The following is a 72,089-nucleotide window of genomic DNA, read 5'->3' as shown; positions in this document are numbered from 1 at the left end:
AGTAAAATATAACTGCCATGTTTCAAAAATGTTCCTTTCACAGGGAAACAGACACTCAGATAAGTAAAATTTCTAAAAAAATTGATATCCTTCCTTTTGTCAGACCATGAAACTAGTCATTATTAGAGAACTATTTCCTTCAAAATATCATCCCATGCCATGCCTTCTGCCACATCAGTGAAGAACAGCAACTCATTGGAGGAAGTCTATGTCTGCCACATAGTGACACTAATGTAGTGGTTCAAAGAGGTCCTCCACAGTCTGAGATCCTCTCTGGTCTTTGAAGAAATATGCAGCTGATCATGCTTTTGCTTGCTGCCTCTCAAGAAATTGAATAAATATCTAAGAAAGGTCCTATCCAGGGAAATGGCCCGTCAAGCAAAATTGAAAAGCCCAAACAACTGCAGGGCTTTGCTGACTCTAGCTTTATTAGCTAGGATAAGCCTGCCAATGGAAGCACTGAAACCCTGCAACTCATCTTCAGGCAGCTTAAATGCAGTTGCTGGGACATCTATCACTAGGCCTAAAAACTTGATAACTTGACCAGGACCATCTAACTTGTCCAGAGCCAATGGCACTCCTGATTCCCCACATAATTCCTCGAAAACTGACATGTTTTCTTCTGCATCATCTTTCCTCTCCCCTATTATCAGGTAATCATCTAAGTAATAAAAGGCAGCCTACATGGGGGCACATTGCTGCAAATGCCAATGCAGGGCAGAAGGCATGGCTCTGTCAAAGAAAATTTTTCATCAATAGAAAGACCCAGTAGGAACCTTTCTCTTTCCGTAACAGGCAAAACACAGACTGGATATCCAAATTGCAACTCCATGGGTCTAAAAATCTCACAATAATCTCAATGGCTTGATCTAAAGATGCATAGTGCACTTACATCCTTCTAAGTTGGGAACTGCTGATTGAGGGCTCAGTGTCTGTTATTCTAAAAGTGTATTAATTCTGGTTTAAGCACTTGGGCTTCAGGCCAGTTATTTTACATTAAGAGGGTTAGTGGTCTGCACTCTTGTGGGAGGAGAGGCTGGACTCTGCCCTTCTGAGCTGGGAATTTCTGGTTAAAAGCTTATAGTGCCTGCATATTTGAATTGCTTCTTACTAAAACTGGTACACCTTGTTTGCTGTAGCATAGACTAGATCCAGGCCTGCTGAATCTAGCTTTGTTTGTATAACTTGAGCACTAATCCAGGCATTCTTTAAAGTATTCAATTGTATTTATTACTGCTTGGTAGTAACTTGATTAAAGTGTAGCTATCATTCTAAGTCTTTTGGATTAATCACTTGGGCTTCAGACCATTTGTTTTTCATTACGAAGGTTTGTAGCCTGCACTGTAGTGGCAGGACAGGTAGCTTACATCCTTCTAAGTTGGGAACTGCTGATTGAGGGCTCAGTGTCTGTTATTCTAAAAGTGTATTAGTTCTGGTTTAAGCACTTGGGCTTCAGGCCAGTTATTTTACATTAAGAAGGTCCGTGGTCTGCACTCTTGTGGGAGGAGAGGCTGGACTCTGCCCTTCTGAGCTGGGAATTTCTGGTTAAAGGCTTATAGTGCCTGCATATTTGAACAGTTTCTTACTGAAATTGGTACACCTTGTTTGCTGTAGCATAGACTAGATCCAGGCCTGCTGAATCTAGCTTTGTTTGTATGCTTGTTGTTTGTTTGCTTGTTATTTCCCTGAAATGCTAATTCCACCTAAAATGCGGCTTTTCAGCACTTCTGTGGATCCCTAGTGATATCTGCATTGCTTACTGTACTTATTTCCTTGTTTCACTTGAATGAAAGTTACTGTTTGTCGTTTTTGCATTTAAGTTACCTGTAGCACATTGCATTTAAGTTACCTGGCACTTGCTCACTAAAGCAATTATATAAGTCAGCACTAAAAAATTAAAAGCACTACACCCTCACAAACTCCCCTTGAGTACCTTGTTCCCCATTGGCCCTTTTTTCAATTATAAAGGAATTCCCAATACTATTCTAGCATGTCCAAAGGTCAGTTGTCAATCTCCTCTCCGGTCCAGCTGGTGAATCTGGGAATCTTGAGGCAATGTTACAACTGCCTCATGTACACAGACAACCCTCTCCTCCTCAAAACAAATTCCAACACATGTGAGAGATGCAACCATATAGCCAAACTGGAGGCTAAGCTCTCTCAGCTCAGTACTGGTGTAACCAGTCAGGAGGAAAAGGAAACCACACTCACTTCAATTCCAGTCTCACATAGACCTACCACGACAGCAAACCAAACACATAAACACACAAAAACATACTCGGAGGTTCTAAATAAAAATCTGCCTAAGCAGCAGAGACCTCCAAAGCAGACACCCAAGCAACCGCACACCCAAAACAAAACACGTGCAACACATAGCTCACAAAGCCAGTGTGCCGAACAGTCATAGCCCTTAAGGATAAACAACACACCTGATACACTTGTAATAGGTGACTCTATCGTCAGGCACACTGATGTCCAGCTCACCAGGCTTAACAAGGAGAAGGTCATGGTAAGCTGCCTGTCGGGTGCTAGGATCCGCCACATAACACAAGCACTCAGGTCACTCCAAGGCAAGTACAAATATGACTCAGTCATTGTCCATGCTGGAGTGAATGACCTGAGATGTACCTCCCTGGACTACATGAAAAGAGACATAGAGGAGCTCTCTGAGCATGTAGCCCAGGCCGGTATGACCCTGACCTTGAGTAGCATCTTACCCTCACCAAGAATGATGCCACAATATGAAGACAAGATGATCAATTTCAACAATTGGCTTAAGTATTGGTGTCATTCAAAGGGGATCCAATGCCTGTCAGTCTGGGATGACATGCTCGACAAGCCACGATGCTTCACTAGGGACGGCTTGCACCTATCACCCCTGGGCTTTCAGATATTGGCAAAGGCTCTTGCTACCCCCATAGTGCCTTTTTTAGGCAAGGCTCAAAAGACAAACCCACCACCATAGGTATCACAAGGGATAAGAAACTAAGAGTAGTGCTACTCAACGCCAGAAGTCTAAACCTCAAGATGCATGCACTCGAAACTCTCCTTAACATGGAGAACATCAATATCTGTGCAGTAACAGAAACCTGGTTCAAGGCTCCCGAGAGCACCCCAGCACTACCAGGTTATACCTCATACCATGCTTTTCGGCCCCAAAACTTGGACCGAACCACAAAAGGAGGGGGAATATCAATATTCGTCAAAGATACCCACACCTCCAGGTTGGTGGCACAGCACAAAGCATCAGAGACTATCCATGTGCAACTAACAGTGGGTAAAACTACCTTCCAGTTTATAGCCTGCTACAGACCACCCTCCCAAACCCAGGAACTCCACTCGGCCTTCCTGAGAACACTGGAAAATATGAAGGTCTCTCCAAACACCATTATATTGGGTGACTTCAACTACCCAAACATAGACTGGGAGTATTACTCTAGCTCCAACACCCTAGCCCAAAGGTTCCTAGAATTTATAAACTCAAATGCTATGGAACAACTTGTTACCACTCCCACAAGAGGGGAAAACATACTGGACCTGATCATCACCAACATGGGGACACTATGCTCCAGACCAGAAGTGTATCCCTCACTGGTAAGATCAGACCATAAACTAATCTCACTGGATATTCACATCCTGACCCCACCCCCTGCCCAGAAAACCACAGTGAAAAACCTCTCTAAAGCAAATTTCACACTCCTCAAAACCAAGGTGGAATCCTTCAAAGCCCCCAGGCCTGTGGAAAATACGGCCCAGACCGCAGAATCCTTTATAAATGCATTCTATGAACACCTTCAGAAATGCATGGATCATGCAATCCCAAATAAAACCAAGACCCAATCCTCCAAAGGCAGACACCCTGTCTGGTGGATCCCAGCCATAAACAAACTATACAATAGAAGGAGGAAGCTATACATGATAGAGCAAAATCCCAAAAAGGGAAGGCATCTCTGATCAGTATTAGCAAAAAACTACGGGCACTCATAAAATCGTCTAAGGCCAGCTTTGAGAGAAAAATTGCACAGGACACTAAGGATAATCACAAGGCTTTCTTTAGTTATGTTAGGAACCTGGGTGGGAATTCCCAGATATGCTCCAAATTAGTCCAAAATGACAAAAAATACACCAAACCTACAGACATTGCCAACATCCTAGCTGACAGGTTCAGCGCAAACTTCTCCCCTCCCCACCAAAAGGGCAAATATCTATCCCAGCAGAGTGCTGCCCCCCTGACATCTCAGATGCTCAGGTAAGAGCCACCCTCTCCAAAGCAAAAACACAGCATCAATGGGACCAGACGGTGTCCCGGGCTGCGTCCTACATGAACTCCAAGAAGAGCTAAACCCAAACATAAAACTACTGTTCAATCTCAGCCTTACTACAGGATATGTACCCAAAGAGTGGCGTACAGCAACGGTGGTCCCTCTCCACAAAGGTGGTGCCTCAACAGATCCTGGAAACTATCACCCCATAAGCTTGACTAGCTTGGTCTGCAAAGCTATGGAAAGGATCATCATGGACCTTATAAATAAAGATATTGGGGACCTACAGACACTGGATCCTACCCAGTTCAGCTTTGTTAAGGGCAGATCCTGCCATTTAAACCTGGTCGATTTCTTTGAAACAGTCACCAAGGTCATTGACGAGGGGAAGGTGGTCCACACAGCCTACCTGGACCTCGCAAAAGCCTTCGATACAATACCCCACTCGGGCATTATAGATAAGCTCACCAGCTTAAATATAAACCCCTATGTCACTAGATGGGTTGCAAACTGGCTCAAGGACAGAACCCACATGGTTAGAATTGCTGGAGCCATGTCAGACTCCAAACCAGTTACAAGTGGCATCCCACAAGGCTCAGTCCTGGGACCTCTCTTGTTCGGTATATATTTCTCAGAGGTACAGGCCAACACGGAAGGACTGTGGCTGACCAAGTTCGCAAATGACTGCAAACTGGGCACCATAATTGACTCTCCAGCCGACACAAGCATCCTCCAAAAGGGCCTCATAGAAACAGACAACTGGTGCCAGAGCCATGGCCTCAAGCTAAATGCCAAAAAGTGTATAGTCATCCCTTTTGGCAAAAACAAAGTGCCCACAAATTACCACATAAGTGGTAATCCATTAAGTACGGAAGAAGTAATTAGGACCTGGGGACCCAAGTTGATAGCAATCTCTCATTTGACAACCACGTGGCCAAAGTGGTTAGAAAAACATTTTATATAGCCCACCTAATCATGAAGGGATTCACATCTAGATCAGGGGAGGTCATCGTGCCTCTTTACTCATCCCTCATCAGGCCCATAATTGAGTACAATGCCCCTTTTGGGATGTACCTTACCAGACACCTGCAGCAACTGGAAAGACCCCAAAAGTACCTCACCAAGAGGATCAAAGGGCTCAAACAGATGCCATATGCTGCCCGGTTAAAGAAACTCCAGCTCTACTCAGTGGCATACCACCTGCTCAGAGACGATCTGTGCCTGATGTATAAAGCCATGTCCAACCCGGAATTAATGGACATGCTACACCCCAGAAAATCCAAATTCCATCGAGCTACGTGATCGAGAGACTTGAACCTCAGCACTGAAATAAATAGGACATGCTGGAGGGACAGATTCATAACCCAGAGGCTCCCTTCACTCTGGAATAAAATCCCAGTTCAGGTTAGGCAGAGTCCCTCATTGACTCTCTTCAAGAGGAATCTTGATGAGTGGATTGGGGATCGTAGGTTTAGCCCGGGTATCACTTCTGTGTCACTGTTAGACAGAGGCACAGTATACTAACCTCGAAAAAGGGCATAGCAAAATTAATTTAAAATGGGTGGCGAAAGCCAAACACACTCTGGCTAGGCATATAAATGCCCTAGGGAAGATAGCCTAGTATGAACCTATGAACCTATAAGATCATCATTTTATCTGCTGGTGTGCAGAAGTCCATAGTTCATTTAACTTAGATCATTATTTTGTCTGCTGGTGTGCAAAATTCCATTTAGTTTTATCTGCTGGCCATTGCTCCATTTAGCTGTATTTCATCTGTGCTGGCCGATTTAGTTTTATTTCATCAGTGCTGGCCGATTTACATTTATGTTATCTGTGCTGCTGCTGGCCAAGTGTCTGTGTGGATTTATTTATGTTATCTGTCTGCGGCCATGTGTGTGTGTGTGTGTGTGTGTGTGTGTGTGTGTGTGTGTGTGTGTGTGTGTGTGTGTGTGTGTGTATGTGTGTTTGTATAAAATGCCCCAGTTAACTATACCTGGTGGTGAGTGTTACACAGGCTCAAACCCTGTACCTTATGTACAGTGAGCAAGAGCTTGAATTCCCTACACACACACCACTTGTGCTCAATGTTTGAAATATTTGCCTCTTTGGTCTGTTCCTCTTAAAATTTGTGGTTTCTAGCAAATTAGCGAGAACTGAATTCACTAAATAATGATAGCCATTTAAGTTTCAGCCTTCCTATCTTTCAGGAAACGCATGGTAACACAAATCATTTTATTCTAGCAATGTTTCTAAGATTATATAAGCAATGTTTAAAATTTGTCCCTGGTTTTGGGCCCCTGCACTAAATTTTGGCTTTTTCCAGATTTCTGGTGTTGCATAGGTCTTCAGCGGGACAGAAATTTAGAGTTGCTTATGCCAAGTTCATTTGTGGTGTCAGTAGCACAACAGGTAGAATGCTTGGTTTTGATGCAGAAGGCCATGGGTTCTACTCCCACTGTATGTACATTGATTGCTGATACTGTACTGTGTTGTACTTTTAAAGGTGTTGGATGCTGTTGTCCTGAGAATGTCCTCTTTGGCGGAGTTACCTATTATCAGTTTGCGATTCATTCCCTATTGCAATACTACTAGCTTATTTTTTTAATGTAACAGGCATTTTATTCCTCAAGGGCAACAGGCACTTTATTTGTAGATAAACAATAAAATTTAAAGTTATTTGCCAGCAACAACCTCTTCATTAGTTACAGATCTCTTTAATGTGGAATTATTTAGATGAATTTTACTTCTGCAGAGATTGTGCATATTTACTGATACTGGTGGATTGTAGAAGTTTGAGTAGACTTTTATGATGGAAATGTTCTGAATTCAGCAGTTTTGTAATTATTGGTTCATGCATTTTCTTTTATTGCATACTGGAAAAATGTTCAAAACAAATTTAAAACATGCTCTAACAAGTGTGCCGTATTATACAAGGAATATAATTTAATACAATCAGGAAGGTGTATCAAGGAGCACGTGTATGTTCCATGTGCAAGAGGCCTATGATTTGAAAACAGACCCAAGGTAATCATTATCCGCTGCTGGCCAGATGCATTTTCTTTGAATGTGGGTTTCAATGCTGTTTCAATGAATGTGAATTTACTCTCAAGGGCAGATAAGTTTTACTGCTAAGTCTATTTTCATTGTGAGACTGTATTGCTTTGTTTAGCAGATGTATATTAGTGCTTGTACTATAAAATGTAAAATAAAAGTTTTAAATTAAATCCAAATAATCATTGTAGAAGTAAAGCAGTATGCACATTACAGTGTTTATGGTAAATGGGGCACAATAGCCAAGTAATGGGACATTGGAATAGCTGTGGGAGGCTGTGTATGGGGAACCCCATTCAACCATGATTTTGTGAGGGGGAAGGGTGCCAAACTGAAATACAGTCCTGGGTGACACAAATTCTAGCTATACCACTGATCAGTAGGCCATGGAGAATGACTTTTGGAGATCCTACCAAACTATAATCTTTTGTTAAGATTAGAATATTGCCTACCATTGAATGCCCTACTTTTACCACAAAACCGACATACTGCAAGTTACCAAAAACAAAATCCAAAGTTTCATCATTTTCTCCCTTCCCAGTGAACATCATTGCTAGACATTTAAAAATAATGGTTACCATTTACTACAGGGTCTGGCTTTGGCCTGGAGCCATATTTTGGTTGCCTGTTCTTCAGTTTGCATTTGAAAGTTGGTATCCCACAATTCCAATTGAGAGGGCGAGATTACATAATTATGTATGCAGATTTTATGTTAATCAGTGTACAGATTTGTACCTATTTTTCATGGGCTTTTGTCCAGATTTTTGATGTTTCCAGGTTGAGAGGTATGGTGATAGTCCAAATTCAGTTAATATTCTGCACATATTTTCAGTTTACACTGTTAAATAAATGGATAGCTATGGTTCTTTTATATGTAATGCTTTCCCTTTGTTCTTCCCATGCTTCCTCCGCATTTCACTACTTTCCAATCTACCCCATTTTCACCACTTTAATCTGGTCAAAAATAGAATCACACACAATACACATAAGTAGCAAAAAAAGTAAAGGATCCCTACACTTTTGGGGCTCCATGTTTACGCAGAGGTGTACGTGGTTACCTCCACGCAATGCCACTTAAATCTGCTGCACTATACCATCACACAGCAGCACATGTACTGTAAAGAATGCATGCCATTGCATTATCACTGTTTATTTAAAAGTATTTGAAAATATTAGATACAACTGGATTCAAACCCACTATCATCTGGGCTCAAAAGAAATGTGTCAATGCATTTATACCTGCTACCACAGAGTCAGTTAAGCAGCAGGTGTGCTTCATAGGCTCTGTACTAGCTTTCATACTTTACCAAGGGGTTCATGTTTATTTACTGCTTAGCTATGTGCAAACATGAATCGTATTTGAAATGTGTATCTCACATGAACAAACACTTTTCCAACCTTTGGGCAAATGTGTTGCTCTCCATACTATAGAAAAGTAAGTAAATATTCTGTATTGCTGCTGTTTACTGTATATGACATGAAATTACATGTGGAAACATAACACACTGAAGGCCCTGTCTGACAATATGTCACATACTGCAATACGGTTATGTGTTTCCATCCCCCAAGCACTGCACCTCTGGTGTCTCAGTAAGTTTTTGAACACATGTATCACCTACACTACAGAAATTAATATCCAGTGTTGTGTGTTATGCAATGCACATCGATCTGGTAACATGCAGATCTAGAACTATTGACCCATATGTCTAAAAAGCCCTATATCTGTAAGGCTAGGGAAGGAATCAGCATAGACCTTACCTTCAGGGACATAGGTGACCTACAACACATGTGACTCAATCCATGTTGGTTCTATCAAGGGTAGATCCTGCTTAGTAAACCTAGTGGATTTCTTTGCTACTGACCCCAAAGACCTGGATGAGAGATTACAGGACATACCGCCTATAATGAGTTATCCAAGGCCTTTGACACTACCCCCCCCCCCCCACCATTCATGTATCATACAGAAAATCTCCTATCTGGAAATTAACCCATACCTTACTAGATGAATAGCCAACTGGCTGAATGATAGAACACACACTGTCAAAGCTGGGGACTGTACCTCCACCACTACACCACTTACCAGTGGAATACCAGAAGGATCTGTGCGAGGCCATCAACTGTTTGCAAACTATGTCTCTGAAGCCCATGCAAAGGTTGATGGGTGGTTTACCAATTCTGCAGATAACTGCTAAATGGACACAGTCATATAGAGTCCCACAATGATTGTAAAATATTACAGAAGAGCTGACACAGATAAATCATTGGTGCCAAACTCATAAACTGAACCTTAAACTAAGCAATGCCTCATTGTCCCCTTTGGCAATGAAGTACCCCTTCTAATTATGATAAACATAGCACCTAACAAACAACTAACCGTGAATTTCTCCTTATCCAGCCTGGTGAGGGTCACATCTGTGTGTCTCACAATGGACTCTTCTATGAATAAAATGTTGGGTTTAAGTTTAGACCTTAGTGGCTGTGAGACACATGTATGTGGACTATGTGGGGTGTGTGGTGTGGTGGGCAGTGGAATTTGAGTGTGGTTTTGCCTTTATCAACTCCCACAACCTCAACTTGCCTTTATCATCCAAACATTGTAACAAATCTAACAAATTCTATTTAGCTTCCTGATGTAAATTCTTGCTCAGCTTATGCATACACAGTGGAATCATTACCTGATACATTTTGTTGTTAATCCATGATAGGCACTGTTAACTGCTTAGACTTCTGTGGGAACCTTCTCCTTCATCACTTCAGACTATTTTCTTCTGACAACCTTTCAGCACTGCCTGCTTTTTTCTCCTTCTTGACTGTGTAACAGGTGCCATGGGCTCCACCGACTCTTGCTGTCACACTGTCTCATGAAAGAATGCCTCTGCTTCAGAGGCAAAAGGTTCAACCTTCTTTCATAGCTCAGCAACATTCAACAACCTGCAACAGAAAAAAAAATAGTACCCTCTTTGGCAAATGTTAATCCCTCCTCCAGTGCAGCCATCTCCTCCCCCTTCAAACTGTTATCCCACCAAAAATGTAAGCTGTCACACAACAGCCCTGTACCCTGAGACCCCCCCACCCCATGATGTAAAAGCCCCTGATGACCTCAGAGTTTTATTTTTTTTTCTCTATTTTTTATACATATATATATATATATATATATATATATATATATATATATATATATATATAAAAAATGCACACACACACACACACACACACACACACACACACACACACACACACACACACACACACACACACACACACACACACACACACACACACACGCCTTCCTTTATCTTAACTTTCTTTGATGACATCCCCCATGGAGCTGACATTACTTGCACCCCCATTCCCTCTTTAGCACGTACATGCTCATGCCAGATAATATATCTCTCTCTCTTAAAATATACATATATATATATATATATATATATATATATATATATATGTGTGTGTGTGTGTGTGTGTGTGTGTGTGTGTGTGTGTGAATCTACTTCTTAAGCTCGAAGTTTCAAAACTTTGAACTTCAAACGGACGAGATCAGATGATCAAAGTTTTGAAATTTTGAAAACGAAATAATAAAAAAATAAATGTTTTTGTTTTTTTTTTACATTTTTGCAGTGAGACTTCCCCCACCACATCTCCTGCTAAATAAATATATCAATTCTGAGATCGCACTACAGTGAGAAAAATTGTAAATATGCCAATCCGTGCTGTATGGCAATCTCCATTCAAAACGTTTAAAGTTTCAAAATTTCGATCTTCTGGTCTTGGCTGATATAGTTTTTGAAGTTTTGATACTCTGAGCTTCTGATGGGGATTCATATATCTATATGTATATCTATATCTATATCTCTCTCTTTCTATATATACATATATAGATAGATAGATACACATACACACACACACACACACACACACACACACACACACACACACACACACACACACACACACACACACAATTGAATTTAACTACATCTAGATTTTGCATAATCAAGGAAAAAAAGGTGCTTAATTTATTTGATTGATATTCATTTCATTCACAACTTCATACACCTCCAAAAGCTTTTTTGTAGGAGGCACCCCCCAAGTGGAGGTCTTTGCTCCCCCATCCCCCTAAAATGAATATACTAACTCCATAGTCACACAACCGCAGAGAAAAAAGATTGCTCCGTACATACTGAATCACTGCTGGCATACATGCTTAAACTTCTAGACATGGTGAAGCAACATAAGAGAGGGAATTACTATGGTAAAACTAATTATCAACACTAATTTGCATTTTAATTCCTATCCTACAAAACCACACCAGCACCAGAAATAAGTTTCTGTACCATTTCACACTTTTCAATGCAATGAATGTTGATCAAATGTAGTGTTGATCAAATGAGTTTTCAGTGAAATGAACCAACCTTTTTCTTTGTCAATAAAGTGAGCTGACAATCAAATTAACTAAGCCATATACATATATATATATATATATATATATATATATATATATATATATATATATATATATTTGTGTGTGTGTGTGTGTGTGTGTGTGTCTGTGTATTTCTAGTACTCTCCTTTCTACCTATTGTGCTCTTAAACTTACCAGCCCTCTTTTCTCTGCACCACACATAAAACCCTGTTCTCCAGTGGAACTGTTAATTGCCTCTGTTCATTCCTTTCATTTGTTTTAATTATTGCATTTATGTTTTATTTAATGTCCAGCAGCCCAGCCAGACAAGCTCTCCTCCCGATACTCCCTCGATCTAAAGCATGCCTCTCAAGTGCCCTGCTTGACAGCCTATCCAGTTTTTTTCCTTAAACAACTGTCCTGATCCCTTAAACTTCTAAGGTCTTCTTTTTAAATATATACCCTATATCACCCTATGCATCACTAAAGCTGAAGCCTCACTGAGAGTTTCCCTATCTCAGGCTTTGCCTCCCTGACCTTTCCTCTCCACTGTATAACGGTGCAGATTGCCCTTAATATGTCCTACTCTTCTAGTCTTACCTGCATAAACTCTTCTGGCACTGCTTCCCCTGCCCCAGCCCCTTAGGATAGGTGCTTCACAGATTCCCACGTAATTAAATATTATTATCTTATTTCTTCTTCCATTTTCATCCATTCTTTCTTTTAAGTTACTATAAGATCAGGAAGGAGTCTTGTGTTGTCAGGACATTCATGTCAGCTTTAGTGAGTTTTTTTCCTAATGCCCAAGTTTATTATTTTTATTGTTTACTTATTTTTTACTCTAAAACAACAGGAGAGAGGACAAGACATATAATGCTACCGACTTCCTTAAATATGCCCCACCACAAATCCCTGGGAGAACAACTTCCCTGGTTGTCTCCGTCACTGATATCCACCCTAGCAGCTGATATTAGCTTCCCTCATGGAAGAAAGATCAGTTTATCAATGTACTGTAACATCATTTAACTCATTTGCTGTACTCCAAAAACTTAACTAACTGCCTCTACTTAGACTACCTACAAGCCCCAGACCTGCACTCCTGCCACCACAGCCTCACACAATCCTCCCAAGCATTTCATTCCAAATAACTCCTAGCTTAAAAACACTTTAATCTTGCTCCACCCCTCACCAACATACCAACCCACTTCCCCAACCTGATCTCTTACCTTGACTTTGGCCTGGCTTTTTGTCAGTCCCTAATAAGCTGGAAAACATATCTGCTTGATACAAGCACCTGCACCAAAGAGAATGAAAATGAAAACTCTTGACCTTATATACTATACTTACTCCCTGCTTACCTCATATTCTTAAAGCCATATATGTAAATATATATATATATATATATATATATATATATATATATATATATATATATATGAGTGCTACAAAATCCTGAAATCCCAAAATCCTGAAAGTTCAAAATACTGAAAGCTCAAAATACTTAATCAAATAATACTGAAAACACACAGGAAACCACCACTTACAATATTCCAGCACAAGTACATACAGAAACATGTTACCCTTCAACTATAAGCAGGGGGGACAAGCCCCCCCTGCACCAACCATGTGGGGTATTTACCCCCCATGCCCCCTGCTACTTAAATACATCAACTCCGACATTGCACTTCACTACACTAAGTGGAATCTCAGAGTTGATATATTTAATTAGCAGGGGGGTGCGGGGGGGGGTTATGGGGGCTTTTCCCCCGCTTATAATGGAGAAGAGTAATATGGTTTGTCTTTTATTTGTTTCTGTATGTACTTGTGCTGGAATATAGTAAGTTTTGGTATCCTGTGTATTTTCAGTATTATCAGTTTCAGTATTTTGAGTTTTCAGTATTTTGAACTTTCAGGATTTTTGGGCTTTCAGGATTTTGTAGTGCTCCCACATATACATATATATATATATATATATATATATATATATATATATATAATTTCTTTTTTATCTAACTCTTTCCTCACCCTTTACTGCTTAACTATCAAAGCCTAACTCTCTCACATCCTGCATTCTAATACCACACCATTGTCTGGCTGGACAATCATTTATTATCCAACTCTAGGATTTTTTGTAGGGAACTACTAATACCTTTTAAATATGATTTAGATGGTTTGCTGAAACTCAGAAATCAGATTAGTGAGGTATAAAACCAAAAAAGGTGTCATTGAGTGACCATATGTCATTTTCAATTAGATAGATAACAGAATATGTTTTTGTGCCATTGGTCAATAGTCATTGTTCAAAATATTAACCAGTGCCTTCCACTGTCCTTAGTTCTTCAGAAATAATGTAATGTTTTAATTATTTGACTATGTATTTTGTAATAATAAGTAATAATTTTATCAGCAATTCTCACAATTCTTACACTTCGTAACAGTAAAGGCAAGGTTGTCACTATTGCATCAGGTATATAGTTTTTTTAACCCATCTTGAAGGATGTTGACATCTTTACTGAAGTAATTATGTTATCCAATTTATATCCATCAGTGTATTTGATTAGCCAATTCCCATTTCTGTATTTTTTACATCTGAAAAAATATTTCAAAAAGAAGTGGCCATAGTGCAGAGTCCATGGGGCACCGGTGGTAACTTCTTTGGGATAAATAGATATCTCCCTTCTTTTAGCTCATGGCATTCTAGTGTTCAACTATTTTTTATACCCATATAGAATGTTTAATATATTTCATTTATCAATTATTCCCATACAGGGAAAACTGTGAATACCATAGTAAGGCCTAGTTAAGTTATATATTTTTTATCAACTACTGTTTGTCACCATATCAAAGAATACACAAGATTCAATTCATATTGTTCAGTATCTAACAGAAGGAGGTCTCTTTTGTAATTTCAGTAAGCCCATTATGACTCCCTCCATAATTGCATATAGACTATGCATGAAACTGATTGGTGCTAAATTGCTTGGACCTTATGTGGATCCTGCCCTTGTGAGATGATATGAGTATAGCCTCTCTCCACAGATCATAAATATGCCTACATTTTTACATTTTGTTTAATTAGTTAAGAAGCATTTTGTTTAATTTTCCTTGGTTCTGTATAGATTATAATGTACAATGCCCGGTTTCACAGAATGTGAGTTTTAATATTATATGTGGTTGCTATTACTAATTCTGCAATTATAGTAAGGGTGTCTCCCCTATACCTGTAGTATTCTGATATATGCATTTGCCTACACAAAGGTTTGCACATTTTTTCCCTCTAAGTCCACTGTTATAACAGCCAGCAAAACATTCCTCTACTCTTGTAAACTTCAATGAATATCTTTAAAGAGCAGCATGCACATGGCAAACACCCTAACAGATACAAATAAAATAATAGTAGGTCCATTATATACTTTACAAATTATATGAGCTTTGTAGCCTTGTAATCCCGTAATGCCACAGAGTTAGCTGACTTTAGACAGACAGACAAAGCAGTGTGCCAAAAGCATTTTGATCACAGTGCAAACTTACATCTACTTACAACCTGGTGTGGCACCCTAAAGAACATGGAGTATCCTTGGGTAGACAATAAGAGGGGAAGGTATAGAACTCATATATAGAAAAAAAAGGCAGAGGAGGAGACATCATAAAAGATGTGCTAACTGTAATAAAGCAATGGGATGTAGTACCGGAACCTAAACCCGAAACCAAAAATTCCCACTAAGTTCCCCAATTAACTATTTTGTCAGTTACCATAAACCTTCACTCCCCTACCCTAAAGCTCTTAATTAATCCCTAACTCTAAAACTCCCTTTTCTCTCAATACATTTGAAACTCCATGTCGCCTGTGCCTAAATTTAAGTTCCTCCCTAAACCTGTAGCTCCCTTTCTGCTTCCTAACCATGAAATCCCATTCCTACTCCCTAATTCTAAAATAATTTCATTCCCTAGGCTTAATCTCCCTCCTGCTCCCTCCCCACAGTTGCTTGCCCAAACTCAAATTCGAGTTTGAGCACAAGCAGTGGTTCCAACCCATAGCTCATACCTCTCAACCTCTCAGTACAAGAAATCTGGACAAAGCCTGAGAAAATGAGGGGACAAAGGCCCAAAAATAGGGACAGATTTTTAAATATTACTCTTATAAACTTAGAACATTGCTAAATTAACAAGGCTTGTATTAACATACACTTTCTGAAAGATATGAAGTCTGAAACTAAAATGTATGTTATTATTTAGTGACTTCAATCCTTAGATCATCCCAGTGATTTGCCAGATAACCACAAATTTCTTGAGGAATAGAACAAAAATATTAGACAAAAACCTGGGTAGTCTGTGAAAATCTGGACAGTTGAGAGATATGTCATGGCTGTTTGCCTGAACTCATATTTGAACATGAGCACAATCCTGTCTGAGGTATAAGGCATACAAATCATTGAGTTTGAGACAGTGAATTTCGAGTGCTTGGAACTCAAGCTCCTGTAGTGAAACCAAAGGAGTCAGGTAAACATTGTTTAATAAAAAGGACATACAACTTACTCAGTAAATAGACGACAAACTTGCTGGGCCATGAGGTCCATTGTGATAAAATAAGTTTCTCTCAGAATCAAAGGCTAGTATAAGGAACATCTAAACACAGGGGTAGTGTTAGCATTTTGGGAGCCTACAGCAAGTATCAAGTTGCAGGATCCCTGGACACCTCAAATCCATGTATCATCTCATGATGAAAAGTTTTAGAAGTAGTATGAGCAGACTTAACTATAGCTACAATGTTCTTACAATATGCCGTGTGCCATACCATAATGGTCCATGTGACAGAGATTGGCATTTAGTTGCTATGATGTTATACTATAATAACCCTATATACAAGGCAAGGCTTCAGTGAACTGTAGGTTTAGGAAAATGCCTCCATGGCTGCCACCCTGACTTCTTACAGTTGTATCCTCACACGTATCATCCAGTGCTCCCCTTTGTGTTCCCCCATCCTGAGCTCTCTACACTATGTACATAACTCTTTTGTTTTTCCTTTTCTTCCTTAGTGCCTTACTATTCAGCTTTGTCCAGGATCTGTGGCTTTGTAGATGTTGTGAACTTACTATTCAGCTTTGTCCAGAATCCATAGCTTTGTAGATGTTATGAACTTACTATTCAGGTTTGTCCAGAATCCGTGGCTTTGTAGATGTTGTGAACTACTATTTAGCTTTGTCCAGAATCCATGGCTTTGTAGATGTTGTGAACTTACTATTCAGCTTTGTCCAGAATCCGTGGCTTTGTAGATGTGAAGTGCATTCTAGGGTTTATTTAACAACCTTCTCATCTATTGATGACCTGAAGAAAAATTATGACTAAGGAAAAAAACAAAGAAATTCAGCTTTGCTGTTCAACTTTATATTTCCTTGTAGCCTTTTAACACACCTTAAAGGTCATATGTGATCATTTATTTACTTACCTAATCCATTGTGCACTGCTACAGTCACATAGTCCTCCATTTTTGAAGACTAAAATCTTCAGATTTACAACTTTTCTCCCTCTAGGTTGTCTGTATTGTCATTGCAAATCACCCATCCCACCCCTGTTACCTGCTGGCCACACTTCCACATGTCACATCACCACATTCATCTTGTTGGTGGCATGATACCAGGTCTGAGTTCATTTCCTCCTTCATGGTTCCATGAAGAAAGCAGACAAAGACTGTTCTGCTTCATTAAAGTGAGGTACAATAAATTCTGGCAATTTCATATAGCCAAATATAGGGAAAAAATAATGACTCTATGGCTAAGGTAAGTCAGTAAGTAAATACATTTTTTTTTCACTTCCTGCTGCAGTAACTCTGTAAAAACATGCAGTACACTGGGGTGAAAGCATCTGGATTTAAAACAAAAGTTCTGCTGAACTTATCCCACTCGAGTTGCCTTTTTGTAAGTTTGTCTTTTATTATTTAGTTTTATTTATTCATTTCCAGTTTGATGACCAGGGAAGTCCATTGGGCACAAGGAGCCCATTTTCAGTGGAGGCCCGGGGAGAAAAGCTCCATATTACATAGTAAAAATAAGCAAAGTATAATATTACATAGTAAAATAAGCAAAGTATAATAGCAAAAATTGAAGAACATACATTACATATTAGATTATAGACAAGTTGTACAGTGGTTAGAAAGCATCTAAAATGGTTATAAAGCAACTAATATTTGTAAGATGGCAGTTAAAGAAAAATTATTCCCAGAAAAGGGGTGAATAAAAGGTGGAAAGTACATTATTTACAATGTATACATTCATTATATTGATGTATTCAGAGAGAGGTAGTTATATAATAGAAAGAGTTGGAGAACATACATTGCATTTTAAGCTAGGGACAAGTTGTTGTTTAAATAGCATCTAAAGTTGTATGATGGCAGTAATGAGAATCATTCCCAGAAAGGGGAGAGTAAAAGACAGATAGTAAGCTATTTACAATATATATATTCAAGATATAGATGTTAGATTACATTATATTCAGAATGAGGCAGTTGTTTAGGAAATCAGTATGGAGTAGAGTTACTTATAGTAGAGTTACTAGCAGGTTAGATAGGGAGAGTGCAATTGCATTTCCAATTATAGGAGAGGTAGGAATGGAGCTGGGTTTTAAAGTGTTCAAGGGTTTCAGAAATTTTTAGAGAAGGAGGGAGATAATTCCATTTTATGGCTAAGGAAAAGGATAGGAGTAGCTGACCAGCGGGATGGTTTGGTTTGTGCACAGTAATTAGATTTTGGTGGGCAGATCTTAGAGTTCTGTGAGGGGTGTATGATGGTAGGATGTTAGTGCTGGACATTTAGTTGGTTTAAATATTAGCTTGTGGGCTGTAGTGAGGTGGAGGTAGTCAAGATAGTTGGGAAGTTCTAGCCAATTTAGCAGGTGGAGAGAGGTACAGTGGTGGGAGGAGTATTCGGATTTAGTGGCGAATTTTGAGATTTTGTTGTAACAGATTTCCAGTCTGGAAGAAATAGAGGAAGATAGATTGGTTAGTAGTGGAGCACCATACAATAGTGACGGTAGTAAGTAGGTAGTGGAGAGGGTTTGTCTTGTAGAAGGAGAGAGAAAGTAGGAGTTTCTATACAGCATACCAAGTTTTTGATGTGTTTTCTTAATATTTTGCTGAATATGTGTATCGAATTTTAGGTGTTCATCTATAGTAACCCCAAGAAGTTAAGCAAAAGGAACAACTTCTATGGTGGAGTTTGCATGGCTGATAATTTGGAAAGAGTTTTTGTCGAGAGGGAGGGATTTTGAGGGAGAGAATAGTAAAAATTTGGATTTGTTGGCATTCAGAGAGAGGTGGTTTTGAAGCATCCAGTTCTCAGTAGTTGAGAAGGCAGTTTGAGTTTTTGTTTTCGGGGAGGTTAAAGGCGGAGCAGACTAAAGTTGAGTCATCAACTTTCTTTTGTTTTTTGGTAGGTAATACTTCAGTCAGGTCCATACTTCTCAACTGTCCAGTTTTTTATTCATATTTTTGGGGTCTATATTATATCATCAAACACTTAAAAAAGCGAATGCTGATTGATCGACCTAATTTAAGCGAAAGCTTACAATCTTGAACTGTCAGATCAGCGATTTTTTTCCCATGGAAAAAAATCGGTGATCCAAAACACATACACACAACACAAGCACACCAAACAAACAGAAATCCACACACATACACCTAAAATCTGATACCTAACCCTAGACTAAACTATGCACACACCACTAACTACCCACTTACCTTAACCCAAACCCTAACCCTAAAGTCTGTCACTATCGCACACTCACCTCACCCGCTCCCTAACCCTAACTCACTTAAATCCGCTCTAACCCTCATGTCCACTCAATCGCACACACATCTAACCCGAGCCCTAACCCTAACTCACCTAAATCACCCTAACACTCACATCCACACAATCGCACACTTATCTGAATCCAACCGGTAACTTTCCACCATAACACTGAAAATACAAAAGCAACAGAAACGGACAACCAAATTCTTTCCTTAGGAAAAAATTCAAGTTTCTGCTGCTTCGATATTTTGCAGTTTCGCGAAAATAAGTTTGATCAATCAGTGTTCGCTTTTTTAAGCATTCAAGGATATAATATAGACCCTATTTTTGGTCTGTTCATCATAAAATGTGTGGCTTTCCAGTAAATCACAGGGGATTGAAATCACAAACTATTGACATGTATTTGAGTTTCAGACTTCACACCCTTCAGAAAATTCATCTTATCAGTTACTCTGGCAATGTTCTGTGTACAATATTTAAATGTGTCCCTATCATGACTTGCAATAAATCATCAGCAAATCCAGATATAGTCATAGACAAACAGAGATACTTTTAAAATATCACTAGTGTTAACTGGAAACTTTGACAGAATAAGAGAATGGGAATTTATATATATTTTCTTGTAGTAAAATAAGTCTGCAACTCTAATTGTTCTCATTATTTTTAAGTGTAAATCATTACATTTTCTCCATATGTCCCCAGTTATAGAAGGGAGCAAAAAGTTATCTTCTCTATAGATGTGCAGAACACATAAAGGGAATGGGATCAATAAAACTCTAACTAGTATAATGTTTCAGTTACACCAAAATGGGACAAAGTATTTTTCATCCGTTATTTAGAAATTTAAATTTACATAATATCCTTAACTTTTGTTTATACCCTGCACTTACCACTGCAAATATATCATAGCAAACTGGCTCCAAGTATGTGCAATGCATTGTAATTCATTTTCAATGGCAATTAATTTTGCGGTGGAGCATGCTGTGTTTAATATGATGCAGAATTCATAGTCAAGTAATGATTCATACTAGCATTGTATGTCTGCATTCAGTTACAAGCAGTGCTGCATTTTAGCATTCGTTTATTTAAAAATGTTTCAAAATTAACAATAACACCCAGAGTGACAAGCTGAATAGAATCATGGACAAATCCAGAAATAGACATGCATGGTTTGGAAATATTAGTCATATTGACATCAGACGCTGAGAGAATAAGGGAATATGATTTAATATATATCTTGTCAAATATGTCAATTAAGACACCTTCTCTCAAATAAAATAAGTACATGACTATACTTATTGTCAGTATTTGCATGGTGTAATTCATCACCTTTTTTTCTAAATGCACCAGTTTTAAAATTAAGAGCGGCAGAGTGAAAACTCCAGAGCAAATCAGTCACATCCCTAAAAAAAATCGGTGATAGTTGAGAGATATTATACAGACTGGCTATGGGTGTGTGGGTGACTGAACGAGCCATTGAGTGAGTGAGTGATTCTTTGCCTAGGTGACTGAGTCTGTGCAAGTGGCTTTAGGACTGGGACAGTCACACAATGGATGATTGTGGGTAAGTGAGTGATTGCCAGTAGTGCTTCAATGATTGTGTCGGAGTCATTGACAGCATCACTCAATGAATGACTGTATATGGCTGAGTGTATGCATGACCATTGGATGGCCTGAAAGTGTCAATACCCGAGTTTGTGAGTGAGTCATTTTCTGGGCGACTGAGTGCATTGTTAATTTTGACACTGACTGTTGGACTGCAACAGTCACATGATGAATGACTGAGGGTGTGGACTGAGAGACTGAATGTCCATACTCATGAAGGACTTAATGTTTGCATATATGGCTGAGTGAATGACTTAGAGTGAGGGACACACTGAGTCAGTGGGTTAGTCAATGATGGTGTCAGTGAGAATCGTTGACTCAGAGATTGAATGAAAGGTTGTGTGACCCAATGCATGAGTGCTGGTGGATGGGTGAGTAAGTAATATTATCATACAATGTGTAATTCGACAATAGCCAACATTAAATCATTGCTTCATACAAGAGTACACTCACCAGGCAAGCAACATTTCTGTGTATCTGATAACAGTATCCTCATCTTTACAGTACTGTACTCCTCAAATGAGTTTACCCGTTAGTGTTTTCAAAGTCTAATTAATGGACTCCTGTTACAGTTGCATACCTAAAACTAAGTCAACAAGGTGGCATCTACAAGCAATAACCATATAGGAACTAACTGAGTTAAGCTGGGATGGCCCCCAGAGGTCATAGGGTTATAGATGGTCTGAGGTGCATTTCAGTGCATTTTCCCAACATTTTATTTTCTTTTTAAATAAGAAACATCTTTATTAAATTATCACTTATGGCATAAGCAATCATAAATTTATATAAACAAAAACAAACCATTTGGCATATTTTTAGTTGCAAACATTATATGTCGCTTACGATCTATTCAGTTATTGCCAGTCAAATTTTACATAGCTCATTCAAATCCTGCCTTCTTTTAGACCTCATTCCTCCTCAAGAATGTTATTCTGCATATAATATTCCCACAATTCTGATTTTTTTCTATGTAATTTACTCCTATCCTTTTTAATGATCCCATTTCCAGTAATTGTATCATTGTTACTATGCTTACTACTTCCAGTACAGTTGGTTTAGACTTTGATTTCCAATTTCTAGTAATTTTGATTTTTTGGCAGCCACCATAATGAAAGTTAGCAAGGCCTTTCTATGTCTAGGCAATTCTGATTCAGTATCATGGCTCAAAAAATCATTTCCTTAGTTATATCATTTTGCTCACCTAGTATTTCTGATAGAGTAGTTTGCAGGGAACTTTTAACATCTACCAAATCATTACACTCCCATAAAATATGTTCTCAATTATATCTTTCTTCTCCATCACACCTCCAACATTTGCTATCTACCAGAGGAAACATTCTTTGGAGTCTACTTAGGTAAAAAAATACCTATGTAAACACTTCCAATCAAAGATACTAAATCTTCAAGATTTTGTTGAATATTTGGGAGAGAAACATATATCCCCCATTGTTTCTTTGTGAATTGCTTATCCAGTGTCTCTTCCCCATCTCTTCTAACCTCCTCTGATTGATTTTTATAGTTATCATGCAATATTTTATATGTTTTACTAATTATCCCTTTTTTTAATAGCAACATCTGTTCTAGAGGCTACTAAAAACTCCATCAGTGCTGTTCTTTCACTTAGGATCCCCCTATTTCTTTCTCTTTGCCTATAGTCTGATATCAATCCTTGATAAGGAAGGCAATCTCTAGCCTTTAGTTCAAATAAATTCTTGGCCTTTTCCTGTTCTACTATGTTTCCCTCTCTAATTATTTGCTCCCAATACCTTGGTTCCTTTGCCAGTTTTCTCTAATAAATTCCAGCCCCTCCTCCCTATTATTTGCATCCCTAATTGCAGTCTTCCCTATCGGCAGACTCTCCTTTCACCATTCCTGCTTTGGCTTAGATCTTAGAATACTTTCTGCTATTTTATAAATATAATACTCTGTGTAGTTATTGTTATTCACCTTAAGGATCTGCATCCAAAATCCCAGTCTCTTTTTGTCTCTTGAGCTTCTCCCCTGCTTTGTCATAATCCCTTTCCCCTTTGCATTATAATTTTCTGCTTGTGCTATGTATAGGAACTTTAACTGTCTAGCTCTGAAATACCCCTTCAAATTAGGTAATCTCAAACCACCTTGTTCTATTGGAAGAATCAGCTTATCCCACTTGTCTCTTACCTTCTTCCCCTCCCAGATAATATCCTTCAGCTCTTTATTAATTGCTATCCACGACTTCTCCTCTGGTTAATAAAACTATGCCTGACCTGTGTATAAAACTAAAGAGACTAAAACATTTTAACTGCTTGTATCTTGCTATCCATATCCATAAAAACAGAGCTTCCAATTTGCAGTTTTTGTATTATCTTACATTTAGTCTCTTCCCATGTATCCTTAGCTGCCACAGCAGAATATTTTTAATCCATACTCCTAATTACTTTGGCGTTCGTGAAAATCTACTGCCAATCATTAGCGGACTGGAGTTCTGCTGTGGCGACTCATAACCGGGAAAAAGACGAAAGACAACAACAACTCCTAATTACTTCATTTTATCATGTCTCCATAAATATGGATATTTCTGAGCCAACTCATAAGTGGGTACATCGTTTACATTGCCTTTGTTCTAGCTTCATTAAATTTTGTATCCCAAAAAAGACTTGAAACTGTCTGAAAATGTTCTACATCACTGAAATGTCCTTTTCTGGTTTTATCAGGTATAAAATAATATCATCTGCAAATAAAGCCAGCTTTACTTTCCTTGAATTTCTGATTCACTTATTTTCTTTGCCAATGATTCTAAATATAATGCAAATAACAAAGGGGAAAGAGTACACTCCTGCCTGGTTCCTCTGCTCAAACAGAAATTATCAGAGAAGAATAAATTCACTTTAATTTTTGTCTCCAATCCTTCATATATCCTTCTAATCAACCATATCATTTTATCAGGGAAAGCAAATGCTTCCATTACCCTTCTCATAAAATCCCAACTCCCTCTGTTGAATATGTTCTCTGCATCAAGACTCACTAACAACAGTAGTATTTTTTTACATTCTACTTTCCTCTGGATCATCATTGCCCTGTTAATGTTGTCAAATGTTTGCCTTCTCTCAGAAAAAACACTGATCCATATCTATTAATTTTGGCATTGCCTTTACCATTCTTTCAGCCATTATACACATAAACACTTTATAATCATGGTTTAGAATTGAAATAGGCCTATATGAAGCTGGATCTGATGTTTGTTTTTACCATTTTAGGTATTACAGCCACCACCACTTTCTTCCAGGATGTTGGTTCTTCTCTTCCTCCTAAAATACTGTTAAACAAAACCTTCCAGATTTTTATCAGTTTTTTTCCGCTTCTAGCTTCCAAACTTCCACAAGAATACCATCTATTCCCAAGGACCTTTTCTGTAGATTAATTATACATAACCATTTTTATTTCATCTCCTCTTATCCTGACTGTTAAGAATTGAGTGCCATCTACCTCTAACCTTAGCATATTTAATTCTTCCCATTTTCCCAACATGTTGATCCAGTGGTGATCTGAATAAAAATCATGAGTAAGAAAAAAATCTCAGTCTTATGTTTTGTTTTTCCTTTCAAGGAAGACATAAGTTGTGTCCATAGGTTAATGTTCAAAGCTGACAAAATATTATCTCTCAATAAATTAGCAAGACAAATGTTTAAGCGAATACATAAATCCTGTCTGGAAAAACTGTCTACATCCCTACTCTCCCAGAAAAAAGATAGTCACTACCTGGGATTCTTTAACATCATGTAGGTGCAATGCAACACCTCCATGATGTAAGTGTGTTGGTGTGATGAGCAGCAGCTCTAACTGAATATGCATGACACTCATCACACCTAAATGGATGCAAACACCTTTCCATGGCCAGCAATAGTGTTCCTGGCTACAGAAAGGTGCTTGCAAGCGTCAGCACACGTCAACAAAATGGATCACATATAGGCAGTGCTCAGATACCCAGACATAAATTATGGGCAAGTACACAATACAGAATGAGAGGAAGTTATATGTGGGAATTGGTATAGGACATTATTTAAGAAAAGAAACTATTACTTTCCTTAAATAATGGCATCCATTAGTATAACTCGATACAATACATGGCATGCAATCAGCGTGCACATTTTTGGTATAATACACAATAATGTACAATGATGTGTGACTATTGGAGAGGGGACATGATTCAAATGTACTCATATCCCACAGGCAAATGTGAAAAAAGTCTATAAGAAGCATTTCAGACATAAAACCTGCAAATCTGATATAATGCTAATTAGTGTGAATGTCAGTCCTGCAGGCGCACACATAAATGGCATTGGACATGCTGACAAAGGATGTGGATAGGGACATAAAGCTGCAGTGAAACAAACTTGAAGTGAAGATGTGATATACATGTTAATTAAATAACTGACTTGAAATAACAGCTTGTAAGCACAGAACATGCATTATGAGATGACTGCAGAGAAAGCAGTCATAGCATATAAGGATGTATGTACAGGGAACTAATGTATGAAAGATGACAGCACCAATGTATTATACATCTCACCATGCATACACAAGAACCAAAGTACCTTACAGCTGTAATGTTAGGCAACTCAGAAATGGATGTGTGTTTTGCAAAAAAAAAAAAAATGACAGTGGCACCAACAGAATCTCTTGCAAGCATGTAATAGACAGGCATTTGTTGTATGTCTATGAAATGCATCATGAAAATCTTATAAAAAACAACATACGTAAGTGAACAATGACAAGACTGAGCAGTTGACATGTCTGGAGTCCAATTTTGCTATTGCTGATTTGCAAAAATGCTTGGCATACTAATACTGGGCATGTTCATATACAATCACAAGGGACAGTAACAGAACAGAAATGAAACAGTGGTAACACAATAGAAAGTGCTGTAACAGAGGATCAATCATATCTCCTGATGGTCTTCCTGCAGTCCCTACAGTTAGATGCATTTATGGAATCACACATCTGCCATTAAGCTATATATATTGTGATGGAAACAATGGCCATTTTAAACACATCTGGAGGATCGCATGCAATACAAATCATAATTATCTAGTGAACAGGTAATGCATAACAGCAAGGAATGACCTAAGGAACACTTGCATCATGTCCTTTCAGAACACATGCTCAAACAGATATCAAAGAGATGTATAGAAGTCATGGGCACTACAGACATATGCATATTGGCCATGTAAGGAAGGGCATACAGCACTATCATACCATTTAATGTGTAATGATGACCTACCTGGTATGAAAAAGCTGGCCAGTGAGTGAGTGCCACTGTAATCTGACACATTGGCCTGGCAGATGTCACCAAATTCAAACCCCTGCCTATTGTACAAGGTGATCTCCAGACTCCTGTATTGAATGCATGTGCCACATCAGATAGCAAGGCAGGCTGTCACAAATAACTGAACTGAACTGAACATGTGTGTCAACAAACAATGGTATGGATATTATTTGAACAATCAGATTTAGTCAGAATGCCAGAAACTAGCTACACATTACTGTCCACACAACAGTGAGCGTTGCAATATGACTGATTCTTTGACAAGGATGCTGTTTCCATCATGTAGAACATATAATTTCCTAGAAGTACATACCAGTATGTCTGTGTAGGTATGCTATAAATGCCAATACTCAATGCACATTGCCTCAAGAGCGCTCAGAGCACAGCATGCCCTGAATAAACATTTCAGTGTCTTACAATCACAAGCTGTGATGATATATCACTGTCCAACATAAAAATAGATACTAAATAGATACAATGGTATTTATGTAACTGCAATCGATTCATATAATGTTTCCCCTGTCAGGAATTGAACAGTAAGTGATGTGACTCTATGGACTAATAACATCTGGATGATCTACATGCACCACAGTGGAAGTCTTACAATTAGTAGGACAATTCACCTATTACATCATCTGTATGTGTGGTAAACAGTCTCTGAGGTTAAAGGGATCATGAAGGTCTGTCACAATGTTAATGGACACGTTATCACCATGGTACATGTCATTCGTGCATTACAGTATAAGGCCTAATAATGCTAACAGGCAAAGAATTTAGATGTTGAACACATGAGATGGATATTTTCCAGGATGAATGCAGCATGGTAGAAATGTCACTACACATGTGACATAGGTACTTATATGAAGGTATTATTACATCATGTTCTTTCTGAAAGAGATATGTGTGCCTATAGTTGCTGTTGTATGTCAACAACAGACAGCATACTGTCTCATTCCCTTATGCCAGAGGATAACACTTCCTACACAACTTATGTAGGTAACATAGATGAAAGTGTCATCATTTCTCTGAATAAAAACATTCCTATGTGATAAACTGTCATTGCTTTTAGTAAGAAAGATCAACATCTATGTGTACAAAGCCAATGTGCATGACAACAGTGTTAGTGATGTGTACAGCCAGAATATCACTGACACAATGTACTCTGGGTAGTAATGGATGGATTTCAAATAACTACCCAGGATAACAAGCTAAACATCATTGCCTGAATTGCACACACCACACAACCATGTTGAGGTACAACTGAGACAGTACACAGTTTAATGGATGACATCAGTACTGTTTATTAGCTGAATGTTTATGCTAAAAAGTGTTCAAAGTGCACAATAACACTGCACAGCTACACGTCATATATGTCCTTGCAGAATAATATAGACAGTATGAGGGTGAAGGACACAACCACAACTAGAATTCAGTGTCCTACATATGTAGTTACACAATCTACAAAGCACACTATCTAAGTCACACAAAATAGAAGAATACACACTCCAAATATGACATACAGCAGGTATGTTAACCGTATGCAATCAGTGTGTGTACAAAATGTTATGTCCCCTGGTGACACTTGGATTTACTAGTGTCACAGATTGCCACTGTAATTCTATCTCATAATTAGAAGGATGCATTAGAGTGGTTATGAGGTGACCAGTGGCATATAACAGTAATAACTGTTAAACTACTGTAACAGTCATAGAATAAAACCCTCTACATACCCACTTATACCAGCAACAAAACACATTATCAACAGCCATTAACAGAATAATGACTACAACTGAGACATATAGCAGCTATAAAGGGATGACATCAGCGGTGAATTGCCAAGGAGATCTATCTGGTAAAATTAGTTTCACAGCCAATAAGGTCTTGTAAAAGTTGTCACTATATATATGTGCAACACAATCATGACTGCATTGGCAATCACACTTGCAGAAGTTAAGCACTGATGTTTGATGAAGACATCCCTGATCAGTATCAGCAAGAAACTATCATCCCTCATAAAATCATCCAAGATGAGCTTTGAAAGAAAAATTGCCAAGGACTCCAAAGATAACCACAAGGCATTGCACAAAATACACTAAACCGACTGATATCGCCCATATCTTGGCAGACAGGTTCAGTGCAAACTTCACCCCCCTCTCACCCCAAAAAGGGCCCATAACCATACCAGAAGAATGTAGAGTCCCTGAAATCACAGACACTCAGGTTAAAACAGCCCTCTCCAAAGCCAAAAACACAGCATCAATGGGACCGGATGGTGTCCCAGGCTGCGTCTTACATGAGCTCAAAGACGAACTAACCCCTCACCTAAACACACTGTTCAAACTCAGCCTCTCCACAGGCTACATACCCATAGAGTGGTGCACAGCAATGGTTATTCCAGTCCACAAAGGTGGAGTCACAACAGACCCTGGGAACTATCGCCGTATAAGCCTGACTAGCTTGGTCTGCAAGGCTATGGAGCGCATCATCATTGAACTCATTACCAGAGACATTGGGAACCTCGAGACACTGGACCCTACTCAGTTCAGCTTTGTTAAGGGCAGATCATGCCTCCTAAACCTGGTGGGCTTCTTTGAGACAGTTACCAAGGCTATAGATGAGGGAAAGATGGTACACACAGCCTACCTAGACCTCGCAAAGGCCTTCAATAGCATTCCCCATTCTGGTATTATAGACAAGCTCACCAGTCTGAACATAAACCCCTACATCACAAGATGGGTTGCCAACTGGCTCACGGACAGAACCCACATGGAAAGAGTTGTGGGAGCTAGGTCCGACTCTAAACTGGTTACAAGTGGCATTCCCCAGGGCTCAGTCCTAAGACCCCTCCTCTTCAGCATATACTTCTCAGAGATACAGGCAAGCACAGGAGGACTATGGCTGACCAAGTTCGCAGAAGACTGCAAACTAGGGGCTATAATTGACTCTCCAGCTGACACAGACATCCTCCAAAAGGGTCTCACTGAGATGGATACCTGGTGACAAAATCATGGCCTCAAGCTAAATGCTAAAAAGTGCATAATCATCCTCTTTGGAAAAAAACAAAGTACCCACAAACTACCACATAGGTGGTAGTCCCCTAAAAACAAAAGACGTAATAAGGGATCCTTGGACCCAAGTAGATAGTAATCTCTCCTTTGATAATTACATTGCCAAAGTGGTCAGAAAATCCTTCTATGTGGCCCACCTAATCACAAAAGGGTTCATATCCAGATCAAAAGAGGTCATTGTGCCCCTCTACTCATCACTCATCAGACCTATCATAGAGTACAACACCTCATTTGGGATGTACCTTACAAGACACCTGCAACAGCTGGAAAGACCACAGACGTACCTCACCAAGAGGATCACTGGCCTCAAACAGATGCCCTATGCAGCTCGACTGAAGAAATTCCAGCTGTGCTTGGTTGCATACCGCCTACTCAAAGGTGATCTCTGCCTGACATACAAGGTCATGTCCAATCCAGAAATGATGGACAGGGTCCACCTAAAGAAAATCATATCCCCTCCAGCCACATGCTCTTGGGATCTAAACCTCACCACAACAATAAGTAGGATGTGCTGGAGGGATAGATTCCTGTCCCAGAGACTTCCCGTGCTTTGGAACAAGATTCCAATCTACATTAGACACAGCTCCTCGCAAACACTCTTCAAGAGAAACCTTGACGAGTGGATGTAAAACAGAAAGTTTACCCCGGGGATCACTTCAGTGGCTCTGCTGGACAGAGGCACAGGGAACTAATCTAAGGGGGCGGCGAAAGCCAACCCATTCTGGCTAGGCTTATAAATGCCTTTGGGTAGATAGCCAAGTACCTACCTATGAACCTACAAACCTATGCAGTTGAACATCTTACCTAGCTATTCACACATTATTGAGAATAATGTCAGACATGCAGGTACCACATGAGATGTCTGACATTCAAACAGCCACAGTTCACTTTCAAAACAATGACCTTATCAGTGTGCTAAACCAGGTGTGTAGGCAAACAATATAATGTTGCAATTGTGTGCTCTTATTGATGTTATACAAAACAACTGCCATTTGAAGAATGACAATGTTCTCTCCCTCCCGAGTTAAAAAATGTTTGCATCATGTCCCCCCCTAAAACATGAAATAGCTATCTTTCAGCCCATGACACTGTTATTTTAAGCATTAATGTACATATCTGTTGACATAGTATGGCCTAAAGAAGCAAAGTTTTCTTTATGTAATGAAAAGAAAATTGTAATCATTGCATTACAAACAGTAGGCATAGCTACACTTATGTGTAGCAATGAAGTCGTTGGTGTGAAAGGTAGGCTTAGGGGATGGTGCAGTTATCTTTGATTTTAAAAAATATATCCTGACTATAGATTGAATGAGCACATGTTAACCTAAGTGTAAATAACGTCACCCATCTATCATGTGGGGTATTGAACTTCTTACATATCTAGTCGTCTAAATGCACAATCTAGAGACTAATTTACTAGTTGCAAATGCAACAGGAGAAAGTCTGACTTTGAAGGGAGACATTGTACTTTTGTCAGGATGACCTCCATCAGTATGTTTCATGCAGGATATTTCCATAAAAGTTGTTTGAAGGGGCTGTGGATACATTTAAATACATGCTCTCTATGGCAAATATAGACAGCAATAAACATTACACATACACATACAGGTTTACCATGATGGATATTGAATCTTCTACCTGCCTAATTTACACCATCTAGAGAGTACTGTAGTATTCGTAAGTACCACAGGAGAAGTCTGACTCACATAGGAGAGAATGTACTTTTGTCAGGATGACCTCTTCAGTGTGTTTCATGTAGGATGTCACCATAAAAGTTGTTAGAAGGAAACTGTATACACATTTAAATATATTCTCTGCAGGGGAAATAGAGACAGCAACAGAGATTACACACTCAGGTTTTCCTTGATAGGTATCAAACCTCCAACATAGCTAGCTTACAGAATTGAGAAAGCACTGTAATACTCTGAAGCTGCACACGAGAAGTCTGACTTTTGTTAGGATAACCATGTCAGTGTGTGTCAGAGAAGATGTTACTGTAAAAATAAGGATAAGGCAGTTGGAAGAACAGTTAAATGTGTTTATCTTATGAGAAATGAATAGACAACCCTCTGATGCACACAGTCTGAAACATGCACATGTCTTCCATGGTGGGTATTGAACCTTCTATCTATCTACTTTATCCAATCTAGCGATCAATCTCTAAGTCAGAAGCTCCACATGAAAAGTCGACTTTGAAGGGAGATATTGCACTTTTGTCAGCATGACCTCATCAGTGCTTGTGAGATGATATTACTGTAAAAATAGGGATAAGGTAGCTGTGTGAACAGTTAAATGTCTTTGTCTCAGGAGAAGTGGATACACCACCCAGTGATATACACAGTCTCACCCTCACACAAGTCTTCCATGCTGGGTATTTAATCTCTTACCTATCTAGCTTACCTCATCTAGAAAGTATTTTAATACTTGCAAGTGCCACAGGAAAATCTGATTCCTGGAGGACAGACTGCGCTTTTGTCAGGGTGATCTCATCAGTGTGTTTCAGAAAGGGTGTTATTGTAAAAATGGGGATAAAGGAGCTGTAGGAACAGTTAAATGTATTATTCTCAAGTGAAGTGGGTACAGTACCAAGTGTTAAACACAGTCTCTCTTTCAGACACAAGTCTTCCCTGCTGGATATTGAACCTCCTACCTATCTAGCTTACACAACCTAGAAAGCACCACATTTGTAGAGGAAGTGGATATGTCACCAAGTCACACACACACACACACACACACACACACACACACACACACACACACACACACACACACACACACACACACACACACAATCTTCCATGTAGAGTAGTGAACCTCCTATCTATCTAGGATATACAATCTGGAAAGCAATATACTAGCCACAAGTGCCACAGAAGAAGATGCACAATACCTATGAGAAATTGTGTATTGTAATATTTGTAAAGATCAGTGCTTGGAAGAGTTAGTACTGTGTATCCCAGGTCATACAACAAATGGATATGTGTGAACTAGACAATGTCGCATAACTATGATTATCACATGTAGTAACATACCTTAATAATGCAATGCTGATACTGCACTTACTGTACCTTGTGCTGCTGAGAGGGACAGATAATTGGATGACATACACATTGACTGTTTCACACCACTGGATTATCAAATTCCCAGTGACATCATGTTGGGATGATAGTGCATTTTCATTGTCTCATACTTGTACTACATGTATTAGCTAGACAAACATGGAAGTCATGCACAGGACAGTTCACTGCAGAATGATAGTGATGGATGTAGTGAAAATAGGTTAACCAAGCTGCTAACACAGTGTAACTGTACAGCAGACATATTGCTTCACAAAAATCAATTAGATGCGCTAACGTCATTCAAAACTCATGATCATTTTTGTACAACAATAATACTGACATACAAACTTTGTGCAACAGAAAACTACGATTCTTTGATCTCCTCTTTTTTTTCTTTTGTACTGTTTAAGTGCAGCACCACTAAGCTGATTTCCACTGCTGATGGCAAAGTGTTACTACATGTGTAATCATAACTTGAAGTGTTGAACTTACAATAGTATTTAGCAGTACTCTCTGTTACTCTGTGATGACTTCCATGCCAAGTCCTTTACAAGACAGCATTCACCAAAGGTACCAGGCAGATTAGTGTAGCAGAGGGATAATGACGTGCTAAGTAAAGGAGTTTAGCCAATATGTACAGAAACACTAGTCAGACAAAACATCATGAAACATGTTGTCATCCATATGTATCCAGACATTTTAAGCATTCCAATAAGTAAATTACACCTGCATGTTAGCACAATATGCAGAAATTCATATTTTCAAAAGTTGAGAGTTGACAGTGGATTTCATCAAACATAAATCTACGTAATTATGTTTATTGTCCTACTGACACTATAATCTGTGCATCCAACTTTTCATCTTGTTTAAATTTACAATAAACTGAATAAACATAACTTAGCACAGCAGCACAAAGTACGACAGAGTAATGCAGATGAAGGCAATTAAATCCAAAGATATTGCTGTAAGCATTGTACTTCTAATTAGCATTAGTTGCATTTGTTGCCTGGCACCAAACATTGCACAAATGCAGAGGGGTAGAATAATGAGACAGAAGGCAGAAGATTCAACATTAGGGTGAGATGGAGGGAGGGACAACATAAATTATCACTGAAGAAGGATAATGGGACCTCACAACAATATGTAGCCAACAGGTATGCATAAATTAATGTACCAAAAAACACTTAGTAACACTTAGGTAATGGCTGGAATAGAACTCATGACATTATTAAAAAGCTTTCTACACATGTAAGCATTAGCTTATCATGCCAGAAAGGAAATATTACTTCCTACCATTAAAATAACACTAAGAACCACACTAAAAACATATGGAAGATGGAGGTGTGAAGAGAGTGAGTTAGAGACAGATGCAGAGATGAATAACACAAATATGTTTTTGTAGGATATATAGGGACATCTGTATGGTCCATGAAAACACATAATTAATAAGTGCTTTTGTCCATCTCCCAAGGGACTTCATCAGAATGCAAATAAAATCAAAAATATCATTTAAATAACTTGTCAACACGTACTATTGGTTACACACAAACCAATAGAAGCCTGAAAGTAATCACATGCTGTATAGTTCACAAATTAAGTAAGTTAGTAATATGAATCAAGTTAATAAATTAAAAAAGCAAGCAAAATATTGTATAAAAAATTGTAAGACATTGTCATACCATATGATATATTAAAAATTTCCCTAATTCTAATTTTTCTAATTCCCTAAATTCTCTAATTTCCCTAATTATATATATATATATATATATATATATATATATATATATATATATATTTTTTTTAATCAATACAAATTTTGAATATATCATATTGCATGACAATGTCTTACAATGTTTTATACAATATTTTGTTTGCTTTTTTAATTCATTAACTTGGTTCATATTATTAACTTACTTAGTGAACTATATAGCACGTTTTTACTTTTTAGGCTTCTATCGGTTTGTCTGTAACCAATAGTACGCGTTGACAAGTTATTTAAATGATACTATTGATTTTATTTGCATTCTGATATAGTCCCCTAGGAGAGGGTTGAAATTGCTTAATAATTCTGTGTTTTCATGTACAATAAATTTGGCATCCTTGTTTGTACCTCCGTTGGTGCATGTACTTTTGTTTACTTGTTTTGGTCGGTAAACACACTACACTTTGATTGTGGTTAACATCTGTATGTGTTTAGTCTTACTTTTTAAATCATCATTAATCTGTCCTGCTCTGTACATCTGTACGATAAACCAATTGCTGTATGTACAAATAATGGGGGGGGGGGATGCAACAGATTAATATCTAACCAGGATAAGTCTGGCTTACTAAGTTTCCCTGTTGAGGTTGCAATGTTTTTGGAAATGATGTCTTGCTGCACTATTCCAATGTTATGTTAAGGAAATGTATTATATGTATAGAAATACAGACACTTGCGAGTAAATATAAGACAGGGATATAAACTGTCACGAAGTAATAAACTGACATACAGCTGTAATAGAATCCATACCATGATGCCAAAACATCAGACGAGAAACTGGGTAATTATCTCAGCACACCATATACATGCAGTAGCCTAATAAATGTTACACTAACTGTTCTACAGTATGGCTGTACTCTGTATTCCCCATAGCACAGTGGATTTAAGTACATATGCATGACAGTAACCAGACCACTGAAGATTAGACTGTAATCTTCAGCTTTTGCAATAAGAACTTTAACAACGTTCATTGTCACTCAGCATTTCTGCACTAAGCCAAACCCCATTAAAATGCTGAGGACATAAAGTTATGGCTTTTTCATGGGCCATTTCTGGTCATATATGTGTGTTGTGTCTATTTTTTAACCAGATTAAATGTGTAGGGGAAAGTGTAGTTAGGCAGCATATAATGGTGGTCTGTAGAATGATGTTGGTGATCAAGAAGAGGAGGAGGAGTTTGAGGGCAGCACTAAGGATCAAATAGTGGAAATTGAAAAAGGGTGATTGTGAGGTGGAGTTCAGAGAAGAGTTAAGACAGGCACTGGGTGGCAGTGAAGAGTTACCGAACAGCTGGGCAACTACAGCAGAGCTAGTAAGGGAGACTGCTAGAAAGGTGCTTGGTGTGACATCTGGACAGAGGAAGGAGGACAAGGAGACCTGGTGGTGGAATGAGGATGTACAGGAGAGTATACAGAGTAAGAGGATGGTGAAGGAGAAGTGGGATTGTCAAAGAGATGAAGAAAGTAGACAGGAGTATAAGGAGGTGAGGTCCATGGCAAAGAGAGAGGTGGCAAAGGTTAAGGATAAGGTGTATGGGGAGTTGTATGAAAGGATGGAGACTAAGGAGGGAGAAAAGGACATGTACTGATTGGCTAGACAGAGGGATTGAGCTAGGAAAGATATGCAGCAGGTAAAGGTGATAAAGGATAATGAGGGAAACATACTTACAAGCGAGGAGAGTGTGTTGAACAGATGGAAAGAGTACTTTGAGGGGCTGATGAATGAAGAGAAGGAGAGAGGTAGAGAAGGCTGGATGATGTGGGGATAGTGAATCATGAAGTACAATGGATTAGCAAGGAGGAAGTAAGGATAGCTATGAATAGGATGAAGAATGGAAAGGCTGTTTGTCCAGATAACATACCTGTGGAAGATTGGAGGTGTTTAGGAGAAATGGCAGTGGAGTTTTTAACCAGATTGTTTAATGAAATCTTGGACAGTGAGAGGATTCCTGAAGAGTGGAGAAAAGGTGTTTTGGTACCAATTTTTAAGAATAAGGGTGATGTGCAGAGCTGTAGTAACTACAGAGGTATATGATTGATCAGTCACAGCATGACATTATGGGAAAGAGTAGTGGAAGCTAGGTTAAGAAAGGAGGTGATGATTAGTGATCAGCAGTATGGTTTCATGCCAGGTAAGAGCACTACAGATGCAATATTTGCTCTAAGAGTGTTGATAGTGAAGTACAGAGAAGGTCAGAAGGAGTTGCATTGTGTCTTTGTGGACTTAGAGAAAGCATATGACAGGGTGCCTAGAGAGGAGTTGTGGTATTGTATGAGGAAGTCGGGAGTGGCAGAGAAGTATGTAAGAGTGGTACAGGATATGTAAAAGGGTAGTGTGACAGCGGTGAGATCTGCAGTGGGAATGACAGATGTGTTGGAGGTGGGATTACATCAAGGATCAGCTCTGAGCTGTTTCTTATTTGCAGTGGTGATGGACAGGTTGACAGACGAGATCAGACAGGAGTCCCCGTGGACTATGATGCTTGCAGATGACATTGTGATATGTAGTGAGAGTAGGGAACAGGTTGAGGAGACTCTGGAGAGGTGGAGATATGCTCTAGAGAGGAGAGGATTGAAGGTCAGCAGGACTAAGATAGAATATATGTGTGTGAATGAGAGGGAGGATAGAGGAATGGTGAGGATGCAGGGAGGAGAGTTGGCGAAGGTGGATGAGTTTAAATACTTGGGATCAACAGTTCTGAGTAATAGTGAGTGTGGAAGAGAGGTGAAGAAGAGAGTACAGGCAGGGTGGAGAGGGTGGAGAAGAGTGTCAGGAGTGATTTATGACAGACAAATACCAGTAAGAGTGAAAGGGAAGGTCTACAAGAGGGTAGTGAGACCAGCTATGTTATATAGGTTGGAGACAGTGGCATTGACAAAAAGGCAGGAGTCAGAGCTGGATGTGGCAGAGTTAAAGATGTTAAGATTTGCACTGGGTGTGATTAGGGTAGACAGGATTAGGAATTAGTATATTAGAGGGTCAGCCCAGGTTGGAAGGTTTGGAGATAAAACCAGAGAGGCAAGATTGTGTTGGTTTGGACATGTGCTGAGGAGGGATGCTGGGTATACTGGGAAAAAGATGCTAAGGATGAAGCTGCCAGGTAAGAGGAAAAGAGGAAGGCCTAAGATAAGGTTAATGGATGTGGTGAGAGAGGACATGCAGGTGGTTGGTGTGACAGAGCAAGATGCAGAGGACAGGAAGAAATGGAAACAAATGATCCACTGTGGCGGCCCCTAATGGGAACAGCCAAAAGAAAAAGAAGAAGAAGAGTAAATGTGTGGAAAACGGGTGGATAAGACAGTGGTGAAAACAGGGTTGGCAAGCAAAAAGTAGCACACAGGGAAAAGAATACAGGAATTAACAGGATGGCTGTAGGAGAGCACCATAGCTATCTACTTCATTTAACAATTTAACATTTAACAACAACAAACCCTAGTTTACTGCTAAACTTAAGCAGCTTTGTCAAGCCAAGGAAGATGCCTATAGAAGTGGGGATAGAACACTTTTTAGACAGGCAAGGATCACACTGACAAAAGAAATCAAAGTGGCTTAAAAGAACTTATTGAAAAGCTGAAAAAACATTTTTTAGCCAATGATCCTCCATCAGTATGGAAAATCTACAAAACATTACAAACTGCAGGAAACCATCCCCCTACACTGCAGCTAATTACCAGCTGGCTGATGACTTGAATGCTTTTTACTGCAGGTTTGATAAGCCTGAGGCTACGAATGACACTGTCCAGCTCTGTCAGTGTTCAGACTTATATGACTCTCTCTTCCACACAGTCTCACATTCAGCCCACATCAGTTATCTCTGAGGATGATGTGTATCATTTTTTTTAAAGACAGCAAATTAAAAAGCAGCTGGTCCAGATGGGGTTTCACCCTCCTGTTTAAAAACATGTGCTGATCAACTGGCTCCTGTTTTTACTCAAATATTTAATAAATCATTAGAGCTGTGTGAAGTTCCTTTATGTTTCAAACAAGCCACAATTATTCCCGTGCCTAAAAAATCCACTATACAGGATTGAATGACTACAGGCCTGTTGCTTTGACATCAGTGGTCATGAAGACTTCTGAGAGGCTGGTGTTAGCTCAATTGCAGGATATTACAGCTCCCTCACTGGACCCCCTTCAGTCTGCTTATGGAGAGAAACAGTCAGTCAGTGATGCAGTTAATATGGGCCTGCACTATATCTTGCAACATCTTGACAGCCCAAGGACATATACATGGATTTTATTTGTGGACTTCAGCTTTGCATTTAATACAATAATTCCAGAACTTCTTCACTTGAAACTCTCCCAGCTTTCCGTTCCTGCTTCCACCTGTCAATGGATCACCAATTTTCTAACCAATAGGAAACAGCAGGTGAAACTGCGGAAATATACATCTAGCTGTTGCACGGTCAATACAGGTGCCCCCTGGGGATGTGTGCTCTCCCCACTGCTGTTCTCCCTCTACATTAATGACTGCACCTCCAAGGACCCCTCTGTCAAACCTATTAAATAAGCAGACAATACAACTATCATCGGGCTCATCAGCAATGGTGATGAGTCTGCATACAGACGAGAGATTGAGCAGCTGACCCTTTGGTGTAGTCAGAATCTGGAACTGAACACTTTTAAAAGTGTGGAGATGACAGTGGACTTTAGGAGTGGTACTACAATATTATACCCCCTCTTTATATTTAATACTGCTGTATCAGTTGTGGAATCCTTCAAGTTTTTGGGATTTATCAACTCCAAGGACTTGAAGTTGGAGACCAATCTAGGGTCCATCATAAAGAGGCATAACAGAGAATGTACTTTCTGCAAGAGCTGAGGAAGTTCAACCTCCCAAACGAACTGTTGATTCAGTTCTAGTCAGCAGTCATTGAGTCTGTTCTCAGCTCATCCATAACAGTTGGTTTGGATCTCTAACTAATCATGACAAAACTAGGTTACATCAAATAGTCAGGCCTGCCATAAATATCATTAGTGCTAGTTTGCCCTCCTTTCAGGACCTGTACTATTCCAGAGTCATGAAAAGGGCAGGAAACATCATCACCAACCCTTCATATCCAGACCACCATATTTTTGAACTATTACCATCAGCTAGGCATTATAGATTAATACGCACTAAAACAAGCAGATATATGAACAGTTTTTTTCCACAGGCCATCAAGTTGATAAATGGTTAACTCAGTTTATTAGGTTGGGTTATTATTTTTCCCAAGCCTCCAAGGATTCTGCAGTATTGTTTACATATTGCGAATACTTGTTTTTTTTCAGAGTTTATTTCAGTAATTCTTGCACTGAGTTGCACTTTCCACCTTGTATGTATGCACATGTGTTTATGTATAGGTATATGTGGATCTACTTCAGTAGATCTAACCTTTACAAGTCCAAAGCTCATATGGCCGAGACCATATGATCGAACTTCTGAAAGTTCGAACACTGAAGAATAAGAAAAAAAAAACAAAAACAAAACTACACATCTGTAGCAGGGGTGCTATGCCCCACCTGCACCCCCCACACCCCCCTACTTAAATATAACAACTCTGAGATCATACTACATTGTGGAAAAGGGAAATATTCCTGTTCTGCACTGTACATGGATCTCCATTCAGTCAGAGCGAAGTTTTACAAGTTCGATCATATAGTCGCGGCCATATGAGCTTCGAACTTGTAAAAGTTCAATCTACTGAAGGGAATCCGTATATGTATATGTATATGTATATTTACTTTTTTATCTTTTCTTAATAGTTGCATGTATGTCATTTGTCTTGGTCTTAATAGTTAAATGAACAAACCAAGCTGAGAAACAGTCCACAAAATAAGATAGTAACGAGCACAGCCTCCTGTCTCAGAGCAGAAAATGCACCAGCACGACACCAACAGTTCCAAAAAACAAAAAGTTTAATCCAGTTGATAAGAACACACTGGACTTCTTCAGAACACTAAATAAAAAACGCTAATCCCTTAAATACAATTAAAAAATACATCACATGTCCTTCTTCATTAGTAATTTAAAGTGCTAGTGCCTAAAAATTGCCAGTGCATAAAAACAACCCTCCATTAACAATTCCGTTAATCATTAAATGTATTTGTAAGAACAACTAGTCAAACAATGTTTTGTTTATTTGCAATTATCTAAAACAGGTTTAATGGAGATGTGTTCATTTATACCAGGGCATTTAGTTTGACCTGCCACCTCACCTCCTTTTCACTCACTGCTTTTTAACATCCCCACCCTAACATGGGTCTAACAACACTCTAAAATACCAAATGTAAAATTAGAACAATCCTTGCTAACTTTTAAATGCTTCCATAGAGCCGTTATTCTCATCCTGTTTCCTTATGCTGTATTGATGAGAAAACAAGGACAGTGGGTGCACCGGCTAGGTAAATCAAATTGGAAGATCTACATTTGAAAATATACTTTAGTGTTGTTAAAATTCTCTAATATTACTTCCTGCACTGCCTCCTGTTGTCCACCTTGGTCTGTTTATTCTCTAACAAGAACTTCAAATTCAGACCATTCCTGTGTACAAACTGGGGCTTGCTCCCAACTGCTTCCCAAATCCTTTTATCAGTTTTGAGTACCTTCCAGTTTTTCTGAATGATATTTTTTATGTGTTTACTATGGTATCCATATTGTATAATACAAGCTTTCCCAAATCTGTTCATCATTTCTGTATCGCTCCTGGGGGTAGATTTGGGTAATGTATTAGTCAACATTAATCATTAATCATACCCTCAGGATATCCCCTTTCTAGAAAAAATGTACCTATTTTCGCCAATTCCATATCCAGATCCCTAATGTCAGACGTCATCCTAGGATGACTACTGTTGAATTGTAAATAGGAATTACTAAAAGTTGGTTTTCTAAAAAATGTTGGACTTAAATTTACCCTCATCTAGTGTGATCAACACATCAAGATAGGAAATACTTTTGTTGTCCATATTGATGGTAAATTTTAGGTACTCACTGCAGGAGTTGATATAACTAAAAAAATCATCTAACTCCCCCTTGTTCCCTTTCCACACAAGAAAAATATCGTCTAAGAAATGGTAATAACACCCAATATGGTCCATCCATTTGGAACCAAAGATGAATTCCTTCTCCCAATTAAACAGAACAAGGTTTGCATAAATTTTTGATTGTCTAAAGTACTTCCCCTCATAAAAGATGTAATTGTGGGTTAGTACCACCTCCATAAAATCCAGGATCAGGAGTGTCCTATCCCAAGTGACCTGACCTATCTCCTGTATACTGTCCTGGAACCTTCTCAACCCTTCCTCATGGGGTATACTTGAGAAAAGGTCCACCACATCTATGGTTACCAACCATTCAGCCCCCTGGGATATCTGTGGTACCAACCTACCCAAGAAGTCCCAAGAATCAGAGACTAGATGAATGATACTTCCTAGGCTCGATTTTAACCATTTGTCAACAACCTTCCCAAATGGGAAAGTTTTAGAAAAACTCCCAGAAATTATAGGTCTGAATGGTGGATCAACCAGGTCCTTGTGGACCTTAGGAATACCGACAATGGTACCAATGATGGGATGTTCCACTTTCAAATATTTACCCAGGTCAGTATCAATGCTCCCTTCTAGTATTAAGTCGTTTACCAAGGAGTCCACTTTGCTGTAACCTCGATTCACTTCATTGAGTGATGATACCTCTTATTTCCCTGAATTCAGTAATATACTATTCATTTTGTCAATGTATAGTTGCGAGGGGTATATCACCGGTTTCATAATCCGGATATTGATATTCTCTTGCAACCTTTTTAACACTGTAAATTCCATCTTAGAAAGATTGTATTCCAAATTATTGTTAAAAGGACCATTATGTTTGGTAAGCTTGTATATATCACCCACCACTAATTTCTCAAAGGTGTCTAATAAGGTATTTAGGGGGGGGGGGTGTATGAGCTCCTAACTCTAAATTCCTTGTCATTAATGAACTTAGATCCTCCAAACTTAACACACAGGTTTAGTTTTCTGATGTACTTTTTGACATCTATTATGTTCTCAACTACATTCATCTTGCTGTGTGGGATGAATTTCATCCCTTTAGATAACAAGGTGAAATGTTCTTTTGTAATTGCCTCATCGGTGTAATTGTAAATATTAAAGTTATCATAAGAACTAACCACTTTATTAATCCTTGTTATTTCATTGTCTGTGCCATTAACACACTTGATAACAGCTGCTGCATTATAGATGTCTACCTCGTCACTCTCCCACCCAACAATTCCCCCTTTACAGTCTGATGGTTCCTCACATTTTCGTCCCAGTCCTGTTCTCCCCATAAAAAATCATTGACTGAGGGTTTGTTCCTATAATTGTTGTGTGAGTACCCAGCTCTGTTGTCACCCATTCCTCTGTAAACATGTCTATGAAAATCCGAACCCTGCACCTTCCTAGCTTTGAATTTACTATGTTTATTATTGTTATTGTTATTATTGTGATTGTTATCCCCCTTATCCCATCTGTAAGCCTCCCCTTTCTTATACTGCTCTAAATCCCTTTTGAGTTTATTGCATTTTCATTCAAATTGCTTAACCAACATCCCAGACACCCAACTGAATTGGGAATCATAAAGCGTCTCATATTCACTAAACAGTAAATCTGTAGTAATACAATTGTTTAATTCCTCTAACTCATGTAACAAATTACAGATTCGACTGTCATTAGATTCTATAATAAACCGCATGAACGAAAACCCGAACCCATCAAATAGTTTATTACATTCATTAATGTGATTGTCATCTAGGACTATCCCCATGGGTACTTTAAAAAACCTTAAACCCATGGGGACAACACCCTTGTCCAAACAATATTTTAAATAATTGTTGTCCACCTGAATACTTTTTACAGTTTTAAGTTTATTGCCAAACAAGACAATAGTGCTTTTGAGATTTAAAATCAGCAGTAGAGTCAGTATTAAAATCAAATTGTCCCTCTAAAAATGTGTTAAAGTTTATACCCCTTTTATCCGTTGCATCTCTGGAAGGGACATACTGTTTGAAGTTACCTCCTGGTCGCTCGCTAGCGGTAAAAGCGTAGGTTTTCTTGGGAACTGTGCGCTTTGGCCTGGCCCCCGAAATGTTAAAATCTCCCTCCGATCCACATTTGCTGCTGGCGAAAGCTGTCCTGTTGGATAAACCGCCCAACAACCGGGATCCATTAGAGGTTGGTCTCTCGTCCGCTTCTCCATTCAAAAGCGCCATCCTGACACACCTTCAGTGGGAACCGACCGAGTATTGGGTTGAGTCATAAGTTCAATGAGACGGGTGAGTTCACCCCTCATAATAGCCATTTCAGACTGTAATCCCCTGATTTCTTCGCGCCTAGGGGAAAAAAATGGATGGAAGTTCGTCCAAAGAATCCATGCTCAGATCCGACCAAGTAAAATGAACAAACCAAGCTGAGAAACATTAGTTTAATCCAGTTGATAAGCATCACATGTCCTTCTTCATTAGTAATTTAAAGTGCTAGTGCCTAAAAATTGCCAGTGCATAAAAACAACCCTCCATTAACAATTCCGTTAATCATTAAATGTATTTGTAAGAACAACTAGTCAAACAATGTTTTGTTTATTTGCAATTATCTAAAACAGGTTTAATGGAGATGTGTTCATTTATACCAGGGTGTACGGAGGCATTTAGTTTGACCTGCCACCTCACCTCCTGACCTATCTCCTGTATACTGTCCTGGAACCTTCTCAACCCTTCAAAAAGGGAATTGTAGATCTTCCAATTTGATTTACCTAGCCGTGTGCACCCACTGTCCTTGCTTTTACGTAGGGAAAACTACCAGATGCCTACGCAATAGGATTTACGATCATCAATACAGCATAAGGAAACAGGATGAGAATAACGCTCTATGGAAGCATTTAAAAGTTAGCAAGGATTGTTCTAATTTTACATTTGGTATTTTAGAGGTTGTTAGACCCAATGTTAGGGGTGGGGATGTTAAAAAAGCAGTGAGTGAAAAGGAGGTGAGGTGGCAGGTCAAACTAAATGCCTCCGTACACCCTGGTATAAATGAACACATCTCCATTAAACCTGTTTTAGATAATTGCAAATAAACAAAACATTGTTTGACTAGTTGTTCTTACAAATACATTTAATGATTAACGGAATTGTTAATGGAGGGTTGTTTTTATGCACTGGCAATTTTTAGGCACTAGCACTTTAAATTACTAATGAAGAAGGACATGTGATGTATTTTTTAATTGTATTTAAGGGATTAGCGTTTTTTATTTAGTGTTCTGAAGAAGTCCCTGGTGGATGAAAGCGCTTAACCGCAAGTGTGTTCTTATCAACTGGATTAAACTTTTTGTTTTTTGGAACTGTTGGTGTCGTGCTGGTGCATTTTCTGCTCTGAGACAGGAGGCTGTGCTCGTTACTATCTTATGGTCTTAATAGTTGTATGTATGTCATTTATGTAATTCATACTTGGAGAGTCAATTAAACCATAGTCAAGACTCAAGTTCCTTGTTTGTGTGCATACTAGGCCAATAAATGTGATTCTGATTCATCACAACATCAGTGTACACACATTTCATGACTTTGCAGAGCCACCACATCAGTGATGGGTGACAAAAATGGAATAATGTTGTATGGCCAGTTGAACCTAATCAGTTGTGTCAGGGTGACACATAGGCAAAGTGGAAAACTATGTATAGGGTGTAATTTTTTTGTGGGAGAACTGCCTATTTCTTTTTTTTTTTTTTTGGAGAGAGAGTAATGTTGATAAAGTTGCTTACTAATGAGAGGGTCAGGTAAGTAGGGTAGGTTAGGAAGCATCCACAGACATACAAGACAGACAGTGATAGTAATGGAGACAAAACATTCAGAGACATTGGAGGCGCAACCTCACCCTCAGAACTGTCATCACTGTCAGCTGCAGCAGCTTCCTGGGTCAGTACTGGAAGTGATATTGTCTTTGCAATGTTACACAGGACCTTTTCACCTCTACCAATATGTGCAACGAGGTCCCTCTCCATGATATTCCCCACCAGCCCTGTCAACTCCTGCCGATTGACAAAATCACCACCTCCACTTTTACTGCTTCTGGAGGGTAACACTGCACCTGCAGCCAGAGCAGAGCTACCTGATGTACTTGGAGCAGGTAGGGCAGGTGTTGTGACGGCAGCACTGAGTCTGTGTTGCCATCTGTGAAAGTATGGCAGGTGAGCCAGAGAGGTTGGTGTACCTGTCTGAGTTGCTGGTAATTAATTTTCAGCAGCAAATTATGCAAACAGCAAATGGTTAATAAATTATAACCCCCTACCCATAAAAAAGAAACAAGTATGAAGGAAGATGGAAATGTAAGAGATAATTAGGTATGTCATGTAACTGTACTGCATACTTTAAACAAATTTTATTTTGGCAATATATACACAACTATGATAATTTATGACTGCACACCTTTGCAACATCCATATATGATGGAATGGTATTTGTGTGATATTAAATAAACAAATATCACTGATCTGATATAAGAAGAGCTGCCTCTATACCACTATGACAGATTGAAATTATGCTTTTTGGCTTAATAATTACAATTGCCATAATGTAATTCTTGTTAATAGAATAACATTACGATCTTATGAATAATTATCAATTAAAACAAAAAAAAGATGCTGCATCTGGGTTCTGAACTCTCACATACTAAAGACGGTAGTCTAATTACCTAATGCAAGCATCAACAATTATCGGGGAAAGCAGGCATGCTTGAGATAATAATGAGGCATGCCTGCTTGAAATGCTAGTGCTTGAGGGAATAAAAATAATATAATGGCCTTATTTTTTGCTTGATTCATACTTATGTCACTCTGTCAGGTGAGCTAATCTCTCCTGGTGTGCCTCACAGTTGCAATCTTGTGTGCAGCTGTAGAGAACAAAAAGAAGACAAACATTTATGAAAGCATAACGAGGAAGTGCATTAGCTGACTAGATGTCATATGACTGACATGTCATGAATCGTTATACTTACACAACAGGGGTGCTCCCAGTTTGAATTCAGCCTTCCATTGGCTTAGGTGGTCCTACTTACACATTGTTGGCCCATTGCATGGAATGCCAGTTGCAGTGGTGACAGCTTTGGTTAAGTTAATCCAGTTCTCAGACATACTTAGACCCTTTATAATCTCCCTGCATCAGCTTACATATGTAGCACCTCATGAGGAGTGCCACAAGTATCCTGGACTCCTCAACACAACACCTTTGTGCTCTAAATTTCACACTATTCTCTGCCTCACTACTCATGTCTGCAAATGTCAAGATTGCAAACTATGTCTGAACTGGCACCTAATTCTGATCTCACATGTTACTGGTATTGCACAAACATGGACAGCCTTGCCAACTGCATTTGCATGACTGAAAGCAGATGGACTCCTTGGCAGACACATTGGCACTATTTACAGCAGATAGCAACAAAGGTGTGAAATATGGCATTGACCTGTGCCATGTGTAATGCTTCACCCATTATCATAGGTTCCAGTGGTAAAAAAAAGAATGTTTACTGGCATGGCTTGTAAGGGTTGCAATTTGGAAAGCTCAGAGATGACTGAATTTTGACATGTTATCATTTTGGGGCTTACCCAGTGTTAAAATATAATTGTAAGAGCTGGGAATCAAACCCATGGGATAAAGAAGGCAAAAATTGCTACTGAATGTATTAAATGACATTACCACAGAAGACCTAAATTTACACTATGGGAATTTGACATTTACTGATACCTGAATGAATGGAGATACACCTCAGAGAGACCTATATGGGTGTAGTTATAATCCTGTCATGGAATACATTCCTATGTAAAAGACATTATTACAACAAGTAAATATGGTTCATATGGATGTAACTGAATGTAATGATTAATACAGATTGGTTTATGCTGCATGTATACTTCAAAAGACATAAGGTTCCTAAACACATAGTTGGAATATGTAATGAGTTATAACTATTACAACAAATGCATTCCGCCCATCATACATATGCAAGTGATTTTTATATGAAATATATTCATTGTCATGTCTAGGAAGGTGGACATATATTAGGTTGTGTATATCTGTGTAACATTAACCACATATGTTGAAAAGCACGTTTTCATTTGGAAAGGTCTACTGACAAATTGTTTGCAAGGAACAGTTTAACATCATTAATTTTCTTTACTGTTTCTGAGAAACGTACTTCTTAGAACCCTGTAGCTGGATTCAAAGCCTTAATAGGCTGTAATATTTAAAACAAGTCATCACACTTCCACCTTGTGCCACATAGATAGCTCTCAGTACTGTCCAAAGTTTTTTTAACACAGTACAATGTTGTCAGGTGTGGTTGAGCTATCAGAACAGTCTAAAGTAAGTTTTTCACTTTTTTCCTTAGCTAGTGAACTGCATTTGTGCTCTGCCAAGCAGAGAGCAAATGTACCTTAAAGTGAGAAAAATGGAAAATACATATTGTGATTTATGGCAAAATGTTCTATAAAGGGAATTTGATCAATGCTTCATGTGCCTTATTTATCCTAATTCACCTCATTTACAACTTGTACCACAGAATTGGACATCTGTTGGGTGTATTTACTGAAGTAAGTACTCTCCCTGTTGTGGGGAGCCATACAATAACCCCAGGCTGCACTGCCATGTACCTTAAAATGGATTACAATTGAAAAGTAAATACTGTGCATTATTGAAAGATTTTCTGCAAACAGAATTTAAACAGTGTTTCATGTACTTTTCCCTTCCTTTTGTCATAACTATGTCTGCATTTCTACAATTATGCTACAAAATGGTATGTGACCAATTTATTATTATTATTATCATTTATTCTGTAGGCCATGTTTTTACAATTATAATACATTATTGCATTGTAAGTATATAGTAAGGTCTGTTATTTTTATCTGTGTTAGCAAGGAAATACAAGTGTTTTCATATTTCTACTAGACTGAACTCCACAGTGGTAGAGATGGCAGCTGTAACATTTTGATGTTACTTTTCTAATATTGCATTTATATTTTTAATGCAGCACAATGTCTTATAAATTTTTACATCTGCATTATATTCACTACAAAGTATTATAAGATCTGTGCTGATATTTGATTTTTAAATGTACTTCTTTTTTGTTGAGAGCTTATGGGAATGGAGGTTGGTGAGGGTATATTGGGTGTGGGGATTTGGCAGGGCTGTTTGGGATATTTAGGGGGTCGGTGTGGGTAATTTGAGGGATTAGGGGCTTGGGAGGCCTAACACATGTCTAGTCATGAGTGAGCACTTAACACATAGAAATTCTTTGTCTGCATGTTGTTTGTATACAGTCACACATAAATGAACTGACAGCTATCCTGTATGTTCATTAATTATGTAGTTATATGGCTGTTTTTGTTTCTTTTCATGCAGGGATATGACACCCAATAATACATCTGATCCCCATAAGCCACCTTATAGTGATGCAGAAAATGAGGTAATTATCCAATCATTACATCACCATGGAGCTTTTCTGTTAGGGGGTGTAGAGTTGACCAATTTGCCCGAGACAGGATATGGCAGCAGGTGGGTTGGTGACCTTAATGCAGTTGTTGGAGGCCATGGGTGATCCTACTCTCATATAAGACACCAGGCAGCAGACATGATAACTTCTGTCCACTATATGGCCACTGCAATTTCTCAGAAATAGGTGGGTATAGGGGTGGTTCTGTTACTGAACCACCATTAACTGAAATTGAGCAATTCCTGTATATAATCAGTGGTCAAGATAGCTCATCAGAGTTCCATCAGAATCCGTAATGCTGGTGCAGATGTAGATGACATACAGAGAGTAACAAAAATAAAAGTTCCAGGATGCAAAAAAAATCACTGATAACCAAAAATAATGCACCCAATGGCCATCAACAAGAACTCTAGTTTATTAGAACCAAACACCATCAAAATCCATTAATTGTTAAGCACTTTCATCATAGACAATGACTTCATCAGAACAGGATCAAATTCTCATACTAAAAATGCCTGTATATATCCTATACATTAACACATGATTGGCTACTAGGTTAAATAGATCAATTAAGCAATAAAACTCTCTTAAAAACACAGTCTCAAATATATAGGAAATGTATATAGGAATAATATTTGATAAATCATTAGTATTAAAAATGTAAAAAATGTTTGGCATTCTAAATATTGTATAAATGTAAATAAAAAATATAGGTACATATATGTAAAATGTTTAAACAATAGATAAAGCATTTTACATATTTTAAGCAGTGGACAGAAATTAATTTAATAATACCTAGTTGGTCTAAGGACCCCATTCCTTGATTTGGGTTTTGTCCTTAAGAGCTGGTACTATAGAAACATTGTCAATTAGCCCTGGGGGGAAGTTAGCAGCAAGCCTAAGTTGCCATGCAAGTTCCTTTTTGCATTGCTGGTTCTTCCAGTCTCCCCCCCAGGTTCGATATTGACAGTGTCTAGTATTCCAAACTTAAAACCATGGAAATTTGAACAACTTCGGGAATGCCTATACAATGCATTGGTTTCTTTCTTATTGTTTCTTCTTCTTCTTCTTCTTTCGGCTTTTCCCGGTTAGGGGTCGACACAGCGGATCACCATGTACGCACATTGACTGGCAGTGGAGTTTTACGGTGTCGAGTTGCCAGCCCGGCGCCCAACCTTCCACAGAAGGCACACTCACACGCACACCTAGGGCCAATTTAGAGTGTCCAATCCACCTGCAGCATGCCTTTGGGATGTGGGAGGAAACCGGAGCACCCGGAGGAAACCCACGTGACCACAGGGAGGACATGCAGACTCCGCACAGAAGGCACCCCAGCCGAGAATAGAACCGGAGAACCTCTTTCCTTTCTTATTTTTTAATTCGTATAAATGTTCATAGATCCTATGTCTAAAGGATCTTTCCATCTTTCCGACATAATATGCCAGACAAGTGTCACACATTGCCTACCAGCATGTGGTAAGCAATCATTTGTTTATTGTAAATACTGTATATAAGGTAGATTTAGGTGTATATGACAGCAAAGTTTTTTTAGATTAGTATCTGTTATTAGGTTTAACGTACCTTAATTTTAATGAAAATATGTGATCAATTTTATTTTCCCTTTTACTGTTTTTTTTTGTATGTATCATGTGTTATCATAAATGATCCTGAGGGTGGCACTGTGGAACTTCTACCACCTGATGTCAGAGTATTGGTAGGCTCTGATGATGATGGTGGTAAATAATAGATACATTTTGGGGGTGCAGGAGGTTAGTCTGACACTGAAGTTATGACTCCTACATTGCCTACCCATGTTTTGGATGCAGTCAGTATGTCAACGTATACTCAGGACACAGCGACCTCTGATATAGGATAGGTTGAGATTAACACAGTTGATCAGGCTAATGTGTTTAATCCAGTTGCAGAGCTCATTGCCTCTCCCCATAGCTATCCTGAAGGTGTGGTGCCACACAAGAGGGTTTGTGTGGAACAACGCAAACAAACTCCAAAATAATCCTCACGAAATGTTCATCCAAGTACGAGCCAGCAAAATAAATCCACCGGAAAATGTAAAAACCAAGTATTATTTATTGTACAAGAAATGTTGAGTGCTTTCAGTAGGCTAAGCTAGCTTCATCAGAACAATTAAAAAAATGAAGACTCTCCATTTTAAGTTAAAATTGGCGCCAAAACATGGCTATTCTTAAAGTGGTATGGTATAAAAAACTTTGAAATAAGTATATAGTAAATGTAAATAGTAAACTTTGAAATAAATATATAGTAAATGTAAGTATCCATAGTGCCAACTTCATCCTCCTTTCCGCCTGATTATATCAGGGAGTAAATCAAAGACTTTTCCCATAGGAGTGGTTACTGATACGATATTAAAACCTATATATGATGAAGTCAAGCATTTAGTTAAAGACTCCTGGGAATTTTTAAAAAACTATCCTGTTAAGAAATATCACAATGGTATTCTTTTTAGTACTATTGATGTCATTGATTTGTTTAGTTCTATACCTACAGAGGAAGGCATTGCTGCCTTCACTAACAGTTTGAGAAAACATACAAAAATGACATGGGACAAAATAATGCTCATAACAGATTTAATGAGCATTGTACTTGACAATAACTACATTTTCCATGAAGGAGAAATTTTCAAGCAAACCAGGGGAGTTGCAATGGGAGCATGCGCTCCCATTTATGCAAACCTGGTTATGCTTGACTGGGAAGAACATTTTATTTTTGATAGCATCTACATTAATTCTATCATTTATTATTCAAGATACCTTGATGACATCTATATCATATGGAATGGTGATTACAACTCTTATTTAGACTTTATAACCCATATTAATTCCAGCAGTGAATATTTAAAATTCACTACTGTAGTAAATGAAAGAGGTGATCCTTATTTAGACACATTGGTATCGGTTGAAGAAGGAAGTTTAAAGTCCACAGTATATAGGAAGGACACTTTTACCAATTCTTACGTGGATTTCAATAGTTTTCATCCCAGAAAAGTAAAAAGAAATATTTACAAAGGCCAGTGCATTAGAGCTATCAGAATGTGCTCTAAGTATTTAGATATGGTCAAAGAAATTAAATATATCACATCCTTATTTTTGGACAGGGGATATGATATAGAATTAATGAATGATGTTTCCACATATGTTATTAGTCAATGGGGAATAAAATACTTACCATTATTAGGTACTAATACCATCTTGAACGACTTAGAAAATACCAGAAACACAATACCCATTACTAGTAATAACAAAATAATTTCTAGAAATTTCAATAGAGCCTGTGTAATTGAATTTGGCCCATTTAGTCACATTATTAAAGACATCATTATTAAACATTGGCGTTTTTTAATTAATGATGAGGAAATAGCAGAAACACTAGGCACTGAACCTAGGTTTGTGTACAAAATGGGTAAGAACATCAAGAAATATCTTGAACTAGGAAATAATAGGAAGTATGGAGCTTATGCACATACATTTAAATGTGGGACTTGTAATCAGTGTTCAAATATAAATGAAAATAGTCCAATAACTTTGGGAAATAAGAACAAAACTAAAATCTATCCACCTCGAGGCAGTTGTAAGTCAAACATGTTAGTATATGTTGCATTATGTACGGTCTGTCCCTCTTTCTATATAGGGAAGACCGTGAGACTATTAAGACAAAGAATATATTCCCATCTGTACTGCATCAAAAAGAAAGACATGAAAATTGCATTAGCCAGACACATAGTACAAAATGGTAGTGACCACCAATTTAAATTTGCTATTGTAGAGGTTATTAGAAGTGACCCTAGAGGAGGCAATATAAAAAATTACCTAGCTTACAGGGAGTTATATTGGCAAGTACTGACAGATGCCACTAGTACACCAGGTATTAATGATTATTTTACTATTAAACTTTTGTTATTGTTAAATAACTAATAATATATATTAGTTAATTTTAACACTAGCCAACATTATATGGCAGTCTTATGTATAAATATGTTTAGGATTATTATAAATGCACTATGGATACTTACATTTACTATATACTTATTTCAAAGTTTTTTTATACCATACCACTTTAAGAATAGCCATGTTTTGGCGCCAATTTTAACTTAAAATGGAGAGTCTTCATTTTTTTAATTGTTCTGATGAAGCTAGCTTAACCTAGTGAAAGCGGTCAACATTTCTTGTACAATAAATAATACTTGGTTTTTAAATTTTCCGGTGGATTTATTTTGCTGGTTCGTACTTGGATGAACATTTCGTGAGGATTATTTTGGAGTTTGTTTGCGTTGTTCCACACGAGCTTTCTGTTCAGTTGTTGTACCATGGATTCATCCCACAGTTCGATTGGAGGTACTCCGCCAGCTCATTGTAATGAGTTAACTAGCCTCCGGGCGGAGGTTACATCATTACGCGGCGAGGTTGCCAAAATCCTCGATTTTTTCAGCAAGATCCCCGGTATTGTTAATCTGCAGACCTGCCCTCCTCCTGAGGTCAATGAATGTACTTCTTCAAACAATGTCTTTTTAACTAAGAGATCGCCAGTTAAAGGTACTGATAATATATTAACAATGGATATACCGAATACATCGTCCCCTGGAATACCTAATGGCCAGGGACAGAGACAGTTGCCTAGCTGCGCTATAGACTTGCCTTGTAACGTTATATTTAATGAAAACAACAAGACAGGACTGTCCGACTTTACCTTTGACTTTTCTTTTAGTAACTTAACAGAGGAAGCAAAGCGGGTCGGTACTAGACCCAAACTGACACAGGCAGCTCGGACTTATGCGCACGTATCTAGAGACAACCCATTGGTAAAAGATACTGTCTCTAAAGACAAGTCTGTTTTCAAACAACACAATTTACAGGACTTTTTAGGACAAGAATGCAAATTTGACACCAGCCATTGGGGGAATAAATCAGACTATCGAAATGACAGTAAAGGTAGCTTAAAGGACATGATTTTTACGTTTGGGAAGAAACTAAACAATATTAATGCAGTGAAACTGGACAATGCTTATTTGAATTATTGTCTGTCGATCAACATTGTACCTATGGGTTTGAGATTTTATAAGTTACCTTTGGGTATAAATATTAACATTGAAGTTGAAACAGAGTTTAATGCACTTTTTGATAATTTTGGCTTTCAATATATGAAATTGCTTATTAAACATAACGATGTCAAGTTATGTAAACTGATGACTGAGGTGGAAAAACTTAACAACTTAATCACACAAGACTTAGCATTTACACAATGGGAATCTTTGTTTTACAAACAATTCACAACGGCTGAGAATAGAGCTAGAAATGCTTTCGCACATAAACAGAAGAAAGTGAATAGGGATAGTGAGCAGTACAAGAGAAATATGAGTTATAAATGGGATTACAACAAGTCGGATAGGGATATATATATATATATATATACCTAATAATAATGAAGCTGAAGCATGTATAGACAATGACAATGAACAGTTTTTTCACATCCCAAGAGAAACGAATCAAGGGAAATGGAAAAAGGCAGGGAAATAGAAAAAGAAATATTAGTTATTACTTAGTGCGGTAGTGATAGTGATTATGTTTTAGATACAGAACACATTACCACTGATAGCACAGTTAGTGATTATAAGAGCTTCAAAATATATAACTATAGTAATATCAAGCTAGAGAAGGTACATTTCAGTCTTCTCTCTAAAGGATTCAATTTCATCCCTACCCCTAAATTTCGGTTGGTAGATAACATCTTAGAATTCAAGAAATACACTAGGAAATTAAATTTAGCCTTAATGTTTGGCAATAAGAACAATAATGAAAATTTTAACAAGGGCAGTCAACTTAATTTAAAGAAAAGAAGTTGTCTTATGCCTTTGAATAATCCTAGTGTTCAAGTATATGATCAAATGGTTACTAGGGAAATTTATCAAACACATCGACATATTAATAAATGCAAGATTAGACAGAACTTAACAATAGATGAACAAAGGACTTTAAATGAGTTACAAAGTGATACTAATATACGCATAATGAAACCTGACAAGGGTGGTGGCATAGTCATTTATGATACTCTTTCCTACAGTGCCATCATTCATGACATCTTACATAAGTCAGGTAATTATTCTGTAATCTCCCTTAATGAGGTTAATACAGCTTACAGGCGGATAGACATGTACCTTGAGGAATATTTCCTGGAACATAGGATAACAGAAGATTTGTACAGATTTATGTCTGTTGAATATCCTATATTAGCTACTATCATAGGAGTACCCAAGGTACACAAAGACCAACTTCATCCTCCTTTCCGCCCGATTATATCAGGGAGTAAATCAAAGACTTTTCCCATAGGAGTGGTTATTGATACGATATTAAAACCTATATATGATGAAGTCAAGCATTTAGTTAAAGACTCCTGGGAATTTTTAAAAAACTATCCTGTTAAGAAATATCACAATGGTATTCTTTTTAGTACTATTGATGTCATTGATTTGTTTAGTTCTATACCTACAGAGGAAGGCATTGCTGCCTTCACTAACAGTTTGAGAAAACATACAAAAATGACATGGGACAAAATAATCCTCATAACAGATTTAATGAGCATTGTACTTGACAATAACTACATTTTCCATGAAGGAGAAATTTTCAAGCAGACCAGGGGAGTTGCAGTGGGAGCGGCATGCGCTCCCATTTATGCAAACCTGGTTATGCTTGACTGGGAAGAACATTTTATTTTTGATAGCATCTACATTAATTCTATCATTTATTATTCAAGATACCTTGACGACATCTATATCATATGGAATGGTGATTACAACTCTTATTTAGACTTTATAACCCATATTAATTCCAGCAGTGAATATTTAAAATTCACTACTGTAGTAAATGAAAGAGGTGTTCCTTATTTAGACACATTGGTATCGGTTGAAGAAGGAAGTTTAAAGTCCACAGTATATAGGAAGGACACTTTTACCAATTCTTACGTGGATTTCAATAGTTTTCATCCCAGAAAAGTAAAAAGAAATATTTACAAAGGCCAGTGCGTTAGAGCTATCAGAATGTGCTCTAAGTATTTATATATGGTCAAAGAAATTAAATATATCACATCCTTATTTTTGGACAGGGGATATGATATAGAATTAATGAATGATGTTTCCACATATGTTATTAGTCAATGGAGAATAAAATACTTACCATTATTAGGTAATAATACCATCTTGAACGACTTAGAAAATACCAGAAACACAATACCCATTACTAGTAATAACAAAATAATTTCTAGAAATTTCAATAGAGCCTGTGTAATTGAATTTGGCCCATTTAGTCACATTATTAAAGACATCATTATTAAACAATTGCGTTTTTTAATTAATGATGAGGAAATAGCAGAAACACTAGGCACTGAACCTAGGTTTGTGTACAAAATGGGTAAGAACATCAAGAAATATCTTGAACTAGGAAATAATAGGAAGTATGGAGCTTATGCACACACATTTAAATGTGGGACTTGTAATCAGTGTTCAAATATAAATGAAAATAGTCCAATAACTTTGGGAAATAAGAACAAAACTAAAATCTATCCACCTCGAGGCAGTTGTAATTCAAACATGTTAGTATATGTTGCATTATGTACGGTCTGTCCCTCTTTCTATATAGGGAAGACCGAGAGACTATTAAGACAAAGAATATATTCCCATCTGTACTGCATCAAAAAGAAAGACATGAAAAATGCATTAGCCAGACACATAGTACAAAATGGTAGTGACCACCAATTTAAATTTGCTATTGTAGAGGTTATTAGAAGTGACCCTAGAGGAGGCAATATAAAAAATTACCTAGCTTACAGGGAGTTATATTGGCAAGTACTGACAGATGCCACTAGTACACCAGGTATTAATGATTATTTTACTATTAAACCTTTGTTATTGTTAAATAACTAATAATAGATATTAGTTAATTTTAACACTAGCCAACATTATATGGCAGTCTTATGTATAAATATGTTTAGGATTATTATAAATGCACTATGGATACTTACATTTACTATATACTTATTTCAAAGTTTTTTATACCATACCACTTTAAGAATAGCCATGTTTTGGCGCCAATTTTAACTTAAAATGGAGAGTCTTCATTTTTTTAATTGTTCTGATGAAGCTAGCTTAGCCTAGTGAAAGCGCTCAACATTTCTTGTACAATAAATAATACTTGGTTTTTACATTTTCCGGTGGATTTATTTTGCTGGTTCGTACTTGGATGAACATTCCGTGAGGATTATTTTGGAGTTTGTTTGCATTGTTACACAAGAGGGTTGATAGGGGTACGCAGAGGAAACCTGATGTCCACCATCCTCCTGAATCAGGTATGTCATTAGTTGCCACCAAATGAATGTTGTAGGGCCATAGTGGAGGGTGGCACAGGCACATTTCACCAGGGCCTTGTAAAAGGTAGTGCGAGTACTGAATATTGTGCATTCTAATGTGAGTGACTCCCTGAACTGTGTGACAATTTCGTAGTCAGGATGAACGGCATACTGGATTGGGCAGTTTCTGTTATGGAAACATGGAGATGGTGCATATCTACATGGCCGGAGAGCCACTCCATTTTTTGGTCTTAGCAGATGTTGCCATGGAAGATTTCACTCCCACAGTGACACTACATCTACTGCTCTCTTAGTGGTTGTAGTGTCCACACCTAGGCATGGTAGGCCATGAGGTCATGGCTCTTGAAGTTGTCCTGTTGAGAGCTCATCCAACAGATATCACTCACATTCAGGTAGCACCCCATCTTCTAGCCAGGGCCATGGAAGTAGCAGTTGAACACACTGCATAGGTGGTACTCAGGGGCACTGAACTGAGTAGTCTACCATGCACAGCTTACAATTTTCCAGGATGTCATGGTGCACTGTTAGTACAATGCTTGACTGTGCGCAAGCAGACACACACATAGAAAAAAAATTAACTTTTCCATACCACCTTACACACATGCAGACTATTGAAACAGTATTCTTGAGTGCTATACATCTGCTGTTACTGGACCTGATCACTGTATACTCTGAGAGATACATTTGTTTCTTACTTGTGCACACTCACTTCTTTGGTGTCAGCCTTGTTCTCTTACACCCCCCCCACCCAACCCTGTGCAAATTATTATGGCTGTGCCCTTCCCTTTGAATGTGTCTTTGTGACTTATGATTTCATATAAGTCTGATGTACACAGTGGATTGTTGATGGTTGCTTATTCACAAGCTTAGATTTATTAATATGTATTGCATAACTAAAGTTGTTGACTTCTTGTTCCTACTAATTTGTGAATGGCTTACTGCCATATTGCTGTATAGCTTTTGTATTTCAGTTAGTATTGTCATAACAGTATTGGACCATAATCATGTATATCAAAGGACTCCTTACCCTAACCCAAAAAACAGTCACATGTATACATGACTGATGTATAATTTTTGGAAGTGAAAAAAATAATGCTAACAGTAATGTATTCCAACTTGTTGCTCCTACAAAGTACACCACATCTGAGCAAGCTATAGTGACCTTCTTTGCAGACTTTTGAAGTCTGTGAGAGAAGTAAAATACACAACAACCAAATTGTTACCAACCTCAACACAAGCCAAAATGACCCCGTGTCATCTCTGAGGTGTGATTGTGAAGAAAAGTAAGGAGACAATGACAACACCATTCCCATCCCCCACACAAGCCTCAGTAAACCAATGTACACACATCTGAGCAGCAGTGGCTGTACAATGGAAAGATACAGCCAAGAATTCAACCAGATCAAAGCACTGTGAAATGGTATTTCAACTTACTGTGACAATGACCTACCAAACCACCAGTGAATGCCACTTATCATATATAAGGCAAATGTTTGTGATAGTAAGTGAAATAAATTATCACCAAGTTGTTTTTTTTTCCATTCTGCAACCACCCCTGCTCAGATGTGTGTACCATAGGTTTACTTCTGATGGTAATGCTGATGATGTTTGTGATATAAAATGAAAGAAATTATGTCCAGCTTGCAAATCTTACACTACACCCCCAACACACACAAAGCATAAGACATAGCACTAACTTCTGTAAATACTATACTCTGCGTGACACCATTACTGCCACACCAGATCAGTGACAGCTGTTTAGCAGTCATCAAACAGCAGCAGTGGTAAGTCACTGTTAATCACCTCTTTGTGGAGAAATGCATACCTGGTGGTGCTTCTGATTTCATAGAATGTCCCTGCTTATGGCCTTTTTTTTTTTTTTTTTTTTTTTTGCTCAGTCCCTTGTAAAATTTTTGACTTGGTGGTATATCACTCAGAATTACACATAGTCAAAAATACCAGCTTTACAGTTTCATACTTTTTCTTGTTCAGAAAGTCATGTTAAATCCAAATGTGCTATTCTACAAATGTTAAAAAGGAATTAGAATAATATTTACAAAGTAAAGCAATAGTAGATGGAGCAACACTAGGTAATACACAGCTATATTCATCCAAGGTACTCGAAACACCAGATACCAAACGGAGATCGTAGAAGTTGTAAAAATATCCAAACTTTATTTTATTGCATAAAAATAAAACACACAGGTTAGCGCTTTCACCACTAGGCTTCTTCAGACCTATAACATTGCTAAAACCATTCAAACTTAAAGAGCTTCCATGGTGGAAAACAACTACTCCCTTAAAGTGCCAGCATTCATACATATAAATATAATGCCTCATATACATAACCTAAAAATCATTCTAAAACAACATGATAATCACATGTATAGATAAAACTAAAACTACATGTAGGTGTATGTATAAACAACATATTTAAAAACATATATCCTATGTAAGACTATACTGGCACAGATTTAACACATCATTCATTACATTTATATCATTTTTAAAATACAAACAAATGCGTATATAATTAAAAACACTAAAGTGTTATCATTCCTCAGTCTGTACAGGCTACACCAATAATATATTTCAAGCTTTCAATTCCCTTGATTTCAAAAATGGTTTAATTGAAACCTTCCCATTAAGTCCTGGGGGTTGATCAGATCTTAACCTCATGATCCAGATGGTCTCCCTCTCCTCTGTGTATGTCCGGATATTCCCACCTCTGAAATTGGGACTAACCCTCTCTATTATCTTAAACCTGAAGGTATGAGAATCATCATTATCCATGATGAGCTTGGACAATACATTAACCTTGGACTTAGTCCTAATCAGATATAAATGTTCACAAATTCTATCCCTAAGCATCCTGTTAATTTTCCCAACATAAAACATTTAGCATACTTCACAGGAAGCAAGGTAAACTACATCACCAGACATGCAGTCCTCCTGCCACATGGAAGACATGCCTGGATATGTTAAAAGTGTTGACAAAAACAGGACTAGAATCAATAAATCCAAAAAAATTGCAATGTCCACATGGCATAGTACCATATGTAGTAAAAGTCTCTACACTTAATACTTTCTTGGGGTAGCAAGTCTCTTCAGATTCATCTTGTTCTTATAAATGAACCTCGGAGCTGCACCCACAGCTTCTTTAACCTCAGGATCAACCATTACAATATCCCAATGTGCCTTCACAATGTCCTTGATCCGACCTACATCCTTAGTATAAAACAAGGAAAATGCCAAGGGTCTAGATTGAATTGACCCATCACAACCAGTAACACATTCATCAATGGAGTTCCTCACAGTCGCTGTACAACTAGCCTCAGACCCATTATTCAGCCTCTCATACTCTGCAGAAAAATATGGAACTGCAGCATCCCTTCTCAGAGTGGCAATACCTTCAATGCCTCTGGCAACATCCATAGCATTATAGCCACAGTCTCCAAACCTATCACATAAATCATCCAACTCCTGTGTAAACCCCAGATCAGTAGGGTTATATCTCAACACCCTCATGGCTTGTACTCTGATGATATTCAGATAAATATAGCCAGGGAGCATACTATGTTGATGCAGCAAAATGTTCATATGGCAAGGTTTTCTAAAAACCCTAATATTCAGCAAACCATTACTCAACCTCTCAACAAAAACATCCAAAAATGGGAGTTTAACTGCTGAATATTCATAACTAAACTTGAGGTATTCAGAAAGGGAATTAACTTCACAAATGAATGAAACCAATTCTTCAGATGAACCTGTCCAAATGAAAAACAGATCATCCACAAAATGCTTGTAAAAAGCCACTGATTCCACATATCCTCACATCCCAAAAAGGAAGTCACTCTCCCATGCTGCCATGAAGAGATTGGCGTAGCTATTGGCACACGAAGTGCCCATAGCTACACCATCTTGTTGCAGATAACATTGGTTCCCAAAACAGAACACATTATATTCCAAAACCACGTCCAGACAAGTCATCAACAAATTAATTACTGCTCCAGTAAGAGTGGAATTCCACCTCAAATATTCACTCACCCTCTCAACCCTCTCATTATTTGGGATAATGGTGAAAGGAGACTGTGCATCCATCATCACAAAGAGATATTGCTTATCACTAAGCACATCCTTAATAAATGCATATAAATCCAACAGAAACTGCTTCATGTCTCTCAGTATAAACCCATTAGCTTCCAAATTGGTCTTAAGAACTTCTCTATGTATATTGAGAAGGGTTCCATGGACCAACCCTTCCCTGAAACTAGGGGTCTCAATGGGGGTCTCTCACTGTTTTTATGTATCTTTGGGAGACCCTGAATCACAGGAATAAGAGGATGGGTGACATATAAGAATGCATATAGCTGTTCAATAATCATATGACTTTTAAATAAATCCTCCAACATGCTATGTATTCTGCTTACAAACACAGAGACAATATCCCTGCTAATGGGGGTATAAAATCTATCATCTCCCAACATCTCTGTCATGCAATCATTATATAATTGTGCATCCATTACTACGATTCCTCCACCTTTATCAGCAGTTCATATCACTATCATGGGATCACTACATAATTATTTTAAAGCTTGTCTCTGCTTATATGAAAGGTTACCCTTATTAAACCTCCTATTCTTATTTATAACCCTACTTCTATAAAGATCATCTTCAACCATCTTACTAAAAGCTGCTATTAAAGGATGCGGCACTGGAACATAGTGACTAGGTCTCCTAAAAACAATAGGATCACCCATCTCAGTTCTACCTTTGAATTCCACCTTTAGTGATAAATTCTGTGCATGCAACTTAAAGTCATGAAGAGTCTTATCAAAATCACTATACATAGTTGGAATAAATGCAAGATCTCTGGAGAGTACCCCTATCTCATTTGTTGTCAGGACATGAGATGATATATTAAAGACTACATTTTCCCTTTTCTCTCCCACATCCTCTTGAGAATGTGATTGGGAAGCAATTCGGCAGACAGTTTCCGCTTCTGTCTGCCCCTACTCATAGAATGCATCCTCCCCTCCTTGTGTTCTAACCTGATAGGGAAAGGGTGTCTAACATCATAGGTGACAGAACCTACACTGCCACCCTATTCAAATGGGTTCCCTACCTCCTTCTCAACCCCCACTCCTGGATCCTTGGGGTTTACCTCCTAACAAGAGGTTGTATAGATTGACCTGTACTGTCACTAACATCAGTGCCTGCAGAGTTCAGACAACCCCTAGTGTTGACTCCACCTTGAGTGGCACGATATTCATCAAACACACCAGTTATTAACTGCACATTGTCACTTGTCCCTTTCTGGGGACTGCTAACATCATAATTAATAACATTAATTGCATTTACAGCCCCTAAACCAGCTGGTACATCAGTCAAAGCATTTTCTACTAACCCATTCCCAGTAACATCATTATCAGTTAACATGGTATGAGAATGGGGTGAATGACAAGCAACAACATCATTCCTTGACATATCATTATTACTAACATCTCTATTAACTCTCGGCCAAGTGAAAATGTGTCCTTGGCGAAAGTCGCTTTTGTCCCTCTGCAATTTGTGTCTCTTCTGATCAAAAAGACGTCTCTCATAGGATGACACACTGTCCAAAATTGTACTTAAGTGTATATCAAAGCAATGAGCTGGAAAACGCTTATACATGCTGTCCTGTTGTTTCTTTATGCAATCTCTCAATAAATCTTCCTCTGGCCCAAAAAAATCATTCAACAGAGCCATATATTTGAGGCTCACCTCGATATTGAGCTGCTGCCACTTGAACAGCAGCTCAGAGTAATGTGTCCCCATCATGAGCATTTTGAGAATCCTCAGCCCTCTACATTGTAAACACTCCTCAAACTGCTGCCTCTGCATCTGCAGCCTTTTCAATTTGAACTAGTCCATTTCTAATTTCTCCAACACTGTGTGTAGTTCTTCTCGGTCATATTGCTTTACGACACGCCCACTCACAGCATCGTCAGTGGCCTCATACAACACCAACGGATTGTTACACCATAGAAAACAGTCAAAAAATCTATCCAATACAGGGCGGGGATCATCAATCTCATCACTTGCCCCTCTAACCACATAAGAAGTTCAATCAATACTGTAGCTGCCTCAACCATGCCTCCATGCAAATAACACCAGTGCCTATTTAAATGTCTAAAAACAATGTGTCTTCAAGGAGTTAATGCTCCAGCCAACAAAAACAAGCCCAGAACAATAAAATAAAACAATAGTAGCTGGAGCAACACTAGGTAATACACAGCTATATTCATCCAAGGTACTCGAAACACTAGATACCAAACAGAGAGCATAGAAGTTGAAAAATATCCAAATGTTATTTTATTGCATAAAAATAAAACACACAGGTTAGCGCTTTCACCACTAGGCTTCTTCAGACCTATAACATTGCTAAAAACATTCAAACTTAAAGAGCTTCCATGGCGGGAAAACAACTACTCCCTTAAAGTGCCAGCATTCATATATATAAATATAATGCCTCATATACATACATTACTTAAAAATCATTTTAAAATAACATGATAATCACAGGTTTAGATAAAACTAAAACTACATGTAGGTGTATGTATAAACATATTTAAAAACATATATCCTATGTAAGACTATAGTGGCACAGATTTAACACATCATTCATTACATTTATATCATTTTTAAAATACAAACAAATGTGAATATAATTAAAAACAATAAAGTAACATCATTCCTCAGTCTGTACAGCCTACACCAGAGGAAGATTTATTGAGGGATTGCATAAAGAAACAACAGGACAGTGTGTATGAGTTTTTTCCAGCTCGTTGCATTGATATACACTTCGGTACAATTTTGGACAGTGTGTCATCCTATGAGAAATGTCTTTTTGATCAGAAGAAACACAAATTGCAGAGAGACATAAGTGACGTTCGCCAAGGACACATTTTCACTTGGCCGCGAGTTAATAGAGATGTTAGTAATAATGATATGTCGAGGAATGGTGTTGTTGCTCGTCATACACCCCATTCTGATACCATGTTAACTGATAATGACGTTACTGGGAACAGGTTAGTAGTAAATGCTTTGACTGATGTACCAGCTGGTTTGGAGCTGCAAATACTATTAATGTTATTACTTCAGATGCTAGCAGTCCCAAGGAAGGGACAAGTGACAATGTGCGATTAATAACTGGTGTGATTGATGAATATCATGCCACTCAAGGTGGAGTCAACACTAGGGGTTGTCTGAACTCTGCAGGAACTAATGTTAGTGACCATACAGTTCTGTCCTAAGTTCTCCCTTTCAGCCTCCATTCCTGCATAGAGAATTGGGAATCCTTTCCTACCTGCTAAATAAGGACCCCCTACTCTTAGACTCAGCCAGCTCATCTGCAGCCTAAAGAAGCCTACTGTCCTATTTTAAACTCCCTGTTACCAAAAGAAAATAAGGAACTTTCAGCCTCCATTCCTGCATAGAGACTTGGGAATCCTTTCCTACCTGCTAAATAAGGACCCCCTACTCTTAGACTCAGCCAGCTCATCTGCATCCTAAAGAAGCCTACTGTCCTATTTTAAACTCTCTGTTACCAAAAGGAAATAAGGAACTTTCAGCCTCCATTCCTGCAAAGAGACGTGGGAATCCTTTCCTACCTGCTAAATAAGGACCCCCCTACTCTTAGACTCAGCCAGCTCATCTGCATCCTAAAGAAGCCTACTGTCCTATTTTAAACTCCGTGTTACCAAAAGGAAATAAGGAACTTTCAGCCTCCATTCCTGCATAGAGACTTGGGAATCCTTTCCTACCTGCTAAATAAGGACCCCCTACTCTTAGACTCAGCCAGCTCATCTGCATCCTAAAGAAGCCTACTGTCCTATTTTAAACTCCCTGTTACCAAAAGGAAATAAGGAACTTTCAGCCTCCATTCCTGCATAGAGACTTGGGAATCCTTTCCTACCTGCTAAATAAGGACCCCCTACTCTTAAACTCAGCCAGCTCATCTGCATCCTAAAGAAGCCTACTGTCCTATTTTAAACTCCCTGTTACTAAAAGGAAATAAGGAAGTATGTTTTACCCTCCAACTACTGTTATACTGCATTTTTCTCTATAACCTACTGGTGTATGTAATCACGCCACCGAGGCAGGTACCCAGCAGCCAAACACCTCCTTACCTGACAGGTAACTACTCTACCCTCCTTAGGATCCATTACTTGAGCATTCTGTTCTTGCTATCTGTATACCATAGGGCTTTGCTGTTTTATACCTATTGGCCACTAGGTGGCACCCTAATTTTGGCCTGTGTTGTCATCTATTTTCCCTACTCCCCTGTATTGGATTCCAGACTACCTTTAACTTACCTTGCTGTACTAGACTGCTCCTAAGGTTGTCCCTTGCTGCTTATCTACTGTCCTCCTATTTCCTCTTGACTATCCCTTAACATCTATACAGCTAAGCTATCTTACCCTACCCTACTCTCCTGGATCTTCCAAGGGCTCCTCAAGACTCTGCTGGTCACTGATTGTCTCTGGAATTTCTTCCTTTACCTGTTCTAACCCGCTCCGTTCGCCCTGCGGGCTCACTCTGCTCCCCTACCCTACCCCCAATTCCCACCCACCCCAGTGGTCCTAAACTTATACTACACTAACCACTCCCCCCTTTCTACTCATCCTATCACTATCCTCCTCATCACTAAGCCACTCCCCTGTATATATCTCTCCTCATTAGTATTAAGTAACTCTCATTTGGCTACTTATTCACCACTCCTCACCATTTAATACACTGACTACGTTTCAAATCAACTCCTATACAATCCCTACTACTTTACTATTTGCATAATTTAACCCTACTCAAACTCTTTCAGCACTTGCTGTTTTTTTCTGCTTCATCTACTCTTACAAACTACTCCTACCTCATTTCTACTTGCTATAATGGCCCCAACACACAAAACTATTTACACAAACATACTACTCTTAACTACCACAATATCCTCTCTTACAATACCTTACTCACTAACCTTCTTAGAAAATCTTTCTCTTCCTGAAAAAAAACAACACCTCCAGCAAACTTTGCCATCTTCTTTCATCTATTACTTTAGCCACAGTAACATAACCTGTACCTCTAACTATATACTACCAAAATATCACAGAGCAACCCATGTTACTTACATCACTATCAAAAAGAATTTTAACAATTTCCACAAAATCCTTAATTTTCTACAATACCCCCAGCAACACCCCCTTCTAGATGGTGATATCCATCCAAACCCTGGCCCCAATACTAACCATACCAATCAACTAGACAATTTAACATTGCCTGTGATCCCTACATTAACTAAACCACCTAATTCCCTCCTTATAGCTCACCTTAACATTCAAAGTATAAATAATAAAATTTCCCATCTGCATGCACTACTTGAAGTGCACTCATTTGATATTCTCTGCCTTACAGAGATTTGGCTAAAACCTTCCACTCTGGACCAGGAAATAACCCCTCCTGGCTATAATATCCTTAGATGTGACCATAAAACCAAAAAAGGTGGAGGCATAGCCATTCTCTATAAATCTAATCTACAAATATCCCCCTTTAATGTGCTCCCATCACTAGATACAAAGTCTGAAACCCTGACTGCTAAACTCCAAATCAACAACTCCAAATCTATCTATCTAATTTGCATGTATCTCCCCCTGGTAATAATACCAGTACTCTTGAAAACTTACTTAGTTATCTCTCTACCCAACTACCCCAGGAGACCATTGTACTGGGCAACTTTAACATTGACTGGTCTACCTGCAGCTCCCCTAACCCTACTAATCACATAAATCTCTTTGGATTCTCACAAATAATAACAACTCCAACTAGAATCCACAAACCTAGCAGTAAAGAACCATACTTGACTGGATCCTTATTAATAACCACCCTGAAACCTATACACCAGGAACCCTTCCTGACGATATCAGTGACCATATGCTTACCTACATTATAAGACAGGAAGTCCATATCCCAACGACTAATAATTTCAAAACCGCCCGTTCTAAAAAATTCTTTAACCCAGACAGCTTACTAATTGAACTACAAGCTTGTGACTGGTCACCTATGACTCATCTTGAACTTGATGAAGCAGTGACCTACTTTAATAGCAAATTTCTTCAAATCCTAGATTCCCATGCACCTTATCGCTCTTCTAGAATAAGAACCAAATCTGCCCCATGGCTCACAAAACAAACAAGGCAAAAGATGCTCCTCAGAAACAAAATCTGGGCTAAATGGAGAGCTACCAAATGTCCATCAGATCACCTCCACTTTAAACAGTTAAGAAATGCCACCAAGAAAGATATTCTTAGAGACAAAAAAGACTTCTACCTTCACCTCAAACAAACCAGTCAACAAACTCCACAAAAATTTTGGTTAGGGATTAACAAACTTATTCACCCAGGCCACTCTACTACTCCTGCCCCTGCAGGATTCAACCAAACCAACTCCAAAAAGATTCCTGATGCCTTCAATAACTACTTCACAGAAGCCATTCTAACCCTAGCCAATTCTTTATCTCCTTTTACTGCTTCCCCTCTAAATACCTCTAAAACTTCATCTCCTACCTTTCAAATACAACCTGTACCTACATCTCTTATCTGTAGGCTCCTTCAAAAATTGAATCCTTGCACCCCTTCCACTGACTGTCTCCCAGCTGAATACCTACAAATTGCTGCAAAAGCTATAGACTATCCCATCTCTATCCTTATTAATAGAACTATCTCAGAAGGCAAAATCCCTACCTTATGGAAAGTATCCCACATCATCCCTCTACATAAAGGTGGATCATCTATTGAACTTTCTAACTTTCGGCCTATTGCCTTACTCTCCCCAATAGCTAAGATAATGGAAAAATGTATTCACAAACAACTACTTAACCACCTTCTACATAATAATCTACTGGCAAACTGCCAACATGGCTACAGGCCATTCCATAGCACAACGACTGCCCTGCTATCCTTCACCGACTCTAAACAAAAATCGTAACAATAACTCTTTTTCCTCTGCACTATTTATTGACCTGTCAAAAGCCTTTGATATGGTTAACCATAAATTACTTCTAGACAAACTGAAAGCCAATTCTCTCAATCCACAAGTATTACAATGGTTTAGGTCTTATCTGGAAAACAGACAGCAAGCAGTACTTTGGAATAACAATCTGTCTACTTTACTTCCAGTAAATATTGGAGTATCTCAAAGCTCTATACTAGGTCCCCTTCTTTTTTCCTTATTTATTAACGATCTACACACAAACATCCCACAAGCCACCTGCATTCAATATTCAGATGACTCTACTTTAATCTGCACAGCTAAGAACATAGCCTCTCTCCAGTCCCTCACCCAAACTGTTTTCCATAATGTCGAAAATTGGTTTATGCAACACTGCCGCCTCTTAAATCCCAAAAAAACAAAATTACTGCTTTTTACTCCAACTCATAAATCACCTCATCCATTCTTCTCAATAACCTCTAACAATGCTACCAACATATCCCCAGATACCACAACCCTCCTACTAGGTGTAACAATTGATAATCGCCTCAACTACGATGACCACATTAACTCCACTATAAAGTCTGTTAATAAAAAACTTGGGACCCTCTATAAAATTAAACCCTTCGTTGCCCCTTCTGCCAGAAAAACTATTGCCCAGACCCATCTTATTTCTACCCTTTTCTACGCCTCTGCTATATATACTAACCTATCTAAAAACAACCTTTCCAAACTTTCCACCTGTTATAATAGCATAGCAAGATTCATCACTTGCTCCCCCTTTAAAACTCACCACTGCCTCAACCACAAACAACTGGGATGGCTAGAATTACAGAACCATATACTTTTTCAACAATTACTTATCACGCAAAAGATCCTACACCACCCCAACAACACCCTTACCCTCACTAATATGATTACACCATACAAAAATCTGACTACACTTCGCTCTGCTAATAAGCTCCTAGCTTCCTCGATTAAATCTAACAACAAAGCTGGTGACTCACTTTTCTCAAACACAGCAGGTAAAAACTGGAATCAGCTACCTTCTGAAATATCAACCCTTGCTTCTACTTCTCTATTTAAAAAACATCTTAAAGAACATCTTAAAACTCACTGGCTTTGTATATGTGCAAACCCAGACTGATATCTCTTTCCCCTTCCTGCACTCACCTCTTTCTCTACTCCACTAACCTAGACCTCTAATTCTAGTCTCTACACATTCCTTCTTAGCATGAGGATAATATAAAAGGCTCTTCTCTCCTTTGCATCTTTCTCAATATTATTATTGTGTTTAGTATAATTTTTCTTTTGACCAATGTTCCCTCTGTACTGTGATTTTAAGTGTCTTTTTGATATATTGTAAACTTGTCACTGTTAATGCTTGGAGCTTTTCTCCCCGGGCCTCTACTGAAAATGGACATGTATCCAGTTAGACTAGCCCGGTCAACAAATGTAAAAATAAAAAAGTAAATAAATAAATAAATAAAAATCTATAGAATATCTTGTTAGGAGGAAAACCCCAAGGATCTTGGCCCCAGGTGTGGGGTTGAGAAGGAGGTAGGGAACCCATTTGAAGAGGGTGGCAGTGTAGGTGCTGTCACCTATGATGTTAGACACCCTTTCCCTATCAGGTTAGAACACAAGGAGGGGCATACGCATTCTATGAGCAAGGGCAGACAGAAGCGGAAACTATCTGCCGAATCGCTTCCCAATCACAATCTCAAGAGGATGTGGGAGAGAAAAGAGAAAATGTAGTGTTTACTATATCATCTCGTGTCCTGACAACAAATGAGATGGGGGTACTCTCCAGAGACCTTACATTTATTCCAACTATGCATAGTAATTTTGATGAGACTCTTCATGACTTTAAGTTGTATGCACGGAATTTATCACTAAAGATGGAATTCAAAGGTAGAACTGAGACGGGTGATCCTATTGTTTTTAGGAGACTTAGTTACTATGTTCCAGTGCCGCATCCTTTAATAGCAGCTTTTAGCAAGATGGTTGAATGTGATCTTTATAGAAGTAGGGTTATAAATAAGAATAGGAAGTTTAATAAGGGTAACCTTTCATATAAGCAGAGACAAGCTTTAAAATCATTACGTAGTGATCCCATGATAGTGATAAGATCCGCCGATAAAGGCAGAGGAATCGTAGTAATGGATGCACAATTATATAATGACTGCATGACAGAGATATTGGGAGATGATAGATTTTATACTCCCATTAGAAGGGATATTGTGTCTATGTTTGTGAGCAGAATACATAGCATGTTGGAGGATTTATTTAAAAGTCATGTGATTATTGAACAGCTATATGAGTTCTTAGATGTCACCCATCCTTTTATTCCTGTGATTCAGGGTCCCGCAAAGATACATATAAACAGAGGGAGACCCCCATTGAGACACATAGTTTCAGGGAAGGGTTGGTCCACAGAACCCTTCTCAATATACATAGATAAGTTCTTAAGACCAATTGTGGAAGCTAATGGGTTTATACTGAGAGACATGAAGCAGTTTCTGTTGGATTTGTTTGCATTTATTAAGGATGTGCCTAGTGATAAGCAGTATCTCTTTGTCATGATGTACGTACAGTCTCTTTTCACCATTATCCCAAATAATGAGGTGGTTGCGAGGGTGAGTGAATATTTGAGGAGGAATTCCACTCTTACTGGAGCAGTAATTGATTTGTTGATGACTTTTCTGGAGAAGGTTTTGGAATGTAATGTGTTCTGTTTTGGGAACCAATGTTATCTGCAACGAGATGATGTAGCTATGGGCACATCGTGTGCCAATAGCTACGTCAAACTCTTCATGGCAGCATGGGAGAGTGACTTCCTTTTTGGGATGTCAGAATATGTGGAATCAGTGGCTTTTTACAGGTGTTTTGTGGATGATCTGTTTTTCATTTGGACAGGTTCATGTGAAGAATTGTTTTCATTCACTGGTGAAGTTAATTCCCTTTCTGAATACCTCAAGTTTAGTTATGAATATTCAGCAGTTAGACTCCCATTTTTGGAAGTTTTTGTTGAGAGGTTGAGTAATGGTATGCTGAATACTGGGGTTTTTAGAAAACCTTGCCATATGAACGTTTTGCTGCATTGACATAGTATGCACCCTGGCCATATTTATCGAAATATCATCAGAGGACAAGCCATGAGGGTGTCGAGATATAACCCTACTGATCCGGGGTTTACACAGGAATTGGATGATTTATGTGATATGTTTAGAGGCCGTGGCTATAATGCTATGGATGTTGAGAGAGGCATTGAAGGTACTGCCACTCTCAAAAGGAATGCTGCAGTTCCATATTTTTCTGCAGAGTATGAGAGGCTGAATAATGGGGCTGAGGCTAGTTGTACAGTGACTGTGAGGAACTCCATTGATGAATGTGTTACTGGTTGTGAAAGGTCAATTCAATCTAGACCCATGGCATTTTCATTGTTTTATACTAAGGATGTAGGTCAGATCAAGGACATTGTGAAGGCATATTGGGATATTTTAATGGTTGATCCTGAGGTTAAAGAAGCTGTGGGTGCAGCTCCGAGGTTCATTTATAAGAACAAGATGAATCTGAAGAGACATTTGTGCTACCCCAAGAAAGTATTAGGTGTAGAGACTTTTACTACATATGGTACTATGCCATGTGGACAATGCAATTTTTGTGGATTTATAGATTTTAGTCCTGTTTTTGTCACCCCTGTTGACTTATCCAGGCACGTCTTCCATGTGGCAGGGGGCTGCACGTCTGGTGATGTGGTTTACCTTGCTTCCTGTAAAGTATGCCAAGTGTTTTATGTTGGGAAAATGAACAGGAGGCTTAGGGATAGAATTTGTGAACATTTATATCTGATTAGGACTAAGTCCTAGGTTAATGCATTGTCCAAGCACA

This window comes from Protopterus annectens, chromosome 4.part1 (genome assembly GCF_019279795.1).
Source record: "Protopterus annectens isolate FY-2018-M chromosome 4.part1, PAN1.0, whole genome shotgun sequence".
In the NCBI taxonomy this organism is placed as follows: domain Eukaryota; kingdom Metazoa; phylum Chordata; order Ceratodontiformes; family Protopteridae; genus Protopterus; species Protopterus annectens.
This window is presented reverse-complemented; position numbering follows the sequence as displayed.